The 72,089-nt window shown below is 34.4% G+C and overlaps 2 protein-coding genes and 1 non-coding gene across 8 annotated transcripts; all 3 read left to right on the forward strand.

Annotated features, from left to right (window-relative positions):
* The first annotated feature begins 27,805 nt into the window (after positions 1-27,805).
* Positions 27,806-27,912, forward strand: LOC136210166 (small nucleolar RNA R71). The gene has a single exon (XR_010677875.1). It is a non-coding gene; the product is annotated as a small nucleolar RNA R71 (small nucleolar RNA).
* Positions 27,913-41,520: 13,608 nt separating this feature from the next.
* Positions 41,521-44,630, forward strand: LOC136208546 (F-box/kelch-repeat protein At3g23880-like). 6 transcript variants are annotated; one of them, XM_065999513.1, is made up of 3 exons: positions 41,521-41,582; positions 41,867-41,995; positions 42,391-44,630. In XM_065999513.1, exon 3 carries the CDS (start codon positions 43,232-43,234, stop codon positions 44,423-44,425), a length of 1,194 nt encoding a protein of 397 aa, XP_065855585.1. In that variant the 5' UTR covers positions 41,521-41,582; positions 41,867-41,995; positions 42,391-43,231; the 3' UTR covers positions 44,426-44,630. The 6 variants fall into 6 exon arrangements, with proteins under 6 accessions (XP_065855585.1, XP_065855586.1, XP_065855582.1 ...); XM_065999514.1 differs by having other exon boundaries at positions 43,201-44,630; XM_065999515.1 differs by having other exon boundaries at positions 41,536-41,582; positions 41,867-41,953; positions 43,201-44,630.
* A 714-nt stretch (positions 44,631-45,344) lies between these two features.
* LOC136208547 (uncharacterized) lies at positions 45,345-49,108 on the forward strand. Its single transcript, XM_065999517.1, has 8 exons — positions 45,345-45,534; positions 45,607-45,723; positions 47,664-47,754; positions 47,869-47,927; positions 48,070-48,147; positions 48,236-48,285; positions 48,369-48,434; positions 48,574-49,108. The coding sequence occupies exons 1-5, from the start codon at positions 45,505-45,507 to the stop codon at positions 48,142-48,144; spliced, it is 372 nt and encodes a 123-aa protein (XP_065855589.1). The 5' UTR covers positions 45,345-45,504; the 3' UTR covers positions 48,145-48,147; positions 48,236-48,285; positions 48,369-48,434; positions 48,574-49,108.
* Positions 49,109-72,089: the final 22,981 nt, after the last annotated feature.

A 72,089-nucleotide genomic window follows, 5' to 3' on the forward strand; every position in this document is an offset into this window, starting at 1 on the left:
TATTTAACGTTTGCATTTATATGTTTGCAGATAAAAAAATCCAAGTTTCTCAAAGGATAAACTGGAGATTTGATTATCAATGAAATTCACAGAAGGAGTCTACAGATAAGAAATTCGGCTAGCAGATACATCAGAAGGGAAAGAAAATTTTATGAAACAAGATGTCTGACGTGACAGATGATTTTTTCAGAAAATTTACCTCTTCCCAAACACATTTACCTCTTTTCTATACACTAACCCTTCACCAAAACATCATTTCTCTTTGTAAACAAATTATTCAAATCCTACATTACATCCAAATAATTTCTTCTTTTATCATATCATTTCCTTAAACACCTACATTTATCTCTCTAAGAAATAGCCGATCAACTCTTCTCAGACAGATATATCAGTAAGTAGGAATGAGGAATACAGTCAATGAAATTATCTTATCCATCAGGAAGGAATTGTCTACTTTTAGTATAGTTTTGAAAGTTTCGGTTCATGTGCGTAGTTTTTATTCGTGTACAGAATTAGAAGTTCGGGCATTCAACCGAAATCAGTAGATCCTTAAATTGAGAAAACATAAAAAAAAACATCTTATTCCACGTAAGTTAGAATGGACATGACCATTATTTTAAATCGGTCCAGGTAATTAATTTTGTCCATAATTTTGATTCTCCTTGAGAATTCTTAAGGTTTATCACATTTTTTTAGTTCTTTTTAGTTTTTGTATTTTAATCTTTACATTTTCATTTTTAGTTAAAGTTATATATTCATTTTTAGTTTAGTAATAATGGTTAGATTAGAAATAAAAAATTTGTGATCATTGAACGATATTGAAAATATGCTATGTATCTTAAATATTTGTAATTTATGAGGAAAGTGTCTTTAGATTTAAAGAAATCTCAATTGAATTAAAATCACACATAATTTAAGTTTCTGATTGTATAGAGATTTTTAAACAAATCTCTACAGTGATTTTTATTTGACGTTTACAAATTTCTGAACTTACTGAGAATTTTTAATTCTCAACTGAGATTTTAAAATTCTCTATAGAACTAGGGAGGACCAATGCAAAGCATTCCTTGCCAATGGGCAAGATGTGTCGCGATCGATATTCCAATTTCTTGACCATGACACGCATAATTTTCAATAAGATATCTTTTGTTCTATGAAAATTAATTTATTTAGTTTTCATATTTTTAATTTTTAGTTTTTCTTATCTTTTGTTCATAACTTTTATTTCTATTTTTTTTAATTTTTATTTCTATTTTTATTTATTTTTATTTTTGAATTTGTCTACAAATAAGGTTTTGTAAAATTAAATTCTAATCTAGTCATGTTTTGAAAATTTTCATTAAGTGTTAAGTGTTTTTTAGAAAACTATATATCCAGAAATCTCAGTTGAGATTTTTCATGTTTCAGGATTTGGGAATTCTCAGTTGAGATTCCGAAAATCTCAGTTGAGATTTTCAGTATTTGAAACATTTTGATATAACTGTAAGAGATTACAGACGTCTTATTTCAAAAATTCAGTTAGTTAAATCCAAAAGGTATCTGTTTGACATCTTTCATTTTTAACAGACACAACTTTTCACTTATGTAACCTATATATTCCTGTAGGTTCAGAATTCTTTCATTTCATTTCATCTCTTTCAGAGTTCTGAATTTCTTTCTTCAATTCTAAAATCCTACAGACACCATCTTCTTTCACAAACATGACCAAATCTCTGAAAAATGCTAGGAAGAACACTTCTGCTCGAAGCAAGAGAGTTGATATCTCTTCACGCTATGGAGCATGGTTTCCAATCTACAATCATGATGAGGGGAAACGATATTTGCAGTTTAGATATGCACAATTTTGTGGCATGCTGTATATGGACGAGTTCCTGAACGAAGAACTCGGGATAAGCGATGACATGAATCGCTATCTGACAAATTTGGGATGGACCAAGTTTGCTTCCATGAAGTTTCCTATTATTGGAAACTGGGTTCTAGAGTTTCTATCTACCGTTCGTTTCGTCAATAAGAGGCGTGTTCGTCTCAGTTTTCGATGTGAGGGTAAGATATTCACTTTTGATATCCTGAACTTCATTCTTGGTTTGGTTTTCCACCACAGGACACCACTCCACATCATCCTGGCAGAGATATGACTTCTACAGATATCTGGAGAATGTTGACAGGATTTTGGAGATTCAATCCACGTCTTGCCTACAACAAATCAATAACTTCTAACTCCATGCTGTTTTTGCACAAATTTCTCTGTCATGGCCTGTTTGGTCGAGTCAGAAGCAGTGTCGTCTAGGATACCAATTTGTATGTGCTAGGTGATATTTTCCAAGGTAACATAGTTAATTCCTCAAAGATTTTGATGGAGGGATTAGTTGCCGCTTCACGTTCGAAGAATCGGACAATAGGGTTTGGGAATATTATATGTGGAATAATCCTAGGAACCAAGGGATCAGTTTCTGTTCTTTGGATTGATAAGGAACCATTTCCTATTCTTAATTACGAGTTTCTGGAAAATGAGGAACTTGTAAGAGAGATTTTCGTTCTGGTCCAAAATTTCTTTCTCCTGCAGAAAGGCAAATCTTCATTCAAGCGAAGATTGACCGGGCCACTGTTCGTCGTATTCCAATTCACAGGGATACTATTTGAGTTTATGTTGTTTGTTTGTAAATAGTGTATATATGTTTGTTGTTTTTATGCATAGATGTTTTTATGTATATATGGAATAAGGTATTTTATTGTATTTCTTTTCATTATGATTAATAAAAGTGCATTAATTCTTTCCTTAATTTCTTTTATTTAAGGAACAACCTTTGGTTTTCCTTCAATTTAATGTTTCAGTTTTGTTTATTTCAGTTTCAGGAATTAATACTTAGCATTAATGTCACTTAATTACAAGAGGAGTTGAATTAATCATGTTGATATTGTCAAATAAGTCCAATTTTTACCCAGAAATTCCAGAATCTCGGTTGAGACAGCAAGAAACAAATTTTTCAGCAGAATTTATCCCCTGGAGTGCTTGCTGTCGCGACTGGTATGGCGGGATTTGGACGGATTTTTGCACTCTTTCCTATTTCTACTCTAATTACTTACCTATTCATATATCCTAATCAATACCTACTTCTTACACCTATATACATCACATCTATTTACACCAATCAATCATCTTTTACTCTTCCCAAAACAAAGATGCACTCACCTTTCCCATAAATCTTTACGCTATTCATCTTCTTCTTCCCTAAATCACCACCATTATCTTTACTCTACATTTATCTCTTTCAAATTTCTTCATCTCTTTCACCAATTTCACACACAAAAAACAAAAATGCCTAGACAAAAAACCGTTGCTAACAAAACCAAAGCCACTGAAGTTAATAGATTACGGGTTCAATATGGAGCACCGTTTGATATTGCAACGGAGGCCGAAGGACGTAAGTTTCGCCACTTTTCACATACCCAAATAGAGTTCGTCGACATGCCTTTTCTCGATACTGACACGGTAAACATATTTTCATTTGCCGAACGTATTGATGAATATTTATCCGTTCTTGGTTGGACAAGATTTGCTAGTATGCGTTTTCCTAGTAATAAATCGCATATTATGGAATTTTTGGTCACTCTAACTTATGATAAAAAGAAAGGTATTATATCTTTTCGAAATAATGGTGTTCGTTTTGAAGTCGGGTATGCGGCAATGGGCCGTTGGTTTGGTTTTCCTACTAACGATTTTTACTCTACCAAAGAAGTTTGATGCACACACGGTTTGGCAATCTTTGACCGACCTAGATGTTTTTCGTCCGAAGAACACATCTAGCAAATTAATTAAGGATAATTGTATCTTTTTCTTTCACAAATTTTTATCCCTCTCTTTATTTGGTCGGGTTGAGAGTTCCAAAGTGCAAATCCGTGACTTGTTTGTGCTAGATTGTATTTTTAAGAATTTGACCATTGATAGTATTGGAATGATATTTACTAATTTGGTCCGAGCTTCCGCTTCACGCAATAAGCAAGTGCCAATGGGTAATTTAATTACCGGCATTGTTTTGGGTGCTCGGGGTGAATTAGCGGAATATCAAAATATGCCTCATGTTGGTTTACCTTCCTTGGATATCACGGCACTTCAAAGAGCCAATTTATTGAAGAAATTGGGACCACCCGCATTTATCTCCTATGAAGATCGTACAAGACGTGTTTTTGCTACTTTGGGTGGTGAAGCTTCAAGTTCTCAAGGTTTAGGTGCCCAAGATGATGATGAAGAAGATAATGAGGAATTTGTTGAAGAAGAGGAGGAGGAGAATGTTGATGCCAATGCACAAGAGCAAGAAAATGTAGAACCAAATATTGACGAACAAGTTGGATGGCAACGTGTTTTGACACAAATGAACGAGCATAACCGTCACATGAATTTGCGGTTAGAAGAAGTCATTGCCAACAATTCCGAAATGAGTTCGAGGATAAACACGGTGGATGCCAATATCACTACTTTGAGACGTGAGCACAAATCTCCTCGTCGCCGGATGCTGTCTTTCTTCCGACGCCAAGGAGTTGAGACTACGCCTTCACCACCGAGTTCACCTTGATAGGTTTTATCCTTTCTATCTTTCACTCATTTTCGTTACTATGTTTTGTTAAGTTTGGTACAATCTTTCTCATTATGTTTCGTACACTTATATTTATTATTATGATTGAATGTTATCGTACCATATTTTTAATTCAAATTCGTATGATTTAATTTCGTACTATTTTTCGTGTTTTATCGCTTTTTGCACCAATGAGGACATGGTCCAAATTAAGTGTGCGAGGAGATATTTCATATTCATTTTAGTCTTAAGTACGAATGAATGCAACGAATGAGAATGAATGCTCTATATTTAAGTATAAATGCATGTTATTAATGTTTAAGTAAAGTATATAATGCAACATTTTCAAAACAGACAGAAATGCAACATTTTTATATTAAGTGCAACATTTTTCAAAAATAATGACAATTTTTCATAAACATATTTTTTTTTGTTAAGTATATATTTCATATGTTTCAAATAAATTCTACTTTCAAATTAATGTTTAACATATTTTAAGGTTATCATTATCGTTAGAAATAATATTTCTATACGGGCAATATTTTTAAACAAATATTTTTACAAATCTCCGAAACGCTTTTTATCAAAACGTCTCGAGTAAATGTATATAAGTAAAATTTCTTTACTTTCAAATCTCTATTTTATATCATGAATTCATGATAAATATAAATCTTATTTTCAATTTTCAATTAGGTTTATAGGCATAAATCAAACTAACAACTTTAGGTTTTTAGCTCGGTATGATTTTCGTCTTACATTAAAAACCAATTGAAGTTTTTAAGGAAACTTTAGCCATAATACATGTTGAATTTCAAGTCAATATAGGATGAATGTGCTATTTTTCTATTCCCAATTTATAATTTTCATTTTTGTAACTCGTGTTAATTAAATCAAGTAGTCGTATTCTTAACTTTTGGCCACGATTGAGACCAACCTTATCACAATCGAGGTATGAAAGGGAAGAACATTAAGTACCATTTACTTTTGGCCACGATTACGACCACCCTTATCACGGTCGAGGTATGAAAGGAACGTTAGAAATTAAAGCAAAATTAAACGTGTTTAAAGTTTTAAGTAACAATTGCGTCCACCCATGGCATGGTCGGTACCTCTTAAACGAACACAAAAGCAAATTAATTTATATAAAGTCACGGACGAGACCACCCTTATCACAGGCGTGACTAAGTAAATATATTAAACCTAAGTCCTTAATAAATCTACATTTATAATACTTTAGGTTTGGGAAAGGAAATTTTGTGCTTTAAATGCCTTGAGACGAAAGATTCAAAAACATGCGTGCTTACACCGTCCCGAATGCTTCAATATAAAAATTGAGATACAAGACGAATGATATATCTCTTTTACACTAGCTAGTTTGATACTTTGCGTATAAATTTACCATGAAAAGTTTATCTTTCGGTTTAACTAATTTAAAGAGGAATATATGGATATATGTTCTATTTTTAAAGAGATTGATTAAAGAATAAATTCAGTGAAATTTTGCTCGGGACTAGCAAAAGCTTAAGTGTGGGAGTTTGTTAAGCCCAAAATATACCTAAAATATCATATATAAATACATTAAATTTACATTGAAATCGTGCTAATTATATTCATTTAGAGTACTTTTACGTCTTTATTTACTTCTTTGATGCAAGGTACCTAATTATTTGGTTAAATCCAAAACGGAGCTAAAACGGAGGAAAAACCTAAATTACGTGCCAAGAATACGTATCAATCAGGAGACCGACTCAAGGAGACGAGAAGCAACCGAAAGATAGGGAAGAATGCCCCTGTCGCGACTGAGATTTTCAGAATCTCAGTCGCGACACGCTGATACCAGTCACCGAGAAATCGAAGTTTTCAGCCTTATTCCGTGCCCCCTGTCGCGACTGAGATTCTCGAAATCTCATATAAGACAGCGAAGAATTCTGCACAGATTTCACATGTTTAAATCTAAAAAACGCGTTTGTTCGTGTGGATAAAAGCGACCCTTCACCAGCGGACATGACCCTTCAATTACAACCATTCACCAACTATAAATAAGTGAATTCATTTCAGAATTAAGTGTTGGAGAGGTGGGTTATGAGAGTTGTTATTATGTTGAAGAAACTCTGACTCAGAAATGAGTCAGATTAGTTTACATTTCTATAAAAGCAAACTTGCTGTACACAAGTTGTTCTTAGATTAGTTATAAACACAGTAGTGATTAGTTTAGTTTTAAAGATTGTTCAAAAACAAGTTTTCATTCTGGTAGTGGACTGACCGGTCTCTATTCCGAAGATTCAACGAGAAGAACTAACGGCTGAAGCGCAAAGAGGTCTGACAAACCTACAGAGTTTGAGGGAAAGATTGACAACCCGGATCTCAAAGTTTTCGTTAAAATGCTATCCATGTTTCTTCCTCTCTGTTAACTTGTGAAGATTCACAATTCACTAATAATATATTTATTTCATTCAATACATTCTTCCTGTTGTTATTTTGATATTGTTCTGACAAAATGATTTTCAAAATGATAAATTGGTGTTTTTATTAAAACGTTTTATACAATCATATTTACAAAGAAACTTTGTTGAACGCTTGAAAGAATTAGTTTTTACGGATGATATGATTGTGACTGCGGCTTATCGGATATAAAATACTAATTTGATTAAGGTAGGAATATGCTCCGATCCAGAGAGATTTCTACGGTTCAAAGCCATTTAATTGCATAAATTCTTGTATTATTAAATGTTCATAATCTTACCAAAGTTATAGTTGCTTTATTTGCTTAATGCGAATAAGTTTTCTACACTTTTTATTCTAAACACGAAAGTTTCTGTCTTGTAATCAAATCTCAAGACAGAATTGTTCTCTAAAGTTCAACATATAATATTCTCATCTAATCCTAATTAATCCAAACCAATACAATCAATTAAACGATTTTCCATATTATAAACTTAAAGACGTGAGTAAAATTGTATTAAAATAAGTTTTAGTTAAAAAGTGTTCCCTGTGGGTTCGATATCTTTTATTACTACAAGCGTATACCGTGCACTTGCGGAAATCGCTCAACATGAGATCAGCTCTCTGTCTCGACAGAAAACATTGTTACATGCAAGTTTCAACATTGTTATGTCAATCCCTATTCAAAACATATCACTTGACTTGGGGTGGCTTTAAGTTTATTAGTTTATTATAATGTTTTGTCTCACTTCATGCTTGTATGAACACTTTATAATCACTTTAAATAAACTCAGGGATTTCCTTTTATTAGACTTCTTTGGTTCTTTAAAGGAGGTTGCCTTTATACAGTTATGAAACCATATCTTATTAAAACAAATGACATAAAGAACAATTCATTTACATCTGGTTTATATCCTAGAACAATTGTCTATAGGACACTAAACCCCAACATACTCCCACTTGGACTAAAGCCAATTGTTTCTAAAAACATTCCCAAAAGCGTTCGCATGACCATTATGAACCTTTTGGGGTTAAGGAATTCTTTAAATGGTTCTATAAGATTATCCTTTTATGGGCACTCCGTTTTGATTCTCACATCTACTCTTATTGTTATCTCTCGGTAGAGATAGTAATGACTGAGGTAGTGTTTGGACGTATTATGAGACTGCGGGTCCTTGGCAAGAGCAATAGCTCTATTGTTAATCTCATTAACAATGTGAGGTACCACACCTAGTTCATTAATGAACTTCATTTCCAAACTTCCTATTAGCTGCTACATACTCTGATTTTGACCTTTGGCTCAGCTACGGTTTCCTGCTTGGAACTATTCCAGCTAACCGTACCTCTTTCAGAATAAACTTGTATTCTGTGAAATCATCTTTATCTGTTTGATGACTTATATCTGAAAGTCTTCAACTTTCAATTTATCATCTCCATATACTTGAAACATGTCCATAGTTTATCTTAAGTACTTAAGATTGTCCTTGACAACAATCCAGTGACTATCACTTGGATTGACCTATAATCGACTTTGTCATGCTTAAAGTAACAATGATGTTAGGTCTAGTGCGAAACGCTTTGAGCACTTTGTTAATGCATTTAGACTGGGAGGGGTCAAGCAGCCTTCTTAATCTTAGATCTTAATCTTTAAGATGTAAGCTGCTTCTCCTAAGTCTATTATGGAGAATTTTATCCGATAACCAAAATTTTCACCAATTGCAGTGTAGCTATGTCGTTCCCATTAGTAGAATATCATCGAAATGTCATACTAAGTAAACGACCAAGATCCCACTAGTTTACATGTAAAGGCTCATACGAGCTCCCACTAGTTTACATGTATAGGTTTGCAAGAGTCTCCTCATAAGCTGTAGGTTCATCGTCTAATACTTGAACCTCTTCGTTGTCGCCCACTAGAAATCCAAATCTCTTTGGGATTTCATCGGCTCCCACTAGAAATCCAAAATCTCTTAGGGATTTTGATGAACTTGACCAGACCTATGAGTTAGTAATGTCACCAGTGTCTCATCTTGTGAGACAGATTCGTGTTCCACCATCGCTTCCGCTATTTCAGCCTATCCTTCCTTTTGAACTTCATCAAGTTCAATTACGCTTTCTATTTGGGTTTCTAGAAGAAACTCTTTCTTTAGAAGTATAGCGTCTTTGGATACTGTTACTTTTGATCATCTGGATGATAGAAGTAATATACTACTTTTCTTTCGGATATCCAATGAAGAAGTATTTATTAGATTTAGAATCTAACTTATTTGATGTTATGTGTTTAACATATGCTGACCACCCCTAAACTCTCATAAAAAAGAAACTGGGTTTCTTTTTCCATGAACAATTCAAATGGAATAGAACTGGCGGATTTTGTGGATACTCGGTTTAAGGTATATAAGGCGGTTTCCAAGGTGTAGCCCTAGAACATCTTTGGAAGAGAGGTAACGCTCATCATGGATTGTACTATATCTAATAGAGTACAATTTCTCCTTTCAGATACATCGTGATGTATACGGAGGAGTCCATTGAGAATGAATCCATATTCATTTAGATAATTCAGGAAATCATTTGAAAAACATTTTCTTCCTCGATCTAATCGAAGTACTTTAATAGTCTTTCTTGTTTGATTTACTACTTCATTCTTGAATTATTTGAGCTTTCTCAAAAGCTTCTGACTTATGCTTCATCAAGAAGATGTATCAATATCTGGTATGATCATCTTATGAAACTAATGAAGTGACTGAACCTTTCTCTTTGCTTGTGTTGACATATGACTAACTACATCTGAATGTACTAGTCCTAAAGTGTCTGATACACATTCTCCTTTATTGCTAAAGGGTGTCTTTGTCATCTTTGCCTTTAAACAAGACTTACATGTGTCCATTGATTCAAAAATCAACTGAGTCTATAAGCCCATTCTTGATGAAGCTTGAACATGTGTTTTTCGTTTATATAGCCTAGGTGACATTCCCACAAGTAGATTGAATTATCTACCTTTTTAATTCCAAATGTAAAAGCACCATCCTGACCCATCTTCTAGAGAGAGTCTGAGTACTTCATTACAGTTCTTCTTTCATTTCCTTACTTTACCATATTGGTGGCATTCCCTACTTGCTTTTATTGACTTGGGTTCTTTAGAATTGGAAAACTTCCCTTTTCTCTCGTGAGATCCCAATACCAAGTGTTAACATCACTTTTTTAAGATTTGGGCTCAACTGACTTGAGCATATTCAAGAGCTCTTCTATAGAGGTCTTTGAGTTTATTTATGATGAGCTTATGAATAAATCTGCAAAACTAAGTCAACACTTAATTCAAATCTAATACTACAAAGCTTCGGTGATGTAGTCAATCGTCTTGACACAAAGTGCCATAGCTGCAAGTGTGATACATCCTGTACATTCGTCATCTGATTGGTGCTTCCAGTAAACATCAATCTTTTGACAGGAGCATCATCTACTAGGACATTAGGCATCGACATGCCCAATCTTTTCGAACTTCAAAACAATTTTGAGTTTGCCAACGTAGTTGGTGAATTTTGAACTATTCAATTTGTTATCGGTTAAAATATTATGTAGATCCATTTTAGATATGATGATTCAGAGTATTTACTTTAACTTGAGAGTGAGATAGAGTGACGTATGTTTATTCATTTGTTTTAAAGTATATCAATTTAGAATTATAGGTCTTTTAATTTTATTCTAAATTGCTCCCACTATTTGCCAAATTAATAGCCATCCATATTAATTCGAAGAATTTCACAAATCCTTTAGTGAGCTAGGATCCTAACTCCTGAAATTTTACCTTGAGTTTACTCAACAAGCTAGTCTCATTTGTTAGGTAGATTCATACAATCACATCAACAATGCGATTCCTAGGTTATTGGGTTACTAAGCACATTAGTAACTAATATGTTATTCATATTAATCCCAACCATATTGCCCATTAGTTTATGATAACATGAGTTTACCCATCCAATTATCATAATCTAATTTAAGTATTACCCCATATTCATGAAAAAATGATTTTCGATAATTCAGGTGTTACCATAAGACACCGAGCTTGAGTTTACTCAACAACCCAAAGGCCCCCAGTACTGCCGGCTGAATTATAATATAAGGGAGGGGCAACCGATTTTAATAACTTGCTTATTTACTTAACTTTTAATTAGCGATAGATTTTTATTTTAAGTCTCATAATCTAACCTAGTCTTGATTTGCTTTAGCATACATCAGACAAATACAATTTACATTGGTAGTTATGGACATATCATCTAAATTATTCCGTTGAGCCAGAAACGGAATAAAGGTCACCCTAGGGTAAATACTAACTATTACATATTTATCCTCCAAGTCCTCCGTCTTTTCTTTGGCGCCTTGAAATTACATCAACATCAATTTCTATACTACTAGAGAACACTTCAACTAATTTGAAGAGACTTAGATGAGAAGAAAATTTACAATAGAGAGTAGATAAGGCAGGACACGCAGGTCCTATTTTCCAAAAATACCAAAAGACTAAATAACTATTATAGAGGGTCCAAATATGTCCATAACTCCAAACATGCAAAGACTCAATTAAATAAATTTAATTGATTGATTACATAAACCCTTTATGTAATATTTAAGTTAATCAAATTAATCCTTTAGATTAATTACATTTTCAATTTAGTCCTTTAATTAACTTTACTATCTAATTAACCTTTAATTAATTTTGTATAATCTATATTTTATCTTAATTAAAGTATATCAAATATAAACTTAATTAGACAATTCAAAATACAACTATACAAAATATTAATTATTTGTGTTCAATTATTTTACCAAGATTATTTAACGTGTTTAATTCAACCGTATCACATACAAATAATTAAACTTTGTAAAATCAATTCCAGAACACAACTTTTAAGACGAGAGATTATACATCATTGTGTTTAATCATTTTACCAAAACTGTTTAACGTGATTAACTAATATATCAAGTATATTTATTAAGCACAAAACGGTTTGCAAAATCAAATTAAAACACATATAATTATCATATCGTTTTATTAATTATAACAATTATAATTTAAAACTAATATGAGCTGATTCGTTGTTCCTAAATTTTAATTTTGTATCTATGAAATAATTCGCCTAATTAACCGTATCAAATAACTCTAATTAGACGATTCAATTCAGTCTATACAATTAAACAACGATTAATTTACGTGGATCAATTAATTCTATATAAATTTTAGTTTTTCTGAAAAACCCAAAATACTTTGAAAAATTCAGAAACATGAAATAAGCGTGACGGGGACGAAAACCGGATTCGTCCCCTGTCGCGGATTTTATCCGCAATGATAGGCGGTGTTGCTGCCAAATTGGCAGCAATACCGCCTCACCATTTAAAAGAGTTTAAGGACTCTTTAAACTCTTTCTTGGTGAAAGAGTTGCTGTCCAACTCTTTAATTAAAGAGTTGGATGGCGGACACAGTAGCAAAAGCTACTGTGTCCAACTCTTTCATATGTATATATTTTTTTTAATTTGTTTTAATTAAATTAAAACTCTTCTTCAATTAAAAACTTAATTTCAGTTTCTGTTCGAAACAAAATTTCGATTATTATATATATATAACTCAGTTTATATTTATATAACTTTTTCAAATATATATCTAATTAATCGATTCTAATCGTTTCGTTTAAATCGTTTTAACAAAATCAAATTGTTTTCAAAGATTAATCGAATTAACTCTTTAACGATTCAAACGGTTAAACCCTTAATCCACAAAACACGTATATCTTAATCTCATCTTAACCATTTATCTTTAGATTAATTAACCAAATCAAATTGATTAATTAACCTAACAATAAATCTATTCAATCTGATTGAAAACCCTTTTATTTTCATATATGAAATATCGGATTTAACGCAGGCTCTGATACCACTGAAGGAAAATATGCAAACGTTTGGCAGCGAAAATATAAAATTTTTACCTATTTCCTTTTCCCAAGATCAGTTAATCATTATTTCATATAAGGAGGGATTGAACATAAATACCTTTATGACGATCAATCTACCGTTGCAGACGAAGTGCCCACAACTTCAAAAGAGATGGAAACTGTCTACCAATCTGCCCCTATCCGAACAGACCTTCCAGACCTCCGAACGACAATCCCAACGGTGGAAACGTGGAAGAATATGTCTAGAAGCTCCTGTCCAAAAATCGCGACGATCAGACGGTTCAATCTCCGGGAATCCGTGAAATCGTGGACTGACCTAATGTAGGAGAAGCAAAACGAATTTCTCATTTTATATGTCTTTTCTACATTCATGAACATAACAAAACATATAAGTAAACGATTAGAAATCAACCAAGTGATAGCAACCAAGATAGATTGCCTCTAATTAATCAACACAAGATCAAGGAGAAAAATAAAGAGATGAAATCAATTGATTCGGAAGCAATCGGTGGAATTCCGTCCTCTACTGTAGGGGTCGAAATTCTCAGTCTGCGGGAGAGACTAGGGTTAGCCGAAATTTGCAATGGGAGGGGTATATATAACCTCTTGTATCTAAACCCTAGTTAGATAGAATTAGGTTACCTATTAAGAGTTATATTCGGAATAATACTCTTGTCATTATTATCTATAATTATATCTGAATATATATAAAGATAATATTAACTTATTTAATAGGATAATAATTAGAAGTAATTTATTCACAATAAACCTTCTAATTTAATTATCCTATAATTAATTTAATCCACAATTATAATCTAGTTAAAACTGTTTAAAATCAAATTAATTATTTATGTGTTTACTACACATAAAATCGCCCCCTCCTCAAATTGGGCCTTAGTGGACTCAGTTGGGCTTTCATCAATTAATTAACATATGTTTCTCTTTTGGGTTCTAAGTCTTATGTGTGACCCATTAGGTTCTTATTGCTTCTAGCCGTATACAACTATTAAATTAATTTCTTAAAATTATATTCAATCTTTGTATAACGGAATGAGTACGCGAACTGTGATTGGCAGATCCGAAACATTCCCCCAGAGCTATAAGAAGACAGGTTGATTCTGTCGTTGACCTTTCCGTATTAGTTACAGTATAATTCGATCCTTCATCAACTACATCCTTGAACAGAATCTTATGACTATGGGCAATGTCAAGTCATATATAGCGAGACGTTCATTTTACTTGTACAGGCCGAGTTAACTCCAATTAGATAGGTTAAGTGAAATCTGCATTTCAAGTCTTAAGCTATCACCTTGCAAGGATTTAGAGTTAAGTCTTCCACAAGCGATCCTTGGACGTATCTCCCATTTATCAGGAGTGACAAATGCTCAATCCAATGTATAACTATCCTGCAATTACTTCATGTGATACCCAACGTCTACCGTACACACCCCAGAGTCATCCCTGTTATGGATCGTGTTACAACAGGATCAAAGCATCACATTCCATAATCCAGAATCACTAATTAACATTCCTTTGAGTCTTAGGATTACTTATACCTATTAATACCAATGAGATGAACAGGTGACAAGGATAAATCTACCCATCTTGTTATCTCAAGTCGGGTCCCCAATCCTAATGAACTCCATTCATTGGATACATGTAACTGTCCAGATATCTGCATATCTGAGGCTTGTGAGATCAGCTCTCTGTCTCGACAGAAAACATTGTTACATGCAAGTCTCAACAGTGTTATGTCAATCCCTATTCAAAACATATCACTTGACTTGGGGTGGCTTTAAGTTTCTTAGTTTATTATAATGTTTTGTCTCACTTCATGCTTGTATGAACACTTTATAATCACTTTAAATAAACTCAGGGATTTCCTTTTATTAGACTTATTTGGTTTTTTAAAGGAGGTTGCCTTTATACAGTTATGAAACCATATCTTATTAAAACAAATGACATAAAGAACAATTCATTTACATCTGGTTTATATCCTAGAACAATTGTCTATAGGACACTAAACCCCAACAAAATCATCCACTATTTATAGTTGGAGCGCGTCGATCTGATAGGTCAGAATGGCGGTTTGATTTTGAAACATTCAACGGCTTTAAATTCTGACATTTATGACATGTTCGGCGCTTGGTTTTCTAATCATTACGCTTACGTCATCCTAGGTGGCTACTTAAATACGCGTGCAAACATTAAATTTCGCAGGTTGTCTTACTCAGCATCTAGAATACTAAACGCTTGGTGTTCTGGGTGCTCAGTTTAGCGTAGACGGGATACATAGTATGTGGAGTAACTCAGTATTTAGCAATCACTCAATGTATATAGCAACTTAGCATATAGTGATTTTATGGCATTCATGTTTGCTCAGCATATGATAGTTACTTAACATGCAATTTTCACTCGGCAAATTATAATCACTCAACATTCATTTAGCGCAGAAATTTATTGAGGAGGATTAGACATACCGATAGCTTCCCTTAGTATGTTAAACTGCTCACGAGCCAGTGGCTTTGTGAAGATATCTGCAAACTGTTCATCTGTTGGAACATAGGTCAGCTTGATCTCACCCTTGAGTATATGATCTCTGATGAAATGGTGCCTAATGCTGACATGCTTCATCCTGCTGTGTTGGATTGGATTTTTGGATAAGTCAATGGCACTTTTGTTGTCGCATTTGATTTTGATTGTTTTCGTTTGTACTCCATAATCCTCCAGCTATTGCTTAATCCATAGGACTTGCGCCACACAGCTTCCAGCAGCAATGTACTCAGCTTCAGTTGTTGACAGGGCAACTGACAACTGCTTCTTGCTGAACCAAGACACTAGATAGCTTCCAAGGAAGTGACATCCTCCTGAGGTGCTTTTACGCTCAAGCTTATCTCGTCCATAGTCAGCGTCAGTGTATCCAATGAGTGTGAAATCATTTGTGTTTGGATACCATAAACCTGCATTTACTGAGCTCTGCAAATATTTAAAGATTCTTTTCACAGCTATATAGTGAGATTCCTTAGGGTCAGCTTGATATCTTGCACAGTAACATACTGAGTACTGAATGTCTGGCCTACTTGCAGTTAAATAGAGTAGAGAGCCAATCATACCTCGATATAATTTGCTGTCTACTGACTTACCTTTCTCGTCAGCACAAAGCAGAGTGTCAGAATCCATTGGGGTAGATATTGGCTTACAACCTTCCATATCGAACTTCTTTAGTATCTCCTTAGCATACTTAGTCTGGCTAATAAATATGCCATTTTTACCTTATTTGATTTGAAGTCCAAGGAAGAAGTTGAGTTCTCCCATCATTGACATCTCAAACTCAGTTTGCATCTGTTTGCTAAATTCCTTGTTCATAGATTCATTAGTAGCACCAAAGATGATATCATCTACGTATATTTGTGCCAACAGGTGTTGAGCGATTTCCGCAAGTGCACGGTATATGCTTGTAGTAATAAAAGATATCGAACCCACAGGGAACGCTTTTCAACGAAAACTTATTTTGAATCAGTTAGATTTACTTTCAAGGTTTATAATATGCAAAATCGTTTAATTGGATTTGGTTTTGAAATTGCTAGAATAAGAATTAGATTATAGTATAACGAATGTTTAGAAATCACTTTTGATTTAAGGGTGAATTTGCAAAACAGAAACGTTTAGTTCTTTAGAAAAGTAAACAAATGTATTCGTTTGCATTAAGCAAAGAAAACAACTTTAAACTTTGTATAAATTATGAAAATGAAATAACTTAAATTCCTCTAATTAAAAGGCTTTGAACTGCAGTCAATCCTCCTACGGTCAGGTTAGATTGCTACCTTAACCAAATTAATACTCTACTGATGATATCAATTTGTCTAAGTGTTCAACAAAGTTTCCTTGTAAAGATTTTGAATTCAACTACATTTTAATGAAAACACCAGAACTCACTTCGGATCATTTACCAAAGTGCTACATAAAAATCTATCGAATAGAATGAACTTTATTAGATGAAATGTGAATTTGATACATGTTTACAGAGAACAAGAAGCATGGAAACTTTCGACGGCTTGCAAGCGAACGGGTTGTCAATCCTTTCCTTGGGTTTCGTTAGAGTTTGTCAGACTCCGGGGCAGATCCTCTACTAAATCTTCTCGCTGAATCTTCGGAATAGCGATTGGTCTATCGACTACTAAAATGTAAACTAATATGAACAAATCTAAATGCTACTGTATTTGTAATTATTTAATAAACAATGTGTGTACATCATATTGCTTTTTACAAAATCGAGCTTCTAACTCTGAATCGCTTGACTCAGAATTTCTGCATTAATTCTATACTAATCTTCTCTTCAATTTTCTATATATTCAACTCTGAAATCAACTCTTTATTTATAGATGTTGAAGAGTCGAGTTTAAGGGACGTGTCTGCTACGAAGAGGCGATCTTATCCAATCAAACGAACGCGTTTCTTTGTGAACGAACGTGTACGTATGGCTTCTTCAGAATTTCTGCTCTTACCGGGAATGTAAATTCTCGGCCGAGAATGGGGGAGCAAATATTTAGCCTTCGAAAAATGGTAAGGGGAGAATCTGGCGACGCGTGTCGCGACTGGGAATATAGGATTCTCGGTCGCGACACGGGATTAATTTCCGCTATCTTGACTTCGTCCTCGTCCTCGTTTCGGTGTGTTTTGATCTTCGTCGTCTTTGACTCCTTTTGTAGGGTTTTTATTCTGTTTTAACCTCTTTTTGTTCCTATTTGGATTTTACCAAATATTTAGGTACCTTACAAGAAAGAAACATATTCGAAAGTAAAAGTATTCTAAACAAGTATAAATAGTATGAATTAGTAGCAAAACTGATGTAAATACTAATGATATTTTAGGTATATTGTGGGCTTAACAAATCTCCACACTTAATGTTTTGCTAGTCCCGAGCAAAATTTCACTGAATTTATTCTTTAACTAATCTCTTTATGAAAATAAAACATATCTCTTTGTATTTCTTTTTAAATTAGTTAAGCCGAAAAGATTAACTTCGCATGGCAAATTTATACGCAAAATTTCAAACTAACTAGTATAAAAGTTATATATCATTCGTCTTGTATTTTCAATTTTTGAATTGAAGTATTCAGGACAATATAAGCACGCATGTTATTGAGTCTTTCGTCTCAAGGCATTTCAAAGCACAAAATTTTCTTTCCCAACCCTAAACTAATATATAAGATATATTATTTTTAAATAAGTACTTAGGTTAATTTTATTGGCTAGTTATGCCAGAGATAAGGGTGGTCTCGATCGTAACTTTATATGCATTTTATTTGCTTCGTGTTCGCTTAAGAGGTACCGACCATGCCATGGGTGGACGCAATCGTTACTTTAAACTTAAACACGCTTATTTTTATTTTTAAACTTTCCCTTCATACCTCGATTGTGATAAGGTTGGTCGCAATCGTGGCCAAAAGTAAACGGTACTTAATTTTCTTCCCTTTCATACCTCGATTGTGATAAGGTTGGTCTCAATCGTGGCCAAAAGTTAAGAATTCAACTAATTGATTAATTAATATGAATTTTGTAAAATTGTAATTTTGGGAAAAAGAAAGATACCACATTTATCCTGTATTGACTTAAAATTCAACATGTATTATGGCTAAAGTTTCCTTAAAAACTTCAATTGGTGTTAATGTAAGACGAAATCAAACCGAGCTAAAAATTGTTAGTTCAATTTAATGCCTATAAACCTAATTGAAAATTTAAAATAAGATTTATTGTATCATGAATTTCATGATATAAAATAGAGATAAAAATAAAGAATTTATTTACTTAAATACATTCACTCGAGACAATTTTACTTAAAATCGTTTCGAAGATTTGTGAAAAATATGATAAATATTATCCGTATAGAAATATCATTTCTATCGATAATGATAACCTAAAAATAATCATATCCTAAAAACATATGAAAATGTAAAGTTATGAAAAATAATGTTAAATACATTGTGTTGCAATATGTGTTGCATTTGCATAAAACAAGCGTTGCATTTGAAAATATTGTTTATAAATATTAATATGGTAAAACGGATGACTTTTATTACTACTCCTTGCATTTATTCGTACGTGTATAAATGATATATGTATATCTCCTCCCATATTTAAATTGGACCATGTCCTCATTGGTGCAAAAATTGATAAAACATGAAAAAAATTAGGACGAAATAAATCATACGAAATAATAGAGAAATTTAGCAAATTAAAATCATCCAACATAAAAATAAAAGTGTGCCAAACATAATAAAAAGAAATATTGTAGCAAACTAAAAACAACATAACAAGATAAGTGAATAAAAGGAAAAGATAAAACCTAAGCATTAGGCGGGGAATCCGGAGGGGTTGGTGAAGTTTCGACATTTTGGCGCCGGAAGAATGAAAGCATCCGACGTCGGGTTGATGTGTGCTCCCGCCTCAAGGTATTGAGGTTGTCATTGATCATCATGTTATTCTCCACCAAATCATAAATCCTCAAATTCATGTTACGATTATTCTCATTGAGTTGGTTCAAAATCCGCCTCAAATCCACCGGATCATTATCTTGAGGTGCTTGGGGTTGTGGTTGTGCTTGTTGTTCATCCGCCTCTTCTTCCTCCGCTTCGGCTTCTTCGGTACCTGCAAATTGAGAACTAGAAGCTCCGCCACCCATAGTGCCACGAAGATGAGCAATACGGGTTTCATAAGACACAAAAACCGGAGGAACCGTAGTGAGCAATAAGTGGGCGCGCTCAAGAGCCGAGAGATTCAAAAGGGGAACATATCCACGGTACGTAGACATGTCATAATCGGCCAACTCTCCACGGGCACCCAAAACAATAGCGGTAATAAAATTACCAAGAGGGACTTGAATGGTGTGAGCCCTCGAAGCACGAAACATATTATTAAAAAGAATCCCTATGCTATCAACCCGCAATCCTTTAAACAAGCTATCAAAGACAAACAAATCCCTAACTTGAATTTTTGAGCTCTCAACCCGGCCCATCAAAGAAAAACTTAAGAACTTGTGAAAATAGAGCAAACAATTATCCCTAATCATTTTGCTAGATGTGTTCTTGGAAGTGAAAGAAGATTGCCCCGAAAGAGTATGTCAAATAGCATCATTATCAAAATCACGAGGCTTGTCATGAAAATCAGCAGTTGGAAAACCAAACATATTGCCCATAGCGTCATAATTAATAGTGTAAGTGACACCATTATTGCGGAATCGAATGGAAGTCTTTTTCTTATCAATTTCTAAAGTGACCAAGAATTCCACAATATATTCCTCAATATGAGGAAATCGCATAGAGGCAAAGGTTTGTCAACCCAAAGTGTCCAAGAATGCATTAATCCTAGTAGAGAAGTTTAAATCCCTTACTGTATCAAACTCTAGAAATGGCATATCCACGAACTCTCTCTTAGGTTTTGAAAAATGAGTGTACCTACTTGCTTCTTCTTCCGAGTTGATGTCAAATGGAGCTCCACGACGGATACAAAGGCGGTTAGCATCCGTAACCTGGGGCTTGTGACCAACGCATTTTGTTCTAGGCATGATTGAGTAATTTAGGGTTTTGGAAGAACAAAGATGAAGAATGGTAGAGAGAAAAACCAAAGGTTGAAGATGAGTTGGGAATAGTATGGTAATGAATGAATGGATATGGAGTTGAAAGGGTTAAGTGATTAGAAAGGGTAATGAATAAATTGGGAAGAGGAAAAGTTATTTATTGGGAAGAGTTTAGAGTAGGGGATTGGTTAAAAATTGAGGTGATGTGAGGTTTGCGTAAGGAATATGGTTATATAGGGTGAAATAGAGTGATGTATAGGTAGAGTAGGAATAGGAATAGGCTCAAAAATAGGGCAAAAATCCGGAATTATTGTGCCTACAGGTCGCGTGTCACGACCGAGAATCCTGATTCTCGGTTCGCGACACGGCAAAATCAGAGAATTTTTTTCTCTAATTTTTGGCTCGTTTTTGCTAAAGTTACCGAGAATTGGTAATTCTCGGCCGAGAATCGGGCCCTGGTGCCTTATTCTTGTGCATGTTGACCCTGTTTGTGTAATATCTTGAGAATTTATGTCCTAGACTTTAATAAAACCGTTCCTGTACTTAAAATCATAAATGTTAAGCATTAAATGATAAGGAAAACCAAAGGTTTGTCTTTATTAATGGAAAAATAATGAATCATAAATGCCTTAATTAGAATTTAATGAAACATTAATGTGCATTTATTTATGTAATTTAAAGGTTTCTACATAAATGAAAATAAATATAAATTCATGAATTCATTAAATCTTAATCGAGTGATATGGAATATAAATGGAGTAATGTGATGAAATTATGGACATATGTTGTGGGGTCAAAATATAAAAATTATAGTGGTTTATTTATTATCTTATTATAAGCAACTTTAATTAGATATATTCAATACTAAATGGATTGAGTATAGATAAACCAATATCAAAATAAGAAATTTAATCAAATGAACAGAAGTTTTTATTGATTCAAATAGGTACAAAATTTAAACAAATCAAAGAAATTATTTATAAAACACACAAATATGTACAAAATGAAAACTAACAAACATAAACTATCCTATATACTCATCCCTATCAATCAGGATTTCTCTAGCCCTATAGCGATCAATTTTCAATTGCACGAAAGCTTGACGTTCTGGTGCAGAAAGAAAATGCGGGCCTGCTCGAAAAACACGCTTTACGAGGCCTTCATATTCCAAGAACTCATAGTCCAAAGTCGGAAAAGACTCAGCCTCGCTCTAAGGAACAACAATGGTACCGTTGGTACCGAGAATTATTCCGCATATTATATTGTCGAAACCAATCTTTTTATCCTTGGATCGAGAAGCGGCAACAAGACCCTCCATCAGAATTTTGGAAGTATCAATGGTATTGCCTTGGAAAATGTCTCCAAGAACATATAAGTCGGTGTCTTTGACCACACTACTAAACATGTGACCAAACAGACTGTGACACAGGAATTTGTGGAGATACAGCATCCAGTTGGAGTGAAAGGATTGGTTGTAGGCGAGACGAGGATTGAAACGCCAAAACCCTGTTAGCATCCTCCATATATCAGTGGATGTCATATCTTTGCCAGGATGACGTTTGATTGTATCCCTCGGGGGAAAACCAAACCAGGCATGTAACTCAGGATACCCAAAAGTAAATGTTTCGCCATCTCGACGAAAACTGAGACGCACTCTTCGTTTATTAATAAAACGAACTGTACAGAAAAACTCGAGAATCCAGTCTCCAATTATAGGAAACCGCATGTTGGCGAATTTAGCCCATCCCAATCTTTCCAAATAGCGACTCATGTCATCGCTTATATCGAGTTGTTTATTTAAGAACTCGTCCACATATAGCATGCCGACGAAAAATGTGTAGCGAAGCCTATAGTAGCGCCTGCCTTCGTCATGGTTGAAGATAGGAAATGGCGCACCATAGCGCTTGGACAAGTTGGGACGCTTATTGCTTGAAGCAGCAAGTTTCTTAGGAGATTTGTGTTTGGTAGTCATGATTCGAATGAAGAAGAAAAATGTTTCTGTAACTTTTCTGGTAATGGAGTGTTTGAGAAAAATCAGAATTTTGTTCTGATAGAGATGAAAAGAAAATGAATAACAGAAATCTGAACTTCTAAGATTTATTTATAGGAATCATAGGACGAAAAGAGGTGTTATTTTGATGCGAAAAGTCATAAATTCATACCTCAAAATGTTGAAGAAACTCAATTTTTCGAGTTTGAAGGGCTGTGTCTGCAGGATGAAGAAGAAACAGGTCTGATGGTGCAGAAAATACCCGTGTCGCGACCGAGAATCCTAATTCTCGGTCGCGACACGCTGATTTCCTTGTGGAAATCAGGCGTCGAAACCCTATAAATCTGATTCTCGGCCGAGAATCTAAATTCTCGGTAAGATCAGAAATTTCTTACCTGTTTGGTCAATTCTGAAAATGTGAATTCTCAACTGAGAATTCCAAATTCTCGGCTGAGAATCACCAAATTCCTTCTAATTCGAACTAATGACCTAAAATTAAATTAAAATCATGACTTAAACATATTTTTGTGCATCTAAATCTTAATATAAAGTCTACTAATAATTAAAAATCATAAAATTGACATGTATAAAAATTTAAACTAAATTAAAACTAAAAACAAAAATAAAACAAAATAAAGACAAAGTATATTAAATTTAAATGAATTAATCTTCAGGAAAGTGCGTTATGAACGCAATTTCTTTATTTGAAACATTTTCGTAATAAATTTTGCATCTATTACCGTTAACTTTGAAACGAACTCCGTCAGGTCCTTCAAGTTCTAAAGATCCATAGTCGAATGTTTTAATGACTAAATATGGTCCTGTCCATCTGGACTTAAGTTTACCTGGAAATAAAAGGAGCCGTGAATTAAATAACAGCACCTTATCCCCAATGTTAAAGCTTTTGACTTTAATCTTGGCGTCGTGCCATTTTTTCACTTTTTCTTTATATGTTTTTGCATTTTCGTAAGATAGATGACGTAACTCATCTAACTCATTTAAGTTGAGCAAATGTTTCTTACCTGCTTATTGTAAATCAAAATTAAGTTTTCTAATAGCCCAATAAGCTTTATGCTCTAATTCGACTGGCAAATGACATGCTTTCCCATACACTAATCGGTATGGCGTCATTCCTATCGATGTTTTAAATGTAGTACGGTATGCCCATAACGCATTGTTGAGTTTACAAGACCAATCTTTTCTTGAAGACGAAACCGTTTTCTCTAGAATCCATTTGAGTTCTCTATTTGATATCTCTGCCTGACCATTCGATTGAGGATGGTATGGCGTTGACACGCGGTGGCGTACTCCATATTTTTTCATAAGTATATCAAAACTTCAGTTTATGAAATGGGTACCGCCATCACTTACAATGACTCTAGGACAACCAAATCTACAAAATATATCTTCAAGAAACCCAACAACAACCTTAGAATCGTTCGTCGGGGTTGCAATTGCTTCAACCCACTTTGAAACATAATCTACGGCGACTAATATATAAGTTTTACCAGAAGAAGGGGGAAAAGGTCCCATGAAATCTATTCCCCACATCTCGAAGACTTCAACTTCTAACATGTTCGTGAGAGGCATCTCATCTTTCCTTCCTAAATTCCCTATTCTTTGGCATTTGTCACAACGAATAATAAATGAACGGACGTCCTTAAACAACGTAGGCCAAAAGAATCCACATTCTAATATCCTGGCTACTGTTTTACTAACGCCGTTATGTCCTCCATAAGAACTAGAATGGCATTCTGACATTATAGACCCGTATTCGTTTTCACAATGCATCTCCTAATTATTCCGTCACCACAAGTTCTGAACAAGAAAGGATCTTCCCAAAAATACTGTTTAATGTCAAAAAAGAATTTCATCTTTTGGTGGAAATTTAATCCTTCCAGAACAACGTTGGCTGCGAGATAATTTGCAATATCCGCATACCATGGCGACATGACACTTTTTATTTGATAGAGATATTCATCAGGGAAATCATCTCGTATACCGATAGTCTCACCTATAGGACCGTTTTCATCTTCGAGTCTTGATAGATGATCGGCGACAAGGTTTTCTACTCCCTTTTTGTCTTTAATTTCTATATCAAATTCTTGTAACAATAAAACTCATCTAATTAGATGTGGTTTTGCATCTTTCTTAGCAAATAAATATCTTAAATCTACGTGATCGGTATAAATAATAACTTTTGAACCTAACAAGTATGACCTAAACTTATCACATGCAAAAACTACTGCCAGCATTTCCTTCTCGGTTGTGGTGTAGTTTAATTGTGCACCGGACAGTGTGTGACTCGCATAATAAATAACATGAAGTTTCTTATCCTTCCTTTGACCTAAAACACATCCGACGGCTAAGTCACCTGCATCACACATGATTTCAAAAGGTAAATCCCAATCGGGTTTAGCAATAATAGGTGCACTGACTAAAGCTGTTTTCAATGTTTCGAAAGCTTTAACGCAATCTACATTGAAGTCAAAGGTTGAATCTTTCATGAGTAAATTAGTAAGTGGTTTGGAAATTACAGAGAAGCTTTTGATAAATCTCCTGTAAAAACCTGCATGTCCTAAAAATGACCTTACTCCCTTAACAGTAGTTGGAGGGGGTAATTTTTCTATCACTGAAGTTTTTGCTCTATCAACTTCTAATCTTTTTTCAGATATTTTTTGACCTAAAACAATTCCCTCGTCAACCATGAAATGACATTTTTCCTAGTTTAATACTAAATTCGTTTCTTCACACCTAGACAAAACTTTATCCAAGTTCTGTAGACATGCATCAAAAGAATCCCCATAAACGGAAAAATCATCCATAAAAACTTCCATGATATCTTTAATGAAATCATTAAAAATTGCAGTCATACAACGTTGAAATATTGCTGGTGAATTACATAGACCGAAGGGCATTCTCCTATATGCAAATGTTCCATAAGGACATGTGAAGGTTGTTTTGTCTTGGTCATCCGGGTAAATATATATTTGAAAGAATCCGGAGTAACCATCTAGAAAACAATAGAAAGCATGACCAGCTATCCGTTCGATCATTTGATCAATGAAAGGTAGAGGAAAATGATCTTTCCTAGTTGCTTTATTAAGGTTCCTATAATCTATACAAACCCTCCAACCGGTGGTGGTTCATGTAGGTATTAATGCACCTTCGTCATTCCTTACAACAGTTATGCTTCCCTTTTTAGGTACACAATGGACTGGACTAACCCATTCACTATCCGAAATAGGATAAATGATTTCATTGTCTAAAAGTTTAGTAATCTCATTTTTGACTACTTCTTCCATATTCGGATTTAAGCGTCTTTGCCTATCCGCTTTAGGTGGCTTATCTTCTTCTAAGTGAATTCTGTGCATTACAATACTAGGATTAATTCCTTTTAAGTCTGAAATTTGCCATCCCATACTTCCTATTCTATTTCTAACAACTTCCTTCAATTTTTCTTCTTGAATATGTGTTAGTTTGTTAGAGATAATTATAGGTAGAGAATCGCCTTCGCCTAAGAAAGCGTACCTCAAATGGTTTGGTAATTCTTTAAGTTCTAATTTAGGTGGAATTACAATTGAAGGCGGAACTGGTCCATCTTCTGGGTCCTTATCTTCTAACTCTTCACTCATTATAGGTTCTATTACTTTTTCTTTTTGAATAATATCATTAACACATTCTTCAATTAAATCAAGTTTCATACAAGCGAAATCCTCCATAGGATACTTCATTGCTTGGTTCATATCAAACTCGATCTTATCTTCTCGTATTCTCAAAACTACTTTCCCTTCCGACACATCAACTAGAGCACGTCCCGTGTTCATGAACGGTCTACCAAAGATTAGTGGACAATTAACGTCATATGCAAAATCTAATATAACGAAATCGGTAGGAAAAATAAATTTGTCAACTTTAACTAAAACATCCTCAATTATACCATATGGTCTTTTAGTGGTTTGATCCGCTAATTGCAAAACCATATTGGTACGTTTGATATCTTCTTCTAAACCTAACTTATTAAAGATAGATAATGGCATTAAGTTTATACTCGTTCCTAAATCACAAAGAGAACTTGGGAATTCGATATCTCCCAACTTACATGGAATGGTGAAACATCCGGGATCTTTGAGTTTAGTAGGCAAATTATTGGACACTATTGAACTACAATCTTCAGTTAGCGAAATGGATGAAATTCCTTCCCAACTGATTTTCTTTGAAATTAAATCTTTTAAAAACTTACCATAGTTGGGAATTTGCGTAATCGCATCCATAAACGTTAAATTAATATGCAAATTTTTAAGTTTGTCTAAAAATGTTAAAAGTTGTTTGTCAGTCCTTATTTCGGACTTTGTGTGGAAAAGGTGGTTTGGGTACAAAAGTTTTTATACTTGAGTTTATTGGTGTATCTTTTTGGTTTAATGTATCTTCTTTGGATTTTGGTAAATTAGTTCCTGGTAAAGTTGAATTTCCGGGCATTTCCGGACCTAAGTAGTTTTTCCCTGAGCGAAGAGTGATAGCCTTTACATGCTCTTTCGGATTTTCCTCCGTATGGCTGGGAAGACTTCCCTCTTTGCAGGATGGAATTGATTTAGCAAGTTGTCCAATTTGAACCTCCAAATTATGGATGCTAGATGATTGGTTTTTAATAAGCTGATCGAATTTATTCTCGATCCGTTTAAAACCATTGTCGTGATTACTTATTTTTCCGCTCATAGCATCAATAAATTTGTCGATTTTAGAAGATAAAGTGCTAATCGTATCTCTTGATTGATTTTGATAATTATTGGTACGATTTTGATTAGCATTTGTATTATTATTATCTCTCCAGTTAAAGTTAGGATGATTTCTCCATCCAGGATTATAAGTATTGGAATAAGGGTTATTAATTTGGTTTTGCCCTTGGACAAAATTTACCTGTTCAATCCCGCTCATACCTTCATAATCCACGTCCGTTTGGATTGGATTACCATTAGAATCGCACGGTGCCATAAACCTATCAATTTTGTGCGATAAGGCAGAAAATTGGGCTTGTAACATCGCAACTGGATCAAGATTCACTATACCTTTAACCAATGATGTGTTTGAGGATGATGGTTTCGCCATTGGTATATGTCCATGATCTGCGGGCCACATACTGCTGTTAAGTGCCATTTCCTCCAAAAGTTCTCTTGCTTGGGCGGATGTTTTCTTCATAAATAACCCTCCCGACATAGCATCTAATGAACCTCTAGTTGTAGGATTTAATCCATTATAAAATGTTTGCATTAAAAGTGCATCGGGCAATTGGTGGTGTGGGCATAAACGTTGAAGTTCTTTAAATCGTTCCCAAGCCTCATAAAGAGTTTCATTGTCATGTTGAGAAAAAGATGTTAACTCTTTTATGACTCTTGCAGTTTTTGCTAATGAAAAATATTTTGATAAAAATGCTTGGGCAAGTTGCTCCCAAGTCGCAAAAGTTGAGGCTGGCATCGAAGTTAACCACTCTTTGGCTCTATCCTTCAAAGTGAAAGGAAAAAGGTGAAGTTTGATTGCTTCGGCAGTCACATCTGTTATTTTAAAAGTGTCACAAATTTTAAGAAAATTTGTCAAATGGGTGTTAGGATTTTCGTTAGGCAACCCGTGAAATGTTACGTTATTTTGCAACATATTAAGCAAAGCAGGCTTAATTTCAAATTGGTTTGCATTTATTTGGGGTCTAACTATGCTGTTGGTAACACCGGCCACACCTGGCCTAGCGTAATCCATAAGTGTTGGTGGATCTGCCATTTTTTCTGGCTCGGTATCTCTAGTCTTTATTGGAGTTTTGTTTTTGTTTTTCTTGTTTTTCTTGTTCTTCTTAATGGTTCTTTCAATTTCTGGGTCTAATAGGTTTGGTGGCGTGCCCGAACTTCGAGAACTGCGCATGAACTTGAAATTTCGCACGAACCGAGACTACCTTCAAAACAGAATTTGAAAAATAAATATGTTAGTAATTTGAAATAAATGAAATATATGAGTTTGAATAAGTATGAATAAACCTAGATTCGAAATATAACATGTAAAATCTAAATTTTTGTCAAAAATTTTGGCGTTCCCCGGCAACGGCGCCAAAAACTTGTTGAGCGATTTCCGCAAGTGCACGGTATACGCTTGTAGTAATAAAAGATATCGAACCCACAGGGAACGCTTTTCAACGAAAACTTATTTTGAATCAGTTAGATTTACTTTCAAGGTTTATAATATGTAAAATCGTTTAATTGGATTTGGTTTTGAAATTGCTAGAATAAGAATTAAATTAGAGTATAACGAATGTTTAGAAATCACTTCTGATTTAAGGGTGAATTTGCAAAACAGAAGCGTTTAGTTCTTTAGAAAAGTAAACAAATGTATTCGTTTGCATTAAGCAAAGAAAACAACTTTAAACTTTGTATAAATTATGAAAATGAAATAACGTAAATTCCTCTAATTAAAAGGCTTTGAACTGCAGTCAATCCTCCTACGGTCGGGTTAGATTGCTACCTTAACCAAATTAATACTCTACTGGTGATATCAATTTGTCTAAGTGTTCAACAAAGTTTCCTTGTAAAGATTTTGAATTCAACTACGTTTTAATGAAAACTCCAGAACTCACTTCGGATCATTTACCAAAGTGCTACATAAAAATCTATCGAATAGAATGAACTTTATTAGATGAAATGTGAATTTGATACAAGTTTACAGAGAACAAGAAGCATGGAAACTTTCAACGGCTTGCAAGCGAACGGGTTGTCAATCCTTTCCTTGGGTTTCGTTAGAGTTTGTCAGACTCCGGGGCAGACCCTCTACTAAATCTTCTCGCTGAATCTTCGGAATAGCGATTGGTCTATCGACTACCAAAACGTAAACTAATATGAACAAATCTAAATGCTATTGTGTTTGTAATTATTTAATAAACAATGTGTGTACATCATATTGCTTTTTACAGAATCGAACTTCTAACTCTGAATCGCTTGACTCAGAATTTCTGCATTAATTCTATACTAATCTTCTCTTCAATTTTCTATATATTCAACTCTGAAATCAACTCTTTATTTATAGATGTTGAAGAGTCGAGTTTAAGGGACGTGTCTGCTACGAAGAGGCGATCTTATCCAATCGAACGAACGCGTTTCTTTGTGAACGAACGTGTACGTATGGCTTCTTCAGAATTTCTGCTCTTACCGAGAATGTAAATTCTCGGCCGAGAATGGGGGAGCAAATATTTAGCCTTCGAAAAATGGTAAGGGGAGAATCTGGCAACGCGTGTCGCGACCGAGAATAGAGGATTCTCGGTCGCGACACGGGATTAATTTCCGCTATCTTGACTTCGTCCTCGTCCTCGTTTCAGTGTGTTTTGATCTTCGTCGTCTTTGACTCCTTTTGTAGGGTTTTTATTCTGTTTTTAACCTCTTTTTGTTCCTATTTGGATTTTACCAAATATTTAGGTACCTTACAAGAAAGAAACATATTCGAAAGTAAAAGTATTCTAAACAAGTATAAATAGTATGAATTCGTAGCAAAACTGATATAAATACTAATGATATTTTAGGTATATTTTGGGTTTAACAACATGGTATCTTTACCCTTTTTCTTAATGAATAAGGTTGTGTCAGCTTTTCCCCTGACATAGTTTCTGGTCAGCAGAAAACTGGCCAGCCTTTCATACCAAGCACGTGGGGCTTGCTTTAGGCCGTACAGAGCCTTTTTTAGTTTATAAACATGGTTTGGGAAATTTGGATCCTCAAACCCTAGAGACTGACTAACATAAACCTCTTCATTTATAACCCCATTAAGAAATGCACTCTTAACATCCATTTGGAACGATTTAAAATTCATAAAGCTAGCATACGCACACAATATTAGTATTGCCTCTAATCTAGCTACGGGTGCAAAGGTCTCACCATAGTTGATACCTTCCTGCTGACTGTAACCTTGAGCTACAAGTCTGGCTTTGTTCCTGACTACATTACCTTGTTTGTCTAGCTTATTGCAAAATACCCACTTTGTTCCTATCGTCTTTTGATTCTTCGGTTTAGGCACTAAATCCCACACTTCGTTTCTCTTGAATTGATCAAGTTCCTCTTGCATAGCATTGATCCAGAATTCATCGTGCTCAGCTTCTGAGAAATTCTTTGGTTCATGAACTGAGACGAACGCAACATTACTGGGATATCTCCTGAGTTGATTTCTGGTCATCAGGGTGTTCTCAGCAGCATCAAGAATGGACTTCTCTGAGTGTCCTCTTGGAATCTTGATCTCTTTTGGCAGTATTGAGTTTTCAGGAATTGGTGTTTCAACAATATCTGCAGGATTATATTGGTCAGTAAATATAATTTCAGGTTCGTTCTTACCATTGGTCAGCCCTTGAGATTGTGACTCAGTGGCTCCATTTTGGTCAGCGGAAGCTGAGCATGGGTCATCTTCTGTAGGCTGACTTATCTTCCTTACAGGGTCAGTTTCATGGAACTCAATATGTACAGACTCTTCTATGACCTGAGTTCGTTTATTAAACACCCTATATGCTTTGCTGTTTGTTGAGTACCCTAGAAAGATAGCTTCATCAGCTTTAGAGTCAAACTTAGCAAGGTTGTCTTTAGTATTTAAAATAAAACATTGCAACCAAAGGCACGAAAATATCCAATGTTGGGTTTTCGTCCTTTCCAAAGTTCATAGGGGGTTTTCTTAAGTATCGGTCTAACTAGAGCCCTATTGAGTATATAGCAAGCTGTGTTGACAGCTTCACCCCAGAAGTACTTTGGAAGCATATTCTCACTCAGCATTGTCCTAGATATTTCAACTAAGGTTCTGTTCTTCCTCTCAACTACCCCATTCTGTTGAGGAGTTCTAGGAGCAGAGATATTGTGGTCAATGCCGCTGACTTCACAGAATTCATCAAACTGTTGGTTTTTTAATTCTCCGCCATTATCACTTCGGATGTGAGCTACTTTTAGGTCTTTGTCATTTTCAAGTTTTCTAATCAGTGTTGAAAACATCTCAAAAGCTTCATCCTTGCTACTCAGCAAGATGACCCAAGTATACCGAGAGAAATCATCTACAATGACCAAGGAAAATCTCTTACCACCCAAGCTCAGCGGCTGGACTGGTCCGAAAAGATCCAAGTGTAGTAATTCTAGAGGACGCTTGGTTGAGACTACATTTTTACTTTGAAAAGACTTTTTGGTTTGTTTACCTTGCTGACAAGCATTGCATAATTGATCCTTCTCAAATCTAAGTTTGGGCAATCCCTCAACTAGTTGCTTTCTTGCTAATTTGGCTAGGAGGTCCATGCTTACATGACCAAGTCTCCTATGCCATAGCCAGGAATTATCTTCCTTTGACACTAAGCATATATTCTTTGAAAACTTCTTTTCTAAACTCAGCATGAAGACGTTGTCAACACGAGGGGCAGTTAAAATCAAATCATTTGTTTTACCCTCGAGTATCCGACACTCAGTGGCATCAACTACAACCTTTCTAACACTGTCACACAGCTGAGCTACGCTCAATAGATTATATTTAAGACCCCTGACTAGGGAGACTGACTCAATAGTAGGATTTCCTCCAATAGTACCTGATCCCACTATCTTACCCTTTTTGTTGTCTCCAAAACTTACATTTCCACCTCGTTTATGCACAAGTGTGATGAACTGCGTTTCATCACCAGTCATATGCCTCGAGCATGCACTGTCAATGTACCATAGCTTTGACTTCTCCGCGCACCTCAGGCTCACCTGCAATTGAACTAGTTATCTTTAGGTACCCAATTCTTTTTGGGTCCTCGTTTGTTAGAGTTAGCAGGTGATGCATCATATTTGATTTTGTGACGGCATACATTCATGGTGTGGCCATCTTTCCCACAAAAGTCACAATAAACTACCCGTTGAGGGTATTTCCATTTTTGGTCAGCACGATTGTGCTGAGCATGCCATCATACCTTTGTGGTATGCCCTTTCTTTCCGCAGAAGTCACATTGGACATTCCGTTGAGTATTCCACCTTTGCTGACTTGTACCTGAGTACTCAGTTTTTGAATGGAATCTCTTCTTAGCCGATGTATTCAGTTGATCTTATATTGATGTGATATCCTTCCTCAGTCTCTTAGAATCTGATTGGACTTCAGAGACAAATCTATGCATTATTTTTAGATTCTCATCTTGCCTAGTGTTGTCCTGAAGGAGATGTCGAAGGTCACTGAGTTTAACCTCCTCGATCTCATCACATCGCCTGCTGAGTGCTCTTATTTTCTTATTACACTTTTTGATCAGTGTATAGAGATCACTCAGGGCATTAACCATTTCATTTCTGAGTAAGGATATAGATGTTACCTCATTGGAGTGTTCCTCATGGTCTGATCCATCAGAGAGGTCAGCTTGCTCAGAAGGACATTGGTCAACAGAATCGTCAGCCATGAAACAGATGTTTGCTGACTCGGTGGCATCAGCTTCTGACGAGGTTGACTCATCGCTATCACTCCATGTGGCCACCATTGCCTTTCTGCTTCCTTTCTTGTCCTTCTTTAAGGTGGGACAGCTTGATTTGATATGCCCAGCTTGATGACATTCAAAGCAGGTGACGGGCTTGGAGCTGTCCTTCTTGTATTTGATGTCGCTAGACTCAGCTTTGTGTTTATCACTTCTTTTGAATGGCCTTTTGTTGTATTTGTCGTTTTTCTTAAATAGCTTCTTCATTTTCCTTGTGAACATGGCCATCTCCTCATCATCTGATGAGTCAGCTTCTGTTGAGTCAGCTTCTGTTGAGTCAGCTTTCATGACAAGAGATTTTTGCTTCTTGTCCTTAGTTTTTTCTTTGGCCTCAAAATTCTTCATGGAGATCTCGTGGGTCAGTAGAGATCCAATGAGCTCATCATATTTGTACGTGGTCAGGTCCTGAGCTTCTTCCACAGATGTCTTCTTAGCTTTCCAGCTCTTGGGGAGACTTCTCAATATTTTCTTCACATGTTCTTCTTCTGTGAAGTTCTTGCCGAGTCTCTTAAGCTCATTTATGATGTTAGTGAATCTTGCGTTCATCTTTGAGATGTCTTCATTATCATTCATCTCGAACAGCTCGTATAACCGCATATGCTGATTCACTTTGGACTCCTTGACCTTGCTAGTTCCTTCATAGGTCACTTCCAGCTTCTTCCAGATTTCTTGTGCTGACTCGCAACATGAAATCTTATTATACTCTGCAGCATCTAACGCACAGTGAAGCATATTGATAGCCGAAGCATTATTTTGTAATTTTTTAAGGTCATCCTCTGGCCACTTAGACTCACTCTTGACAGATTTTATTCCGTCAATAATTTCATAGGGAACAATCGGGCCTTGGACTATTGCCAGCCATGCACTCATGTTTGTTGCCTGAATGAAGTTTTTCATTCTGTTCTTCCAAAATGTATAATTTAACCCGAAGAACAAAGGAGGCCGACTAATAAATAATCCCTCGGGGAGTATCTGTGTTGTTTGATTCCTGGAAGGAAACGAGTGTTGTTCTCAGCCATTACAGGGATCAGCTCAAGATAGTTTTATCTTGAATAGTGAGCTACTGAGCTCTGATACCACTTGTTGGTCCCGTGTAATTTAATATGATTAGTTCCAGGGGGGTTAAGAACTAATATAACTTTTTCGCTTAACAATGCTAACTTAATTAAATGTTTGATAATTTAACTCAGTTTTAGGTCAGCAAGGCTGAGTGAAGTGTGAGACAGCTTTAATCAGACACTGACTAGAGCTGTTTCAATTGTGAGTTAGGAAATAACCATTTAGGTCAGCTTCCAACTCAGCACCCTGATTACTCAGCGTCAGCTTGTACAAATTATATACTGAGTAATTTAAGCAAGAACACATACATATATATATATATATATCAAGAGAAAGGGTTAGAGATTACTCAGTAGACTTATCCTGGTTCGGCCTCACCGCCTACGTCCAGTCCCCAGAATCCCTCCGGGCTTTTTCAATCCACTACTAAGCTCTTTAAAGGTAGAGCACAAACCGTTTACAATAGCAACTGAGTATGCAAGAGTACCGTCCTTTATTTGTCTACTCAATCCTATCTACCACTGAGCGTTATAACCGAACACTCAGATTTTCTCTACCGCTGAGCACTATAACCAAGTACTCAGCTTCATACTTCTAACCTTTACAATTGATACAGGATTGTTCTCACAAAATGAAGAACACTTTAGATGAATACAAATTCACTCTAGACTTTTACACAATGATTGGAAATTTGGTGTAAGAACTTGCTTTCTTTTCAGACAGCTTCTATTTTGGATTTTCACTCTTGTGAAGATTTGCTTTTTTTGTCTGTATTTTCTTGTATGTATATTTGGGATCCAAGTGATGAACTTGTCCCTTTATAGTAAGTTCTGAAGCTTCAAATCATTTGAATTCCGACATATCCGTTGGGAGTAACGGTCTTCTTTCGTCATTGAATGGTTAGCATTCAGAATCGCAGGAGCCAGGCTTTGCCAGTTTCGTCTTCTTGTGCCAGGTTCGTCTTCTAGCGCCAGTTTTGTCTTCTTGCCAAATGCCAGATGATCCATGCGTCTCGAAAAGGTCTCTAGGCGGATTTCTGAGGCTTCTGAATTGTTGCAGACATGTGTCGGACTTTGTCTTCTAGTCAACGGATCATTGGCGCTGTCCTGATAAATGCTCAGCTTGATTGTTCGACTTTACCCTTAAGATTTTCTTTGTCAGGGATGAGTTACACCTTACTCAGCTTCTTTGATCGGCTTTGTCTTCAAGCGTTATTTCACAGAAGACTTTTCTTTTAACGAGGCTGAGTTACATTCTACTCATCTTCTGCTGTGTGTCTTTGCTTATGCTGACTTCATTCTGTCTTTCTTTTTATGAACACTTAGTTCATGTTGTCGTTAGTTTAATATATTCAACATTGAACAAACACATTAGTACAATTAAACCAAAACACTTAAATTTAATTGTTTTAATCATGGGATTAACTTAAATAATTTTGTCAAATCAAAATCATGTGGAAAGGTGTTTCAACAAAAATTTCTAGTAAAAGTCCGACTCAAGGAACACGAACTTAGATGGATACTCGAGTCCCGTAAATAGGTATATTAAGAGCTGAGCAGGGCTGGGATCAATTAGTGGATTGCTATACATCGCCCCTATTTTACTTACCGTCGCCTCCTGTTTGACATTTTTGCCCTTTTCATTTTTCATTCAAAAAAGTGAAATTTTCTCAACCCCGAGAACAAAACGAAGGAAAATCATGCTTCCAAAATAAGGAAATATACTTGAACATCTAAGTTTCGTATTTACCAATAATCTGAAATTTAACGAATTTAACTTGAAACGAATTTTTTTTTCGTTGAATTTGCTCTAAACGGGTAGCCCATACGGTCCGGTCCATGGACCGGTAGTATGAACTACCCGTTTTCTCTAGGTAAAAACGGGTTTATTTATTTATTTATTTTTAATTATAATAAATATTAAAAATTGATTGGACACTTCAATACGTATTTTTTATAATTAAATTTATCTATACGTTTTTTCTATCCAATGAATACATAACTTATCAATAATTAAATTTACGTTCTAAAAGATAAATAAATATAAATTAACAAATAAAAATTAATTGCACGCGTTAATACGTATTTTTTTTATTTCCAATCAATAATTTATATATACGTTTTTTCTATCCAGTTAATACATAATTTACGTATAATTAAATTTACGTTCTAAGAGGTAAATAAATATAATTTACCAAATAAAAATTAATTGGACACTTCAATACGTATTTTTTATTTCCAATCAATAATTTATCTATACGTTTTTTCTATCCAATCAATACATAATTTATCTATAATTAATATTTATTATAATTAAAATAAATAAATAAATAAACTCGTTTTCCTTTAACGGGTAGCCTAGGTAGTTCATACTACCGGACCGTATGGGCTACCCGTTTAGAGCAAATTCAACGGAAAAAAATTCGTTTTAAGTTAAATTCATTAAATTTCAGATTATTGGTAAATACGAAACTTAGATGTTCAAGTATTTTTCCTTGTTTTGGAGGCATGATTTTTCTTTGTTTTGTTCTTTGGGGTTGAGAGAATTTTACTTTTTTGAATGAAAAATGAAAAGGGCAAAAATGTCAAACAGGAGGCGACGGTATGTAAAATAGAGGCGACATATAGCAAACTCTTTAGTTATATTTACATGTAAAGCTCTGTTAAGCTCGGTCCAACTCAATCCATGAAAATTCTGTTCTCAAACATGATTAGATAATTAACATTTTATTCCCTCCTAATAACTTTCATTTCCAAGCATAGTTTTTTGGGTAAATAATTTTTTAGTTCCTCATTTTCATCTAATATATTATTTAGTCCTCCTATTTTAAAAAACACATTATAAGGTCCTTATCTTTTATCTCTGTTAATCCTTTGGTCTAAATTTTTAAAGGTAAATTACATATGTGGTGTACAATCTTTGTCATATTTCACACTTTGGTGTATAACTTTTAATTTTGCACACAAAAGTGTATAATCTTTTGGTTACTTCTCACTAAAGTATACAGCTAGTAATTATGACCGGTTAACGCGAAGTCAACGTACTACGTCAGCAACTTGACGTCCTTAAAAGTAAAAAATTGACCGACCAACACAAAGTCAACACGCCACATCAATAATTTAGACTTTATGGAGGTCAAATTGCTGATGTGGCATGTTGACCGGTCATAATTACCGGCTATACACTTTAGTGGGATGTCGCTAAAAGGTTGCACACTTTTACGTGCAAACTTGAAGATTGTACACCAAAATGCGAAATAGGACAAATGTTGTATACCACATATGTAATTTATCCAGATTTATAACCATTATATTTAGCCTAAACAGACAGATAAAAACTAACAAAGTAATAGGGTCATTTCGTATCTTACTATGGTTGTCTTGAATACTAAGATATATTCGGTTAAAAATCTTTAAAAAAAAAGGAACTAAAGGGTTAATATTGACAAAAGATATAGATACTATAATGTGTTTTTAAAACATAAAAACTAAATAGTATGTTACAATTAAAAATAAATTGTTTACCCTAGTTTGTCGTTTAAAATAGGAGGATGGATAAATAGTCCAAGTCATGAATTTTTTTTTGACGTTTATCTATCCCAAAATTAAAATTTGGAACGTACTATTTTAAATATTAGTTGAATACTGTCAGACTCAATCCGTCAAACCAGAATAGTTAGATAAATACTATTCTACTATTTAGCTTTAAAAAGAGACACGATAAAAAAAACCGTTGGACATTCGATAAAATATTTTTGCAAATAGAAGAAGATTTGTGTAAAAATTGAGATATTACTAAATTATTGGTCCTAAATTTTAAATAAAATATAAATAAAACCGTTAAAATTGGACCTTATATTTGTCTTGAATTATCAAATTGGTTCAAAATAAATTTTAGGGTTAAGTTTAAATAAAACTATATAGTTTCATGTGATTTTTTTTTTTTTCCATATCGGTACTTGTGGTTGGTAAAATTTTTATTTTTCAAAATTTGATCGATGCCGATCTCAAAATGAAAATTTTAAGAATTAAATAATATTTTAAGTAACTTTAATACTTCAACTTTTTAAGTTTAAGATCATTTAGGTATTGTTTTTTTAGGAGAGAGAATTAATGTTTAGAGAGAGAAAACTCAAACAATAATGATTTTGAAAAATAAAAAATATGGTTCCATACTTGAAATTTTTTATTTTGATTTTGAGGTCGTTATCAGTCAAATTTGAAAAACTGAATATTTTACCAACCACAAATACCGATATACAAAAAATGTGGAACCATAGAATTTTATTTGATTAAATCTATTAATATACTTAAAGCAGGATACTAAGGTTGCTTATGTGGTAAATAATTAGAGCTTCAATGCTGATTTGTAATTTTTACAGAATTTAAGATTATTATCTTAATTTAATGTTAGTATTACGGTTTATGAGGAATTTTTGCTACTTTCAATCTCCATGTCTTTCTCAACTGTTTCCCACAAACGGTTTAGTATCTAAGCTTCAAGCAATGCCCAGTTCACTTAATTATTTCCACATTTTGTTTTTGTTTTATTATGTGCACATAACTAAACTCATTATTTATTCGAATTGATTTTTATTATAAGGTATTTAAGGAGGTATACTCAATGGAACTTCATATGTTTTCTTTGTTCTTTTGTCTGATCATTTGTTTGGAGTTTGAAAATGTCTTATTTTAGAATAATAATAATTTAAATTTTATCCATTTTAGTTCTTTTGGACATAATTTTTTCATTGCAATTTCTTACCATGTAGCCTTCAAAAATAGCATACAGTAACCATTTGAATTTTCCAAAGTTGATTCATTTCATTGACATACTTCAGTTTATTTGCATTGTTACTGTGTATAATGCTCTTTCTTTATTGATGATTATATTGTGCATTTTGTAATTTTGTATGACCATCCTCACATTTTGAGTAGATTGGATTTTACTTTTGGGTAGATCTTTATTTGAATTTTTTATTTTGTTGTTGTTAGGAATTCTATACGGAACCTAGCATTCCTATCTACAATGCAAGGCCTGACCAAGTGGAGAAAGCTTTGAAGCATGTTTGTCATGCTTCCACAAACAAAACCAAAGGAAAAGAACCGGAGCTTCTGTTAGCTATTCTTCCCGAAAATAGTGGATCCTTTTATGGGATGCATTATATAACTCTGCATCAAGTGGCTTCAGATTCTAAAGTAATCTAATGTTGTGAGATATGAAAAATGTAAATAATTAGAGGAATTGTAAAGTTAGTGTCAATCTTTTGAAATAGGGAAAATAAAAAAAATTATACACATGTAGTCTATATGTTTTGATGTAAGATGATTTACAATTTTGACAACTAGTAATGATTAGCATAGCAAGGAAATTACTTATGGTGTAAGAGCATCTCCAACAGCCTCTTAAGTTGGCTCTTAAGTTAAAATTTGAGGAGGGAGAATGAAAATTTATCTCCAACAGCCTCTTAGTGGCTCCTCAAATCAATAAGAGCCTCTCCATCCTCTCTATTAATAGAGAGCCTCTCTCCACCTCTTAGTGCCTCCTAACTTCATTTTTTATTAATAATTTATTATTGATGTGTCTCTCTCCTCACACTATTGGTAACGTAACAATAAAGAATAATCTTAATAATAAAATAATAAATAAGGAGTGAATATAAGGAGCATTGTTGGAGATGATATATCCTAGCCACTCTTAAGTAACTAAGAGCCAATTGTTTATATTATTTATATGGAGTGAACTAAGAGGCTGTTGGAGATGCTTTAACATGTGTTGTTGGAAACATTTCCATTGCTTATTTTAAGCACTTGCTAAGTTGCTACAATTCCATTTAAAATATTATGGGATAAGGTATTAAAATAGGTTTATGGGTTTTGGGCAAGTATCAATTTAGCCTTCATATACAAAATAACACCAATATAGGTTTAACGTTTAAGAATGGTACTAATTTAGGCTTCGATAATGGGACATGATGCATCATTCGTATTATTCCGTTAAGTTCTCATTTCTTTCTCCAAGTATAGTTGATAGAATTTAACGGAGTAATATAAATGACGTGTCACGTTTCATTATCGAGCCCTAAATTGGTACTATTTTTTAAATGTTAAGCTTATATTTGTGCTATTTTCAGTTCATGGAACCTAAATTGGTACTTCCTCAAAAACCATAATCGTACATTATTGCAAAATATCATTAAACAAAAAAAATGAAGTGCTTATTATATTGATAATCTTATGTTTGAAACCTAATTCAAATAGCAAAATTTAGTTCTATTAATGTTTATTTTCACAATGTAAATGTATTAGGTCTGGACATTCTAAAATATGTATATTCTTTCGTTGGAACAATAATGTGGTAAAATGTGGTATGTATGAAGATGAAATAAGGTTTTTAAAAAAAATGCTTAAATCTATTCTAAATCTTTTCATTTTTATTGTTTTGAGAATCTATATAAAATAGTTCAAATTCTTATTTGTTAAAATAAAAACAAATTTATAGCTATACTTATATAACAAGCTATGGTATAACTGTTTTTTTTTCAAATTAATTATCTTGATTAACTTGTTAATATATTTTTAACATATTAAATTTAAATTCTTTTGTTTTTTTATTGATTTGAAATATATGTATATATGAATAAGCAAATAATGTGGGTATTTTTTCTACCAAAAAAAATAAAATAATAATGTGGGTATTTTTGTAACATCCCATGCATTGCACGGATATTCACGCTAATTAATTTAAAAATGACACTTATTAATAGGACTGAGAATGGTCCATTCCAATCCAGGAATTTAGAAATATTCAGTATTATATTTAATAAGAGTCAACTGTTGCATTTTGATTCAATTTAAAAAAACAATAATTGAATTTAGTTTGGAATTTTTTTATTCGAATATTGAGCCAGTTTTAAAATCTCCAACATATTTACTTAATAAATTAGGAATTTGAAATGTCCAGCATTAGTCTGTTTATAAGTCAATGATATAATTGAATCAATTTTTTTAAGGGTAAATAATTTATTAGTCCCCTAGTTTTTACCTAACACACTGTTTAGTCCCCTTATTTTGAAAAACACATTTTAAGGTCTTTATCTTTTGCCAATATTAACCTTGTGGTCCTTTTATCTATTTTTTTAGATTTTTAACCGAATATATCTTAGCTTTTAGGACAACCACGATACAATACAAGTTGACCATGTTGCTCTGTTATTTTATATATATCTGTTTATGCTAAAATATAACGATTATAAGTCTAAAAAAACTAGACAAAAGGACCAAAAGGTTAATATTGGCAAAAGTTAGGGATTTTATAATGTGTTTTTTAAAATAGGGGGACTAAACAGTGTGTTAGGTAAAAACTAGAGGACTAATAAATTATTTACCCTTTTCTTAATCAACGGTTTTAAAACGATGCGTTTTGATTTGCTATAAAACCAAAATGTTGTCCTATATTTGCAGGACACAACCCATTTTCTGAAATAAGCTCGCAGTCTCCTCGGTGACGACCGACGACGTAGGTAACAGAGAGCTCTCCATTTTTTGCCGATAATATTATCAATTACTTTTGTCGATCTTTATAGTTCTTGTTCGATTCTGTTTTGGATAGAATATGGAGTTAGGGTTTAAATTCTAGATAATTTAGTGATTGGAAGAACGCACTGTCACAAGTTCGTTTTCCTGTTTTGGTTTATTATATATAATTTTAGATTGATTTTGTATATCATGAGAATTTTTATGGAATAAACCGAAATTGATATCTGATTTGCTAATTATCAGATCGATTGCTTTTGAATCTGTGTAGTTGAACAAGAACTGATGAAATTGAGGTGACTGCTCTGTCTAGCTATGCTAATCTTCCGCAGGAATTGATCAACGAAATTCTTCTCTGGTAAGCAGCGCTCTCTACTCTACCAGCTCTCCCACGACGTAGGTAAGCAGAGCTATCTACTCTACCAGCATGTTTTGTCGATCAATTACTTTTGACGATCTTTTGGGGTATTATACACTAAATTACAACAAAATTTTCATAAAACCAGTTCGATTTTGTTTTGGATAGAATATAGAGTTAGGATTTAAATTTTGGTATTTTAAAGAATTTAGTGATTGGAAGAAAGCAGAGTCACAAGTTCGTTTTCCTGTTTTGGTTATTATATATAATTTTTTAGAAATTGATTTTGTATATCATGAGAATTTTTACCGAATACACCAGATGATATCTGATTTGCTAATTTTGATCTGAGAGGGAATGAATTGTTGTATTGGTTGCTTTTTGAATCTCTGTACTTGAACAAGAACTCATCAAATTGAGGTGACTGCTCTGCCTAGTCATGGCTAATCTTCCGCAGGAATTGATCATTGTTTTTCCCATGTATATCTGAAATTGATGTCGGATTTGCTAATTTTGATCTGAGAGGGAATGAATTGTTGTATTGATTGCTTTGGAATCTCTGTACTTGAACAAGGACTCATCAAATTGAGGTGACTGCTCTGCCTAGTTATGGCTAATCCTCCGCAGGAATTGATCATTGTTTGTCCCATGTGTATCTGAAATTGATATCTGATTTGCTAATTTTGATCTGAGAGGGAATGAATTGTTGTATTGATTGCTTTTGAATCTCTGTACTTGAACAAGGACTCATCAAATTGAGGTGACTGCTCTGCCTAGTTATGGCTAATCTTCCGCAGGAATTGATCATTGTTTTTCCCATGTATATCTGAAATTGATATCGGATTTGCTAAGTTTGATCTGGGAGGGAATGAATTGTTGTATTGATTGCTTTTGAATCTCTGTACTTGAACAAGAACTCATCAAATTGAGCTGACTGCTCTGCCTAGTTATGGCTAATCTTCCGCAGGAATTGATCATTGTGTTTCCCTTGTGTATCAGAAATTGATATCTCATTTGCTAATTTTGATCTGAGAGGGAATGAATTGTTGTATTGATTGCTTTTGAATCTCTGTACTTGAACAAGAACTCATCAAATTGAGGTGACTGGTCTGCCTAGTTATGGCTAATCTTCCACAGGAATTGATCATTGTTTTTCCCATGTATATCTGAAATTGATATCTGATTTGCTAATTTTGATCTGAGAAGGAATGAATTTTGTTGTATTGATTGCTTTTGAATCCGTGTAGTTGAACAAGAACTCATCAACTTGAGGTAGCTATGGCTAATCTCCCGCAGGAAATGGTCATGGAAATTCTTCTTTGGTTGCCAGTGAAGTCGCTTGTTCGTTTTAGATGTGTTTGTAAATCGTTTTGTGCCATGATCGAAAGCCAATCTTTCATCAATTCTCATTTCAGAAGATCTTCAGAAAATAGGATTCATTGCAAGCTGATTGAGCTAGGAGTACATATGACAGATGATGATGATCGCCTGAAAATTTATGGTTTAGATTTCGATGATGACTTCCAAGCAGAGTTGGTGCTGGATAAACTATATCCATCCACGTTATACTTGAGGTTCTTTTCTTATTGCAACGGTTTGGTTCTCTTGTTTTTAGACAAACTTTGTATATGGAATCCATCCACCAGACAGTACAGAATGCTTCCGGCTTTCCCTCTGAAGCACATTCCCAATCTCAGTTTTGCTTTGGGTTATGACTCTACTGTAGATGATTACAAGGTTGTAGTAATTATATCGAATAAAGGATGTGGTATTTCTCAGGTTTGGATTTTTGAATTGAGGTTAAGTTGTTGGAGAAGGATTGATGATTTTCCTTACGTTGTGTACGATAGTATTGACGATGGCGGCAATGGAGATTGCTTTCTGGATGGGGCTGTGCATTTTATATGCCATGATGCAGGATATGGCCATGGTGATACAAACATAATTGTGGCATTTGATGTCGCAAAAGAGACATTTTCCAAAGTACGTGCGCCTGTTCAGACCGAAGGAATTCCTATCCGTTTGCATATTTTGCGACAGTGCCTTTCTGTTAGTGTTTGGAGTTTGACTAAGAGACAACATGTTGATATATATGTGAGGAAGAAGGATGGAGCTGCGTTTACTTGGACTAGATTATATTCTATTACAAAACAACAATCTTATGCGAAATCATTTGTGCCTTTTGCAGAAGGGAGAGTTGCATTTTCAGAGGAAGGAGATACGGTTTTTCTTTCTTCCATGGGGAAGTTGTTGTCGTATGATTTTAAAGAGCAAAGTTTCCGAGTGATTACAAGTAAACATTTGGATATATTTAAAGAGAAACGTTTGCAAGAGTTTGTAAACAAGAATGCTAATTATTTAGATTTATTTTCGTGCACCGAAACTCTTGTATCGGTACTAGGTAAGGTTCATACAAGTCGAAGAAGAAAGAGGAAGAAGGGTCTTGAAGAAGTGAGAGATATATTCATATGAATTTTATTTAGGTAGAATTAGATAATAAATAATTAAGGTACTGTATTTCTGGTCTTGAAGAAGTGAGAGATATATTCATATGAATTTTATTTAGGTAGAATTAGATAATAAATAATTAAGGTACTGTATTTCTGGTTTTTGAAATTTATTTTAGTCTTTGACTGGTTTTGGTATTAAAATTGATATTCTGTACTCATTTTATTGAGTTTCTTTGGGTTTTTTTGGTATTAACTTATGTTATATTTTCTTTTGATTGTACTCGTTTTTGTACATTTTCAGTCGTTTTTCACATGCTATATATTGTTTAATTTTTAGTTGTTTTGGTTAGGTTTTACATAATTCCAGTTACATAATATTAGGCATTACATCCAAACTCAAACTAAGCAGAAATCATCAACTAGGTCCCTGAACTAAGCAGAAATCATCAATTGAGTCTCTATCCTATCCTAAAATCAGAAACTGTAACTATTTGATATAGACTGTAATTATTTCTATGTTTGTTCAAAATGAGTTTGCGAAAGAGAGTAACTGTTCAACCGAATGATTTTCGATGAGGTCTCAATTGATGATTTTTGTTTAGAATAGGGATCACTACAAGAAAAAGGGGTATTAGTAAGCAAAATTTAACAAGGGTATAAGATACACTTATTAAAAGTAAATTCTCAATACTTTTAATAAGCCTAAATTCTAATACTATTTAATTAAAAAGCAAAACATTTTTTGAATAAATTTTACCAAAAATTCCCCTTATTAATTTAGTCTAATTTAAAACCCCTTTATTTTCTATTTTAATACCTAAATTAAAACCCTTTACAAATTGTAATGGAATGGAAAAAACTGAACACTAATTAATTATAATAATAACACATTAACCCCTTATTGATCACTTTTGCTTTTAGTGCCCTAAATTCCCCCCCCCCCCCCCCCCCCCTCACTTTTCGTTTCCCTCGCTCTGTTCTTTTCGTTTTCCCCCTACCCAAACCTTGCTCACTTGAATTTCAGACCATATTTTATTTACACCAAAACGAATCGAGCAAAAAACCTTCTGCAGGCAGACCCAACTTATTCAATCGAGCTGGATGATCTCATTCTTTCCTCAATTTTTCTTTGTAAAAACCTAAACCCTTACTGTGCGTTCCATCCCAATCCCTTGATTCTCACTTCCTTTGGGTTTTCTACAGGTACGTTTTCAAACACTTGCATTCTCTCTCTCACTTTTCTTCCGCTCCCCCTTTCAGCTAGATTCTCAGTTGCATCCTCAAAATTCTTGCAGTTCCCAACTTTGTGTCAAATTACTGGTAAGTTTTTGCTTCTTTCAGGTTATATATAAATTGGAGAACCAACATTTCAACATTGAGTTAGAGTTCAAATATAATGAAAAGACCTATAAAATTGTAACACCGAATGATCCTTTTGGCATGTTTCTCACTTTGACAACTTGTGATAATTGGAGATTTGTTTGCTAAATGTGAAGTTTTTCGTCTTTGAGGATGGGCAAACTAATTTTATCTATTTTTGCATAATCTCTATAAGATGTAGTAGCATTATTAACTAATCTTTTAAACATCCTTAGTATTCGGTTTAGGTTTAGACAGGTTAAATGTTAGGTAAACTTACCAGCTTAGTTTACCTAAAGCTATTTAATATGGTCTTAAATGTGAAATTGGTATCTTTTGTCAAGGAAGAAGCCTTCTGTTCCACTAAGAACTTCCTTAGTTGAGGTGTTTCTGTTCTTGGTTTTATGAAATCAAGAGTAATTGTTGGGGCTGATGAAGTGAAGCTGAGCAAGGTACTGAATGTGGGTGATTATGTTCACCTTCACATGTTGCAACTAACACTTGTTGGTCTTCAATGCTTCTTTGCATTTGAAGATTGTAGAACAAAAGAACTATACTTTAGAAACTAATAATCCCATTTAGATTTATCACAAAAGAGTTATTTTATGTATGGCCTTGTGTCCATTTGCATTTGAAATTACCTTCTTTTTAACAGGGCAGGTAGGAGAAAATGAGCGCTTGAAATAAGCTCTTGGTGAAGGATTATCTCTTGTGACCTTTTGACTATATTTTCCTCCATTGATATCCATCCTTGATAATTTGAAAATCAATTAGAATTCAGTTAATTATGAGTAATGAGAAAAAATGTTAACAATTCATGTTTTTAAAGGACTTACTAGGCTTGTATCAGATGGTTCAGACTTGACATAAACTCTTAAAATCTGGTTTTGATAACTTCTCGTAGGCTTTTACAAGATTCTTCATCAATTGAGCTGCTTTCAGAATTAACCATTCATTGCTAATGTGTTATCATTAATACTATTGTTAGTAGTATTACTCCTCTGTACTTCTTATTCATATAATCCACCAATTGGCTTCTTAAAGCATTGTAGTTTTCACACATCCTAGTTAAGGTTTCTGTACTTACTCTGTTCAATTTCTCCACCAAATATCTGATCCTGCCCTTCAATATTTACTGGTTTTGTTTTAAACTTTAACACAATTAGATAAAATGTCTTCAATTTATGTCTAAACATAAGATTTATTAGAGAATGAGTTCATGTTTCTTGTTATTTGCTTTCTAGTTCCTTATGTTGCACTTTTAATAATTTAATTGTCAAATTAAAGCTTGTTCATTGTTTTGGTTGCGATTATCACCTGATACTCGTAAAAGTTGTTAAAAGTAGATATATGTTGTTGTATGTTAATGGTTTCATTTCAATTTATGAAATGCAAAAGAGTCTGTGTGGGAATGAAAATTCGTTAGAAAATAAATAAAATAATTAGAAAGATCCAACTGAATTCCAGCAGGTTGAGAAGTGTTTAATATAGTGATAGAATTTACCACTGTCACATGAACTCAGACCAATTGGTAGAAATTACCATTGAAGCAAACTGACAAACATAACCCAGATGGAACTTAAGCCTAATATTTGATTGAGTTTTTTCCATTCTTAATTGTTTTTTCTGCCTTGTTAATTCATTTATAACTCAAAGATTATATTATTGTATGATATTGATATCTGATTTGACATTTTAGATTTGCAATTTACTGATTATGTGCTCCTTTTGCTGTCAAATTGTGGCATGAAAGTGCGGAAGCTCAACGGGTTGAATAGAGCAATATTCAAACACCATCTGATGAAGTAGTTGTTCCTTATGATACCTTGGCCCCTCTTCCATCGCTTCCTTTCCTTTGTATTTTCAAAAGTATGCTCAAATGGTCGATCTGGTTGTTGCAGATCCAGAAGAAACTAAGAAACTTCTCGATAAACTCGTTGTTTTGCAGCTTATTGGAGGACTGGGAACAACTATGTGTTGCACTGGACCTAAGTATATCATTCAAATACTTGTTTCATGATTCTTTTTTATATAATAAACTATCAGCGTGAGTGCATCAATGGACATAGGGGTTAATTTGATGGGTTTCTTTCTTGCTTATTGCAGGTCTGTTATTGAAGTTCGTAATGGATACATTTTTTGACCTTATTGTCATCCAGATTGAGGTTTTTTTTTTGAGCGCTCATCCAGATTGAGGTTATTACTTCTTTCTCTCTACTAGTTATACATAGTATAATTTTATGTGTTCTTTTATATTCTTTTGGGATGTTCTATCTGTGTATGTGACTGACTTTAGGATTGATGTAGAATATTAATTCGAAGTATGGGTGCAATGTTCCACTGCTCTTGATGAACTCATTCAATACTCATGATGACACGTAAAAGGTGCCTGAAATTGATAATTTACATGAGTTTTTGTTATTTTTTTCCCGATTCACAGTACTGATAAACTAATTAAGTTTTATCTTCTTAGATTATTGAGAAGACTCAAAAGCAAATGTTGATATTCATACTTTTAATCAGGTAAGTATAGTTACTATATTTCTTGTTTTAGAAAGACATGAAAAAGTTCTAAATATATGATCTTCTGTCCCTAATCTTTGCAGAGTCAATAACGTTGGAGCAAATGCCAATAGAAAGCATGTAATGCACAAGTCACAGTTTCATAATTGGTAATGGTTTTTTTTTTTTTTATCAAAATCACCTTTAAAAGCAAAGTTGTGGTCTCATTACTCAAACTACTCTGCTTTGTGTGTGGATTCTGTATTTTTTGCTTAATCTTCTTTTACTCACAAACAATTCATTAACTAGGTTATGCACAATTGGCCTTCCTAGGCGATGTTACTGTGGAAGTTGAGATGTCTTTCCATCTGCGAGAGGTTTGTATTAAAATTTTATTGTACATGTAACTAAAGCTGAGCTCTGAGATAAATATGTGGAAGCCAGTGTATTAGAATTATGTACCCTGCATTGTGCTCCTAAAGATGATTGCAAGCTGGTTGATCGCTTGCATGAGATCGGCCTAACTGGCATGAGCAATGTAACTGTATGGTTGGTGTACATAATTGTCATCGCTACTAAAATATAGTGATGCAGATTAGCATTTCAATTCAGTATGTAGATTGATAGGAACGGAAAGACAATTTTGCAGGAAAGAACATGAAAAATTGAAAAAAAGTGAACATTTAGAGCATCAAATTAAATATGTATTAGTTAATAAGTACAAGATCGGAATAGATGATACAATCAGTAGTAATATTGTTCAACATGTTTCATGCAAAGTAAAAGGTTATCAGAACTGATATAGCACAAGGTAAAGTTGTTTCAACATGTTGATACAACTGGTATAACAATTCTCCAGTTCTGTTTCCAGAATTGGTATACCAGTTCTGGAAAAAGAACTGGATACCAGTTGTATTTCCAGTTGGTATCCCAGTCCTGGAAACTAGTTCCTAGTTCCGTTTCTAGAATTGGTATACCAATTCTGGAAACAGAACTGGAAATAGAACTGGTATCCAGTTCTGTTTCCAGAACTAGTATCCAGTCCTGTATCTAGAACTGGTATCCAGTGTCATCCTCTAGTTTCCTCTGAGGAATCCTCTTCTTTTTCATCATCTGGATCACTTCTTTCAAGCTTCTCCTCTTCTGTTTCAACAGAGGTTTTCTCTTTTCCTGCAAAACCTATTTGGATTTTATCTTGGTTGCCATTTTCCTTATCAAAATGAAAGAAATCAATGGAACCTTTTTGATTTCGATATGAGTTGCTTCAGCTATTTGACAAGCCATATTTAGATGTCTGATTTTGACCTTTTTATGACAAATTCTAAAACATATGAAATAATTGATAATATTCAACAAATCTGGTGTTTGCCATGGATATACATAATAGGATCACTTGTTGAATGACCGTCAACTGGTCTTATTTTGCAAACCGAAAAGACTGGTGGTTTTGGCTCAGTAAGAGCCAATGTTTCGGTACCCAACAAAACGAGTACCATTGACATACTCAGTTTGTCTTCCGGATTTGCTAGCACGCAAAGTAGTCTGATGTCTATGCACCTAACAATTTCTTCAATTGAACTTGTTTCCTGCAATTGATCGACCAGTTCTGTTTCTTTTCCTTTGTTCCATAATTGCCATGCCTGCACATTGGAAATGTACATATTAGCGTATATACCTGCTAGTCATAATGGCATTGAGGACTCTTTTTCATACTTTCAAACCTGCGGACTGCACACCCAACTATCAAACAGGTGGATAGGTTTTACTGCTCTGGAGGTCATATTATTGCTTTAGCATGCAAGTTTATGAATTTTTTTCTCTTATTTTATCTACCATGTCCCTTAATTGATGGATTAGGCATGTCTCGTCAAAAGGAATGCAAGGTGTCACCTTCCCTTAATTTCAGACCAAAATCCCTATTTTTTTACTTGCATTTCAAGAGTTGAATTCTTAGAGCAATAACAGTTCATCCTTTTGATAAGGTTTTCAAAAGTTCAAGGACCTTGTAGCACACCTTTAGCTAATTCTGTTTATTATTAACTTTTTATACACATTATATTAGCATTCAAAATGGTGTTGGACCTCTGTTATTTCTTTCAGTCGTAGTAAAATTTTATGAACTCCGCCTGTGAGGGTCACTTGGTGGCCTTTACAGCCGGTCCCAAGCCCGGACAAAGGAGGAGGGTTGCGGTAGGTTTGTGGCGGCCAGCGTAAAACTTAGCCACATCTTATGACATGAACCATAATATAAATACCGTTGGGGCGTTCCCTACTCAGCGACGCGCTGCACTTCTTAGACCCGGGTGTAGTGATAAATGTGCAAGGGTTGCTAGGTCGTCGCCCCGAAGCGGCACGCCACCCCAGGACCCGGGGGTGGTGTCAAATATGCAAGGGTTGCGGGTAAATAAGCTAGTCCACGGTAATGGTAGGGGTAGGGGTAAGGGTAGTAGGTTACGCTTTGGGACATGGAACATAGGTTCTTTGACAGGAAGATTAGCTGAAATTGTAGATGTTATGAAGAGGAGGAGAATAAATATATTATGCCTACAAGAAACCAAGTGGGTTGGAGCCAAGGCTAGAGAGATAGCTCCTTGGGGTTATAAGCTTTGGTACTCAGGAAAGGATAAGGGTAGAAATGGAGTAGGTATTCTTATTGATAGGGAGTATATTGATGAGGTAGTAGCGGTGTCTAGGAAGAGCGATAGAATTATGAGTGTTAAGCTAGTGATAGGGGATGAGGTTGTGAATGTCATTAGTGCATATGCGCCACAAATAGGATTAGATGTGTCTATAAGACAAGCTTTTTGGGATGACTTAGAGGAAGTGGTGCAACAGGTTCCTAGGGATGAAAAAATGGTACTAGGGGGTGATCTCAATGGACACGTGGGTTCTAGGCGAGATGGGTTTGAGAGTGTTCATGGAGGGTATGGTTTTGGAGATAAGAATGAAGCAGGAAATGATATTTTGGAATTCGCATCAGCCTATGACTTGAGTATCATGAACACATGGTTTATGAAGAGAACATCCCACTTAGTGACTTATCGGAGTGGCGGTAATGCGAGCCAAATTGACTTCTTCTTAGTAAGGAGTGCTTGGAGAAAGAGTTATATTGATTGTAAGGTGATCCCTGGTGAGAGTACGACAACCCAACATAGAGTAGTGGTGCTAGATTTTCGAAGTAGGAAATGTATAAGAAAACAAACACCTCAAGTAGAGACTAAGATTAAGTGGTGGAAATTGCAAGGGGAGAATCAACAAAAATTTGTGGATGAGATGACCAAAAAAGATATTTGGACTTGCAATATGGATTCAGATATAGATTCGATATGGAATAAGATGGAGCATAGTATAAGGGAAGTAGCGAAGGAAGTTCTAGGGGAATCTAAAGGTAGCATGCCACCGGGTAAGGACACATCTTGGTGGACAGAAGAAGTACGACAAGCAGTAAAGAGTAAGAGAGAATCCTATAAACTATTGGGGAAATGTAGGAGTGACGAGAACTACGAAAAATACAAAGAGGCTAAAAGGGAAGTAAAGAAGGTCATACGAGATGCTAGAGCAAAGGTGAATCGGGATCTGTATACAAGATTGGATACGAAAGAAGGGGAAAGAGACATATATAGAATTGCTCGGATGAGAGATAGGAAGACGCGAGATCTCGGAAAAGTTAAATGTGTGAAGGATGTGGACCAGAAAGTCCTAGTTGGAGATAAGGATATCAAGGAACGATGGAGGTCCTATTTTGATGACTTATTTAATGGAGATCGCCAACAAGATGTTGGAGATATAAGTATCCATCACGATATGATAAATCATGAATGCCTGCGGAGAATTCAAAACGGTGAAGTCAAAATGGCATTAAGTAAGATGAAGTTGAAGAAAGCAGTAGGACCTGATGGCATCCCTATTGAGATTTGGAGATGTTTGGGAGAAAGAGGAATCGAATGGTTGACGACGTTCTTCAACAAAATTTGGAGAAACAATAAGATGCCATCAGAATGGAGGAAAAGTACCTTAATCCCTTTGTATAAGAACAAAGGCGATGTCCAAGATTGTGCCAACTATCGGGGAATCAAATTAATGAGTCACACTATGAAACTTTGGGAGCGAGTGATTGAACAAAGGCTAAGGAGGACGGTGAAGATCTCGGAAAACCAGTTTGGCTTTATGCCGGGAAGATCAACTATGGAAGCCATCCATCTAATGAGAGAATTAATGGAGCACTATCGAAATAAGAAGAAAGACTTGCATATGGTTTTCATTGACTTGGAGAAAGCATATGATAAGGTACCAAGGGAAGTACTTTGGTGGGCCTTGATAAGGAAAGGCATTTCGCGGAAATATATTGACATCATAAAGGACATGTATGAGGGAGTATGCACGAGTGTACGTACTAGTGTTGGGAAAACTGAAGAGTTTCCTATTACGATTGGAGTGCATCAAGGTTCCGCACTAAGCCCATTTCTTTTTGCCATCGTTATGGATGAACTAACAAGTTCACTTCAAGATGGTATACCATGGTGCATGCTGTTTGCAGATGATATTGTGTTGGTTGATGAGACGAAAGAAGGAGTGGAGATGAAGTTGGAACTATGGAGGCAAACTCTAGAATCTAGAGGCTTTAAGTTGAGTCGAAGTAAGACAGAATATTTGGAGTGTAAGTTTAGCGGCCGTAGGAGTAGGGAGGCAGGGACAATCACCCTAGATGGGAGAGTTGTTCAGGCCTCGGATTGCTTCCGGTATTTAGGATCTATTATCCAAACGGATGGAGAAGTAGATGGAGATGTTGCCCATAGGATTAAAGCTGGTTGGTCGAAGTGGAAGAGTGCTACGGGTTTCCTTTGTGATCCCGGCATGCCTAATAGATTGAAGGGAAAATTCTACCGGACGGCAATTAGACCAGCATTGTTATATGGTACGGAGTGTTGGGCAGTGAAACACTGCCACATCCATAAGATGTCGGTGGCGGAGATGCGTATGTTGAGATGGATGTGTGGTCACACGAGAAAGGACCGGGTGCGTAATGAAATAATTAGGACAAAAGTAGGGGTCACATCTATTGAGAATAAAATGAGAGAAACCCGACTAAGGTGGTTTGGCCATGTGAGACGTAGAGCGCTTGATGCGCCGGTTAGGAGAACCGAAGAGTGGCAAAGGGATGTAGTGGTGAGGGGTAGGGGAAGACCTAAGCAAACTTGGAGGAGGGTGATCGAGAGTGATATGAGTTTATTGGGAATTGAGGAAAATATGGTAGTGGATAGGACGGAGTGGAGGGAGCGAATCTGTGTCGCTGACACGACTTGATTTTCACGGTTTTATATGATGGTTCATGTTAGCCGACCCCGAATCATTTCGGGACTAAGGCTTTGTTGTTGTTGTAGTAAAATTTTTTGCATTTTTTGGAACTCTTTGCTTTGTTTCAGATAAATGCGATCTATAGTTTGAAATATGGTATACATCACAACAGCATCCCATTGACTGCAGAGAAGCAAATCATCAGAGAAATAAAACAGCTTGAGGGGACATGGGACAAAGTAATTGCTAATGCTGCTATGAGCGAAAAGATCCAGGATTCAATGGACCAGAAAGAAGCTATACAAAACCATGTCAAAGTAAGAAATCTGAAATTTTGGCTCTCTTATGCTAAATTTTTGTAGTTTTTCTAGCTTCTTGGTATTAGTTTTTGTGATTAATTTATGTTATAGTCAGAATTGCCCGGTAACTTGCTAATTTAGTTATATTATTGTATCTTATGGATTCTGATTTGGATGGGGTAAGAAAAGGAGCAGCAGTCAGTTTGGGGAAGAATTAATCAACTTAGGGATAAAGTGAAGGTTTTTCATAATGAAATGAAGACCTTACAGTTTAAGCTTTCAGCTGTGATCTAGAAGAAGGACAAAGCATTTAAAAATATCAAATCATTAAGACAATTGCATGATGAGGTATGTTTTTTCATCAACTATCTGAAAATCTATTATTCTCAGTACATAAATCTGTTTCTATCTATAGTCTTGTTGATTAATGATTTTTAACTGATTTCACTAAGTTATGTTTTTTTTTCTAAACTTGGATAGTGTCTGTACCAACTTTGTATGCTTCAAAACTGTTTATAGAGTAAACAAAGGGAATTTGGTCATAATGAAAAGTATATATATGGCCTATAGAACTCTAAGCTTTTACCAGCTGTTAGCCTTGTGGAAATTAGTACCCGATGCAAAATTGTTGAATAACTTGTTTTGTTCATGGTGAAAATATGTTGGTCCTCGAAGGCCCTTGTATAATAGATGTCCTCAATTATGGTATGTATAAAAAGGCTTATGGGTTGGTCCCTTCATCTTTCTTTGTCCCCTTCACAATGTTTTGTGCATTAGTCATTTGTAACAACTGAAATGACGGTTTTCATCTGAGCTCTCAAAATAACTGCTAAATTTAGCTGTCAAAATTGCGATTTGATTAATTTTGTCTCTATCGCTATTAGAATGTCCACGTTTATAGTAGTCACCAAAGCCATGACTGAGGCCAATGACCTGACTAGCAAGAAAGATACAATGGCACTGGAGAAGCTTTCCCATGGAGAGGTATTAGACAAGTACTTATTGTAGTCAGGTCATTACCTGTTTGTTTGAATATTTCTCCTTTATTTTGATCCTTGTTCCTGATATTGTTATCTAGGTTGGGAAATGTATGTCACTTTGGAGCAATAACAATGTTGGGGTTTAGTGTCCTATAGACAATTGTTCTAGGATACAAACTTAATGTAAATGAAGTGTTCTTTATATCATTTGTTTTAATGAGATATATGTTTTATAACTATATAAAGGCAATCCCTTTTAAGCACTGAATAAAGTCTAATAAAAGGAAATCCGTAAGTTTGTTTTAAAGTGATTATAAAGTGTTCATACAAGCATGAAGTGAGACAAAACTTTATAATAAACTAATAAACTTAAAACCACCCCAAGTCAAGTGATATGTTTAGGATTGATATATCACTGTTGAGACTTGCATGCAACAATGTTTTCTGTCCGACAGAAAGCTGATCTCACAAGCTTCATATATGCAGATATCTGGACAGTTACATGAATCCGATGAAAAGTAGTTCATTAGGATTGGGGACCCGACTTGAGATAACAGGATGGGTAGATTCATCCTTGTCACCTGTTCATCTCATTGGTATTAATAGGTGTAAATAATCCCCAGACTCAAAGGAATGTTAATTGGTATTCTGGATTACGGAATGTGACGCTTTGACTCTGGTGTAACACGATCCTTAACAGAGATGACTCTGGGGTGTGAACAGCAGACGTTGGGTATCACAGGAAGTGATTGCGGGATCGTTATATATTGGATTGAGCATTTATCACTCCTGATAAATGGGAGATATGTTCATGGATCGCTTATGGAAGACTTGACTCTAAATCCTTGCAAGGTGATAGCTTAAGACTTGAAATACAGATTTCACTTAACCTATCTAATTTGAGTTGACTCGGCCTGTACAAGTAAAACGAACGTCTCGCTATATGTGACTTGACATTATCCATAATAATAAGATTCAGTTCAAGGATGTAGTTGATAAAGGATCGAATTATACCGTAACTAATACTGAAAGGTCAACGACAGAATCAACATGTCTTCTTATAGCTCTAGGGGAATGATTACGGACTTGCTAATCACATACTCTGTACATCATTCCGTTATGCAAAGATTAAATATAATTCTTTGAAAATTAATTTTAATAGTTGCATACGGCTAGAAGCAATAAGAACCTAATAGGTCACACATAAGACTTGGAACCCAAAAGAGAGACAGATGTTAATTAATTGATGGAAGTCCAACTGAGCCCAATAAGGCCCATTCACTAGAGGGGGGCGATTTTATGTATGGTAAATACATAAATAATTATTTTGATTTTATCAATCCTAATTAGATTAGGATTATGAATTAAATTAATTAAAGGATAAATAAGTTAGGAGTTTTAATTAGATTACAGTACTCCTATTATTATCCAATAAGGTTATTATTATTATCCTTTATATATTAGATATATTAATGGATAATGATTATGAATTCTATTCCGAATTGAATTCTTATTTCAATAACCTAATTTTATCTAACTAGGGATTAGATACAAGAGATTATAAATAACCCCCTTTATAGGATTTTCGAAATCCACAAGCTAAACCCCCTAGAGAATTTCGAATTCCACCCTAGAGCAAGAGAGAGAATTTCGACCCTCAGTTCGAGGACGAGATTTTCCACGGCTTCCTTCCGTTCAATTGATTTTCATCTTTCTTTCTTTATCCTTGATCTTGTGTTGATTAATTAGAGGCAATCTATTTTGGTTGATATTCAACGGTTGATTCTAACTTGATCTTATATTTGTTTTGTTCTGTGCTCGGGAACTCGAAGTAAGAGTTGTGGGCACTTTGTTTGCAACGGTAGATAGAACATCCAAAATGTATTTCTTCCTATCCCTCTTTATATGAAATAACGGTTAACGGATCTTATGGTTTATGGAAATAGGTTAAAATTTTATATTTCCGCTGGTATACGTTAGCCTATTTTTCCAACAAACAATGCCTTTGGGGATGATTACGAGAAAATAATTTTCCCATCACTTGATAGTCGACAAATGAGCAGGGAATCAAGGATGGAAGAAAAAGGAACGTGATGAGAATCCACTGGTAGCACCTGAGACACCAGTAGCCTCTGAATCAGAATAACTTTTTGGATATATTTTGTTAGCTAAATAGGAAATTCTCTCTTGATGAAACTAACTTTACAAACAAGTTTTTGAACACATATTAGAAGTACATATATATTGTAATTATTCAATAGTTGGTCTTTCAATATTTATAATATGTTAGTTTTTTATGGTTAATTTGTGTATTGTTTATTATTATATTTTTTTATTGTGACAAATGGTTATTTAATTTGTGCATTGTTTATTATTATATTTTTTTATTGTGACAAATGGTTATTTAATTTGTGCATTGTTTATTATATATATTTTTTTATGATAAAAACGTTTTAATAAGGGTTTTTAATCATTATAATTATAATTAGTTTGTAATAAATGCTTTTTAACATTTAAATTGGTTTTTAATAAGTGTTTTTTTGTTATTATAATTAGTTTTAATAAGTGGATATTTAATTATTATAAATATTTATTAATAATGGTAGATTTTCCATTATTGTAAGTTAAATAATTAGCGGACTCAATTCCGTTATTAAAAACAATTAGCAAGGCAACGTTTAACAAGGGGCCCATAAAGGGCTTTTCCACTTATTAAAAGCATTTACTAAGGGTATTTGGACTTTTAATAACAGATTTTCCCATTACTAAAAGTTGTTTTTTTTGTAGTGGATTCAATTGGTGATTTTTGCTTAGTTCAGGGATCTAATTGATGATTTTGATAGTTTGGGGTCCTAATTGACTTTGCAGCCTTAATTTAGGGAGTCAAATGGGTATTATGTCCATAATATTATGTGTATATGGAATGAGAAGTTTCTCATAACATTGTAGAAAGGTTGCACATTATTCTAAATTGGCATATAGCTCATATTAGTCTCTAAAATATACTTTGAAACCCAATTAGCTCCCCAAACTGCTAAAATCACCAATCAAGCCCTTAATCTATATAGAAATCAACAATTCTCATCATCGTATCTAAGGATGTTAAGAATTAATAGTAATCGAATCCTAATATAACAATTAAATAACACATACTATCTTCGTCCCATAATATACGTCATTCTAGAGATTTTTGCATAAATTAAAAAATGCAATTAATGTAGAGTCAAATTAATGAATTTACATTAGTTACCTAAAAAAATTATTTCTCATGTAATGATTGAAGAATAAACATTGGAATGTTAAAAAACACATTAATAATGACAAAAATTCAATGTTTGGAAAAAAAAGCTAAACTAAAATTTTTTGAAAAACCAAAATGACTTATGTTTTGGGAAAAAAATTCACCTTCTAGAACGACTTATAAAATGGGACGGAAGGAGTAATTAATATTGTATAGGATATGAAATATATTCATCTCAGGTCCCAAAAAGAATCCAAGATCAAAAAGAATTTGAAAAAAGAAATGAAGTTAGAAACTTTATTAATGGAGGAGAGATCTCCAACTTTTGCGAATGGGAAAATAGAAAGTAAAATCCAAGATGAAGTGAAAAGGTAGAAATCGTAAAAAAAAATGTGTTAATTATGTATTTAATTGTTGGATTTAGAATTGGATTACTATCGTGATCGTTGATTTCTAAATAAGTTTAGCGCTTAATTGATGATTTTATTAGTTTAAGGACTTAATTGATTCTAAAGCTATAGTTTAAAGTCCAATATTAAGTGTTATGCCTTCTAAATTTGAGGCCTGCTGAGCTCAACAAATTACACAATTAAGTTTATGAACTAAAGAACAGGCACATAATTAATCACTTCAAAATCGGGTTAAATGTATCATTGGTCACTGAATTTTTTAGGTATTTCAAAATGGTCATTCAATTTTAATTTATCACAATAAAATTATTCAACTTTGAATTTTATCTTAATTAAGTCACTTCAATGATTTCAATAGCAAAAGTCATAAAAAAAATAATGCATCTACCACATCCGCAGCAATCAACTTTCATCGCCAATCGAAAGGAACACTTGGATATCTCCCAGCTAACATATGGCTCTCACCTAGTAATATGAAACGATATATGTCGGCTGAGTGGCAGTCATGTGTTGTTTTGGTCAGCTAGGTGACAGCCACATGTCTTTTTGATCAACGGTTAAAGTTGACTGTTGCTGATATAGCAGTCACGTCACTTTTTCGATGTCGTTTTGCTCTTAAAACCGCAGAGTGAATTAATTGAGATAAAATTCAAAACTGAATGATTTTATTGAGACAAATTGAAATTAAAGGACCATTTTGAGATAACTATAGATCTTTAGTGACCAATATGCAATTAAAAGTTTAACTTGGACCTCTTTGATGAATAGGGTGAACCATGTCCGAGTGAGAAAATAAACCTTAATTCCAAAAGCTTTTTGCATGAATGCATAATGTTTTTCCTTTCTATAAGGTTGATAAAAATGATTCTATAGAATATGACTCACTGGCAACGGATAGAGTATTTGCGGATAGTGTCAATGCTAAATCTCTATCCGTTTATTTTTGAATTATCCATACCCATCCTATTCAATTTGCGGGTATCCTTACCTATTAAGATTAATAAAAAAAATATAGATATTACAAATTTAACAAAGTATAAATTTAATACATCATCCATCTAAAATTGACCAAATTGAATCTTAATCAATAAGAATAAAGTGGCTTAGTGGTATCACACAATGATTAAAGAACAAAAGGTTGGAGTTCAAATCTCACATCTAAAAAACGATAGTATATTCTAATATATAAAAGAGTTATGACGGGTATGCGGTAACCTGGGGGTATTCCCATACCCGTCTCATTACCCTAACAGGTAATGGTTTTGATCTCATACCCGTCTTATACCCTTTTATATAGGGTACATGTAGTCCTATTAGGGCCTGATAGTGTCGGGTATCCACGGGTACAGTAGCCGTTGCCATCTTAGTCATTCTCAAATAGTACATGAAACAGATAAAAGGCAGAGTAGACTTGTCAATCGAGCAGATAATAGCTATACCCATTAGACCTCGCTCCATTAGAATTGGGGAATGCCCAATACCCATTTCCATAAGGTCGGGGATGGGAAAGAAAATGATCTCATTCTCGGGGATGAGTCGGGACGGTAATAGCTATCCCACCCAGGGGCAGAGGGGGGCCTAGAAGAGCTAGCCCCTTGGACGTTAGAACTATCTCTATTATGGATGGTTTCAGTCCCATGTTTCCGACAAATTAAGGTTCGGAGTGGTTAATTAACTTATTGAGTTTGTATTTAATTACAAAATCCAACTAGATTAATATATAATATGCGATAAATTTCTCTAAGTTTGTTCAAAACGACTCAATCTTATTTTTGTAATCCAAATGTAGCTTAATTTTAAAAAATTTTACATCGGTACGTAAAAATTGGTTCTAGACCTAAATGATAACACACACACATATATATATATATATATATATACCGTTAGAGTTATTTTTTTTTTGGGTAGAAAAGGAAAGGAAAAAACAAACAAACAACAGACTAGCCCGGGATTAGCCTAGGGAAGCTAACCCCGATCCTATCCTCTAACAGAAGAGGCGAGAGAAAAGGAGGGGGAACCGAAAGGGTCGAAACACCTAACAACCCCTCATGACCAGCAGCAGCCAACCGATCCGCAACACGGTTCTGCTCTCTGAAAATATGAGAGAAGTCTAAGGACTCAAAGGAGGGGCGAAGCCTATTAATAGCTCTGATAAGGTTGCGGCTACTGGTACCAACATCATGATCATCAGAAATTAGATTGATCGCCTCCAAATTATCAGACTCCACAGAGAGCCTCTTAATGCCCAGTCTAAACGCAAGCTTGATACCAGAGAGAATGCCCCAGAGCTCTGCAGAGAAGGAAGAACCCGAAATCCAGGCTCCCCCCGCGTCTCTAAGCACACCTCCAGCAGCAACCTTACCATTGATGAGGCAGGAGCCGTCAGTATTCAACTTAGCAACCCCCTCTCTAGGCCTGCTCCATCCCACAAGTTGGACAATCCCACTCTAGGAATGTCTGGCCAGAGAATCCCCTTTGAAACTCTCAATAATGGAGGAAAGTTTATTCGAGAAGAACTCAGCACAGATAGGCAAGAACACAGATTTATTCCCAAAAACCTCCTCGTTCCTCCACTTCCAGACTTGGTGACTGACTATAGCAAAGAGAATGTCACCATGCTCAATGTAAGATAGTAACTTCCCACTAATACCATCAGTGAACCAATCATTCACAGAGTGTGCCATGAAGGAAGGGAGGATATGGTGAGGAAGAACTTGTTTCCAAATCTCCTTACTTTTAGGGCAGTCCCTCAGGGCATGACACAAAGATTCAACATGGCCAGAACATCTACTACAATCTCCAGAAACCGCCAGATGCCGTCTGTACATATCCGCATTAGTAAGCAACCTGTCCTTAACACCCAGCCACAGGAAACTCCTAACACGGTATGGGACTTTGAGAGCCCAAATAGACTTCCAAGTGTTCGAGGGAGGAACAACCCTGTTAAGGGTAAGAGCTTCAAAGGCAGACTTGCAAGAATAAACTCCCTTATTAGTCAGCGCCCAGCAATGCCTATCCATGTCTTCCTCTTGATTACTAACCTTCACTCCCTGAATTCTTAGGAGGGTCTCAAGGCTAAAGAAACTATCAAACTTAGGCCAGATCCAGTCCCCTTCAGAGTCAACCACATCTGCAATCCTCCAGTTATGGAAGTCTCTAGGCGGAGATTGAGAGCACACCTCAATCAAGGGTTTGTCCCCAACCCAGGTGTCAAACCAAAAACTAATGGATTTACCATTACCCACCTCCAGACCCACACCAAGGCAGAACTCATCAAACACGGCGCTGAGGCCTTTCCAGAGAAAAAAACAATTGATGACTCTCTCCTTAGGGCCCCCGAAGATCTTGTCCTTCCGGTACTTACCACAAAGAAGGCGGACCCAAAGAGAGGAGGGGTCTTGCCACATACGCCAAAGGAGCTTCATTAATAACACTTTGTTATTATCCTTAGCTTTCCTTATACCCAGCCCACCAGAAGCTTTTGGTTGACATACCTCACTCCAAGGCACAAGGTGGATCTTCCTTCCCTCAGCGGCTTCCCCCCACAGGAATCTACGGTTAGAGTTATTAGTTGAGTTTCTCTTTTTTTTTTCTTTTTTTTAATTTGAAAATAATAGTATGTTAAGTCACTCGAATTGATTTATATATATATATAAATAAAAGTTTTAGTAAAGTAGGTCTACTCCTAAATTATATATATATATATATATATATATATATAGGGGAGGGATCAAGTGAGAACCCTCCCCTAGGTGAGAACTCACCTTAGGTGAGAACCAACCAAAACTACGTAGTTTTATACATTAAAAAACCAACAGCTATTCCAATTACACAATCACGCCATTCACTCTTGCAAAATCACCATCAAAAATCACAAATCATTCTTCATCATTCAACAATCGCAAAAACACGATCAACAATCGCAGATCCTCCATCACTTCGATCTTCATCATTCTTCTGTCATTCAACCTCAGATCTTCCTCATCATCGTTCCTCCTTCCTTAATTAGATCATCCTCCTTCCTCATCATTGTTCATCCATCCTCATGGCTCTATCATTCAAAAATACAGATCGCAAATCAGATTAACAAAGACGATCTACAATCAAAGAAAAAGATTCAAAACAATTGATCTCAATTGCATCAATCAGGTAATGTAATATCCAACAACTATAAATGAATATTAATTTCTGTTCTGTTTTTTATGTTTATAATTATTCAGAAATTGGTTAAATCTGAAACAAATTGGAAATAATTCAGATTCTATTCAGATGGAAACAATGGAATTGCATGAAATAATAGACAATGATCTACAGGAGAATGATGATCACCATGAAATTTCTCTGTCTTCAACTATTGAAAGAGGTACATTCGCAATTAACTTTCTTCATAATCTAAAAAAGCTAGTTCTAAACAATTGTTCATGTGTTCTATAGATAATAGTACATATTATTCGTTTCTTATTTATAATTAGTTCTAAAAATTGTTGAAAAAATAAAATTGAGTATATTGAAATATATAGTTCAATACATTGTTCAAACTGTACCTAATGTTCTAAACATTTGTTCATACGTTCTATATATTATCACATATGTTCAAAAATTCCACTTAAATGCAGTGTCAAATGAAGAGCAGCCTAATGATTCTTCTACTGCAATTATATCCTACACTCAACAAGTAGAATTTGGGCTGACTCCTGAAGGAACAAAAGAATGGAAGACATGTTGCTCTCCAGAAAAAAATACATACTGTAGGAACAAAATTTAATACTATTGATGAGGGTATTCAATTTTACAAAGCATATGCCACTGAAGCAGGATTTAATATTAGAAAATCTATAGTTAAAAAAAGAAAAAACTCAAATGTTGTGATTTTTCAATACTGTTTGTGCAATAAAGCAGGCCATAAGCAGAAAAAAATTGTTGAACATACTGAAGGAAAAACACCAAGAAGAAGATTAATCACACGTGTTGGATGTCAAACACAAATTGTTTTAAAGTACTGCAATGATGGAAAATATATTGTCTTTCGTTTAAAAGAGGAACATACACACCCACTTTACAGTCCACGCTGTATGAAATTTCAAAAACATGAAAGAAATCTGACAATACTACACAAGAAGATGATTGTTGATAATTCTAAGGTGAGTCATATTCTAAATTTAAAATGTTTACAAACATCTTTACTTGTACATTTCTAACAGTTCATAGTGAAACATAGAACATAACATCTACAATTTTTCAAATTGTATTTACTTTCCTTATAAAATCTCTTAATGTGTTTTGTGTAGATGAATGTTGGACCCGTAAGAACATACAGACAAATAAAAGAAAATGTTGGAGGATACAACAATGTATGTGCATCTAAGCAGGATTTCAAAAACTTCCATAGAGATTTAAAGGCTTACATTTATGAGTCAGATGCCCAAATGTTTATTGACATTTTCAACAAGAAAAAACTTCTATGGTCTGCATTCTTTTTCGACTTTGATATGGATGAAGATGATCATTTGTGTAGAGCTTTATGGGCAGACCCAATTTGTAGAAAGAATTATGCTCTATTTGGTGATATGGTATCTTTTGACACAACATACCAAACAAACAGGTATTATATTATATGTACCCATTTCTTATTGCAATGTTCTAAATATTTATTAATGAATTTCAATATCTTATTAGCATGTTCTAAAATCTTATTCTTATATTCTTAATAAGTTTTCTTATTTACAAATTTTTTTATATTATTTCCACAGATATAAAATGATATTTGGCCCCTTTACTGGAGTAGACCACCACAAAAAATGTGTTACGTTCGCTGCTTGTTTTATTGCTAAAGAAGATATTGCATCATTTGAGTGGGTTTTCAAAACGTTTCTTAACGCAATGGGAAGCAATGAACCTACGTGCTTAATAACAGATCAAGACCCAGCAATGAAGATTGCAATAAAAAATGTTTTCAAAAAAACAGAACATAGATTCTGCATGTGGCACATTATGAAAAAGATGAATGATAAATTAGGTAAGCCTTCTAAAACTTTGTTTACAATTAAATTTTTTAATGCTTGACTGTTCTAATATATGTTTTGATCAGTTATTACATTGTATGTTCCAATATATTATTGGCATGTTCAAAATATTTGTATATTATGAAGATACTAACTCCTTTTTTTTAATAGGTCGTGCAATTATGCAAGAAACCAATTTCTTAAAAAGGATTCAACCAATTGTTTGGAGTGTTGAGATTGAACCTGCAGAATTTGATGAAAAATGGAAAGCAATCATTTCAGAGTTTAATTTGGAAAAACATGAATGGCTATGTCAAATATTTGAAATCAGAAAAATGTGGATTCCATCGTATTTCAGGGACTTATTCCTAGGAGGAATTATGAGAACTACATCAAGGTCAGAGAGTGAGAACAACTTTTTCACTGCTTTTACAAATTCTCATCTAAGTCTTGTAGAATTTTATTTGAGATTTGATAGTGCAATGGATGCACAAAGGCATAACCAAGCTCACAATGACAATGATGCTAAACATAAAAGACCTGTATGTAAAACACCAAAGGGTATTGAAACACATGGAGCTGATGTTTATACAACCACTGTCTTTTATGAGTTTCAGGAAGAGGTTTATAATGGTTCTTTTTTGTGTGGAATAGACGGATTCTATAAACAACCTCCTTTCGAAATTTACACTATCAAAGAGCAAAGGACATCAAAAAACTTTCAGGTTATGTACAGCAACATTGAAGATGAAACAAAATGTTCGTGCAAGAAGTTTGAGAGACAGGGCTTACCATGTAGACACATGGTGTGGGTTTGGAAGGCAAAAATGCTTGAATCAATTCCTAACAGGTATGTGCTTAACAGATGGACTACATTAGCAACAAGTCAAAAAAATATAAATCTGCAAGGAAATCTTAGGGAAGAATGTGCTGCTACAATTGATAAGAAAACATTGCTGAATCAACTATGGTCAGAGATTAATGTTTGTGTCTATTTAGCTCAAGGTAGTGAGGAAAATATAAAGGATCTTGTGAAGAAGTTTCAAGGAATCAGAATGGATTTAGAAGCTAAAAACACTCAAAAAGACACTGAGAAAAATAGAACTCTTTCAAAAAATCAAGACATTGAAATATTGATTGGAACTAGTGTACCAACTAAAATTAATGTCAAAGCACCGAAAATATCAAAGAACAAAGGTACAGGTGTACATATTCCAAAAGGAAACAATGATAAAAGATTGAAGGGTGAAAGAGAGAAAGAGAGAAAGCTGTTGAGGAAAACAAGAAAAAAAGAGGTTATGCAGAGTCTGTAAACAGCTTGCTAACCATGATAGCAGAAACTGTCCAGAAAAAGGGAACTGATGTTGAGCGATTTTCGCAAGTGCACGGTATACGCTTGTAGTAATAAAAGATATCGAACCCACAGGGAACGCTTTTTAACTAAAACTTTATTTAATTCAGTTTTAATTACGTGTTTAGGTTTAAAAAGAAATTCGTTTAATTGATTGAATTGGTTTGGGTAAATTAGGATTAGATAAGAATATTATATCGAGTTTAGAGAACAGTTCCGTCTTGAGATTTTGATTACAAGACAAATACTTCCGTAATTGGAATAAATAGAAGGTATAAAACTTATTTCCATTAAGCAAAGAAAACAACTTTAACTTTGGAAAGACTATGGACATGTAATAATATAGGGATTTACTCAATTAAATGGCTTTGAACCGTAGAAATCTCTCTGGATCGGAGCAGATTGCTACCTTAATCAAACTAGTATTTTATATCTGATAAGCCGCGATCAGCGATCATATCATCCATAAAAATTAAATCTGTCAAGTGTTCAACAAAGTTCTGATATGAATAAGATGGAATAGAACGTTTTAATAAAAACACCAATTTATCATTTTGAAAATCATTTTGTCAGAACAATATCAAAATAACAACAGAAAGAATGTATTAAATAAATAAGTATATCATTAATGAAATGTGAATCTTCACAAGTTAATAGAGAAGTAGAAACTTGGAGAGCATTGCAACGAAAACTTTGAGATCCGGGTTATCAATCTTTCCCTCAAACTCCGTAGGTTTGTCAAACCCCATACGCTTCAGCCGTCAATTCTTCTCACCGAATCTTCGGAATAGAGACTGGTCAGTCCACTATCAGAATGAAAACTTGTCTCTGATCAACCTTTGAAACTAAACTAATATTGTGTTTATAACTAATCTAATAACAACTTGTGTACATCAAGTTTGTTTACAGAAATGAAATCTAACTTTCTGACTCTTTTCTGATTCAGAAACTCAACATAATAACTCTCTTCTCTAACTTTTCTAACTTAACCAACCTCTCTAATTTCTGAAATGGATCACTTATTTATAGTTGTTGAAGGGTTGTAAATGATGGGTCGTGTCCGCTGGTGAAGAGTCGCTTTTATCCAAACGAACAGACGCGTTTCTCGAATTAAAACATGTGAAATATGTGCAGAATGCTTCGCTGTCGCGACTGAGATTCTGAAAATCTCAGTCGCGACAGGGGGTACAGGGGCGAGTTGAAGATTTCGTTCTTCTTTCGTGATGCCTTTCGTAAGTCGCGACTGAGATTATGAAAATCTCAGTCGTGACAGGGACTTGTCTCCCTGTCTCTCGACTGCTTCTCGTCCTCCTTGAGCGTTCTTCCGACTGATATGCATTCTTGGTACGTTTTTTAGGTTTTTCCTCCATTTTAGCTCCGTTTTAGCTCCTATTTGGATTTAACCAAATAATTAAGTACCTTGCATCAAAGAAGTAAATAAAGACGTAAAAGTATTCCAAATGAATATAATTAGCACGATTTCAATGTAAATTTAACGTATTTATATATGATATTTTAGGTATATTTTGGGCTTAACAAACTCCCACACTTAAGCTTTTGCTAGTCCCGAGCAAAATTTCACTGAATTTATTCTTTACTCAATCTCTTTATAAATAGAACATATATCCATATATTCCTCTTTGAATTAGTTAAACCGAAAAGAAAAGGTTCCATGGTAAATTTATACGCAAAGTATCAAACTAGCTAGTATAAAAGAGATATATGATTCGTCTTGTATCTCAATTTTTATATTGAAGTATTCGAGACGGTGTAAGCACGCATGTTTTCGAATCTTTCGTCTCAAGGCATTTCTAAGCACAAAATTTCCTTTCCCAAACGTAAACTATTACAAATATAGATTTATTAAGGACTTAGGTTTAATATATTTGCTTAGTCACGTCCGTGATAAGATTGGTCTCGTCCGTGACTTTATTTGAATTAATTTGCTTTTGTGTTCGTTTAAGAGGTACCGACCATGCCATGGGTGGACGCAATCGTTACTTAAAACTTTAAACACGTTTAATTTTGCTTTAATTTTTTAACGTTCCTTTCATACCTCGACCGTGATAAGGGTGGTCGCAATCGTAGCCAAAAGTAAACGGTACTTAATGTTCTTCCCTTTCATACCTCGATTGTGATAAGGTTGGTCTCAATCGTGGCCAAAAGTTAAGAATACGACTACTTGATTTAATTAACACGAGTTATAAAATTGAAAAATATAAATTGGGAAAAGAAAATTAGCACATTCATCCTATATTGATTTGAAATTCAACATGTATTATGGCTAAAGTTTCCTTAAAAACTTCAATTGGTTTTTAATGTAAGACGAAAAATAATATCGAGCTAAAAAGCTAAAGTTGTTAGTTTGATTTATGCCTATAAACCTAATTGAAAAAATAAGATTTATATTTATCATGAATTCATGATATAAGGTAGAGATTTGAAACTAAAGAAATTGTACTTATATACATTCACTCGAGACGTTTTTGATAAAATCATATCGGAGATTTGTAAAAATATTTGTAAAATATAGCCCGTATAGGAATATTATTTCTATCAATAAAGATAACCGTAAAATATGCTTAACATAATTTTGAAAGTTGACTTGTTTGAAAACATATGAAATATATACTTAAACAAAAATATATGTTTATGAAAAAATAGCTATTATTTTTTAAAAGTGTTGCACTTTATATAAAAACTGTTGCATTTGTTTTTGAAAAATGTTGCATAATATACTTTACTTAAACTTGAATAACAACATGCATTTATACTTAAATAAATAGCATTCAATCTCATTCGTGGCATTCATTCGTACTTAAAATTAAAAATGAATATGAAATATCTCCTCCCACACTTAATTTGGACCATGTCCTCATTGGTGCAAAAAGCGATAAACCACGAAAAATAGTACGAAATAAACCATACGAATTAGAATTGAAAAATATAGTACGAGAACATTCAAACATAATAATAAAGAAAATTGTACCAAACATAATTAAAAATATTGTACCAAACTTGACAAAACATAATAATAAGAACGAAAATGAGTTAAAGTTGGAAAGGATAAAACCTATCAAGGTGAACTCGGTGGGGAAGGCGTAGTCTCAACTCCTTGGCGTCGGAAGAAAGATAGCAACCGGCGACGAGTAGATTTGTGCTCACATCTCAACGTAGTGATATTAGCATCCACCGTGTTTATCCTCGAACTCATTTCGATATTGTTGGCAATGACTTCATCTAACCGCAAATTCATGTGACGGTTATACTCGTTCATTTGTGTCAAAACACGTTGCCATCCAACTTGTTCATCAACATTCGGTATTACATTTGCTTGCACGTTGGTAGTAACATTAACATGCTCCTCCTCCGCTTCTTCTTCATCAAATTCCTCCTCAGCTTCCTCATCTTCCTCATCATCTTCTTGGGCACCTAAACCTTGAGAACTCGAGGCTTCACTACCCATGGTAGCAAAAACACGTCTCGTACGAGCTGCATAAGAGATAAAGGCTGGCGGTCCCATTTTCTTCAATAAATTGGCCTTTTGAAGTGCCGTGAGATCCAATGAAGGTAAACCAACATGGGGCATATTTTGATAATCCACTAATTCACCCCGAGCATCCAAAACAATGCCGGTAATTAAATTACCCATAGGCACTTTCTTATTGTGGGACTTGGAAGCTCGAACTAAATTAGTAAATATCATCTCAATACTATCAATGGTCAAACTCTTAAAAATACTATCCAACACAAACAAATCACGGACTTGCACCTTTGAACTTTCAACCCGACCAAATAAGGAAAATGATAAAAACTTGTGAAAGAAAAAGATACAATCATCCTTAAGCAATTTACTAGATGTGTTCTTTGGATTAAAAACATCTAAACCGGTTAAAGATTGCCATACCGTGTGTGAATTAAAAGGCTTTGGTTTGGAATAAAAATTCCGAGTAGGAAGTCCAAACCAACGGTTCATGGCCGCATACCCAACGTCATAACGAACTCCATCATTCCGAAAAGAGATAACTCATTTCTTCTTGTCATAGGTTAGAGTAACCAAAAACTCAATATTATGCGATTTAAGACTAGGAAAACGGATACTAGAAAATCGTTTCCAACCAAAAACGGAAAGATATTCATCAATACGTTCGGTAAAAGAAAGTGTGTTTACCGTATCGGTGTCAAGAAAAAGCATGTCGACGAACTCTATTTGGCTATTAGAAAATCGGCGATACTTGCGTCCTTCGGCTTCCGTCGCAATATCGAACGGTGCTCCATATTGAACCCGTAATCGATTGACTTCGGTGGCCTTAGTTTTGTTAGCAACGGTCTTTTGTCTAGGCCTTTTGTTTGTGAAATTTGGTGAAAGAGATGAAGAAAATATGAAAGGATGAAAGGAAGAGTAAAAGATAATGGTGGTGATTTAGGGAAGAAGAAAATGAATAGGGTAAAGATTTATGGGGAAGGTGAGTGAATCTTGGTATTGGGAAGAGAAAAGATGATTGATTGGTGTAAAAATAGGTGATTTAAATAGGTGTAAGTAATAGGTATTGATTAGGATAGATGAATAGGTAAGTAATTAGAGTAGGAATAGGAAAAGAAGCAAAATTTCGCCCAAATCCCGTGACTGGAAGTCGCATGTCGCGACTGAGATTTTCAAAATCTCAGTCGCGACAGCAAGTATGTAAGGGGTCGAAATTTTTGCTGAAAGTGGTCCTCTTGCTATCTCAACTGAGAATTCAGAATCTCAACTGAGATTTTGGAAATTCTGGGTAAAATTGGGACTGTTTTTGATGATTTTAACACTTCTAAACCAATTCTTCTTATAATTAAGTGATATTAATGTAAATATTAATCCCTGAAACTGAGATAAACAAAACTGAAACATTAAATTAAAGGAAAACCAAGGGTTGTTCCTTAAATAAAAGAAATAAACTAAGGAATTAATGCACTTTTATTAATTATAATCTAAAATATAAACAATACCTTAATATATATTACATAAAAACATCTTACTCATATAAACACAAAATATAAACACTCATATATATAATAAAACAAAACAGAAACTCATATTATATCCCTAAGTAGTTGACAAACGACGTGCATTGGCCCTGTTAATCTTCGTTTGAATGAAGACTTGCCTCTCTGGTGCAGAAAGGAATGTTGGACCAGAACGAAATCCAAACCAATTATGAAGTTCTGGATATCCAAAAGTGAATACCTGCCCCTCACAACGAAAACTGAGACGAACACGTCTCTTATTGACAAATCGAATAGTGGATAAAAATTCCAGAACCCAATTTCCAATTGTAGGAAATTTCATAGAAACAAATTTGGTCCATCCCAAATTAGTAAGATAGCGATCAATGTCTTCGCTTATCCCGAGTTCCTCGTTCAGAAACTCATCCATATACATCATGCCAAAGAATTGAGCATATCTAAATTGCAGAAGCGTTTCCCCTCGTCATGGTGATAAATTGGAAACCATGCACCATAACGATCAAAGATATCAACTTTCCCGCTTTGAGCAGAAGTGTGTTTTCGAACATTTTTCAAAGACTTAGTCATGTCTGTGAGAGAGAAGAAAATGATGTCTGTAGGATTGAGAATTTGAGAAAGAAATTCAGAAAGATGAAATGAAATGGAAGAAGTCTGATCCTACAGGAATATATAAGACCTATAAGTGAAAGGTTGTGTCTGTTAAAAAGAAAAAGGTGTCAAAGTGATACCTCTTTGATTCAACTGGCAAAAATTTTAAAGAAAGAAGACTGTAATCCCTTACAGTTATTTCAATTGCAAAAAGACAGAAAATCTCAACTGAGATTTTCGGAATCTCAACTAAGATTTCCAGATCCTGGAACATGGAAAATCTCAACTGAGATTTCTTCAAATTTAATTTCTCAATAACACTTATCACCTAATGAAATCTTTTTCAAAACATGACTTAAATTAAAATTTTATTATTGACAAAACTCATTTGTACACAAAAGTAAAAAAATAATAATAATAAAATCAAAGTAAATAAAAATAAAAATAAAAATAAATAAATTAAAAAGAAGAAGAATAAAAATTATGAACATAAAATTAAAAAAAAAACTATAAATTAAAAACATGAAAACTAAATGAATTAATTTTCATAGAATTTATCCACGGATTCAATTGCTTGAATTGGAGCTCCGTCGAAATAAATCTTGCAACGATTACCATTAACCTTAAATCGATCGCCATTGGACTTTTCTAGCTC

The sequence above is a fragment of the Euphorbia lathyris genome, chromosome 10 (assembly GCF_963576675.1).
Source record: "Euphorbia lathyris chromosome 10, ddEupLath1.1, whole genome shotgun sequence".
In the NCBI taxonomy this organism is placed as follows: domain Eukaryota; kingdom Viridiplantae; phylum Streptophyta; class Magnoliopsida; order Malpighiales; family Euphorbiaceae; genus Euphorbia; species Euphorbia lathyris.

Coding starts and splice junctions, on each gene's coding strand:
- LOC136208546 (XM_065999510.1), top strand. CDS start 43,232: ATGGCTAATCTCCCGCAGGAAATGGTCATGGAAATTCTTCTTTGGTTG.
- LOC136208547 (XM_065999517.1), top strand. CDS start 45,505: ATGATCTCATTCTTTCCTCAATTTTTCTTT. Junction 45,724..47,663: donor AACTTTGTGTCAAATTACTG/GTAAGTTTTTGC, acceptor TGGTTGTTGCAG/ATCCAGAAGAAACTAAGAAA. Junction 47,928..48,069: donor TTATTGTCATCCAGATTGAG/GTTTTTTTTTTG, acceptor GGATTGATGTAG/AATATTAATTCGAAGTATGG.